Consider the following 60,948-nt stretch of genomic DNA (forward strand, 5'->3'; position numbering starts at 1 on the left):
GAATGAATTTATTGGTAGACACATAATTATGGAAATATTTCAGTGTGCTGCAAGTTTTCACAACACCTCAATACTTTACTTATAGCATCATCTTCTTGTGACTGCACCATGTACAATTACAGTAAAGATATCTTCTGCACATTGTCTACTAAGTCAATACCTACATTCTGATTAATAGGTTACAAATGTCATGAAAAAAAAAAAAATGTGACTACATACAGGACTGAACCCCTGTGAAATGCTGTGCATATAATTTGTTGTTTCATGTCATTATCAGGGAGGACAGTGACATCTAGTGGTTAAATATACATTTGCAGCATGTACCAAATTTGTCTGGATTGTCAATGTAGGCTGCCACAGCTGTTATATTTGCTATGTCCGCATGCTAAATCTCTATGGGGCCACATGCGGCCTGTGGGTTAGACACCCCTGATGTGGAGTAAGGGCCTGCATGAATTGATAGATAGGTGGGTACTCCTATTCCATAGTTTTGGCAAATCTAAAGGAGATTATACAGAGATTGTACAATTAGATTATATAGTGTATGGACACCTTTATCTGACGAAAATGAACGAGCTGCACTTTCAGTGCCATTAATTGTTAAAGGCACAGCAAACAGACATGAAAAACGAGTGACAAATGCAGGAAAACACAGAAAATGCATGCTTTATTCGCATTTCAGAAGCAAGCTGCAAACGCAACACGATCCACTGTAAAAAAACGCTCTTGAGCAAAAAAATAAGAATGTGAGTTGCAACTATGTAAAGATGTGAACAGGTCCTGACAGCTGAGTGTCTCCATCCACTCCCTCCTATGTACCTGTATAAAGATGGTCATACACTATGCAATCTGTTTGTACAATCTCTGTACAATTTCCATTAGATTTAATAGAACTATGGAACAGGAGGACCCACCTGAACAATCTATCAATTTTTATCAACTCAGGAGGAGATAAAGGATATTGTACATTCAGATTGTAATGTGTATGGCTACCAAACTTTTGAGGAGCCAGGTCCACTTTAGTGACTTGGTTACTGGTCATGGGCCACAATGAGTGTAGCAGGCATACAACAGGTCCGTGTCCACATATGCAGAGCAGACACAGACACAGCCCACTTTACTCTATGGACCCTCGGATCCAATCCGCCCAGACATAAGGGGGTTTGATTGGGTCCACCTGAAAAACAGACAGGCGGACCTGATCAAAACGATCACATGACGGGGCCTTATGCTGCGTACACACGTAGCGGACTATCCGGCGGACTTAGTCCAGCGGACTTCCTGCCGGACTTAGTCCGGCGGACTTCCCGCCGGACTGTCCGCCGGACTTTCCGAACGGGCTACTTGCCCACACACAGCACTTTTTCAGCGGACTAATACGGCGTACTAAGTCAGCCGGACTATCCGCCGTACTTTTGAACTTTTGAACGGACTCACCCACACACGCGGAGGAAAGTCCGCTCATTTTGAGCGCGTCTCCAGGTAGGCGGGGCCCGCGAAGGATGCGTCGCTGGCCCTGCCACCTGGTATGGACTTAAAGGGGAACCCCAACGCCGAAAAAATCGGCGTGGGGTTCCCCCCCAGGTCCACATCAGACCCTTGTCCGAGCACGCTACCCGGCTGGCCAGGAAAGGGGGGACGAGCAAGCGCCCCCCCTCCTGAGCCGTACCAGGCCGCGTGCCCCCAACATGGGGGGTGCCTTGGGGAAGGGGGAGCCGCACGGCCCCCCCACCCCAAAGCACCTTGTCCCCATGTTGATGAGGACAAGGGCCTCTTCCCAACAACCCTGGCCGTTGGTTGTCGGGTTCTGTGGGCGTGGGGCTTATCGGAATCCGGGAGCCCCCTTTAATAAGGGGGCCCCCGAAAACCGGCCCCCCACCCTATGGGAATGAGTATGGGGTACAATGTACCCCTACTCATTCACCTGTAAAATAAAGTAAAAAAAAACACAACACACAAGGGTTAAAATAGTTTATTGCACAGCTCCGGGGGTCTTCCGTCTTCGGGGGTCTTCTCGCCGGACTCCTCCGCTATCTTGTTCTAGCTCTTTTGCTAGCGGAGGAGCCCAGATTTCTTCTTCGCCACCGCCCTCTTCTTCCGACTTCGGGTGTCTTGTCCCCCTCTTCGGTTCTTCTGTCGTCGCCGCCGCCGTCTTCTGTTCTTCTCTTCAGATGTTGCCTCGTCGCTCTCTCTGCTCACAATGACGGGGACAAGGCGCGCAGTGACTTATATAGGGACATCACGGATGATGTCCCCGCCTATTATGATGTCACAGTCCCAACATCCTCTGGGACTGTGACACCATAATGGGCGGGGACATCATCGGGTGATGTCCCTATATAAGTCGCCGCGCGTCGCGTCGGTGCCATTGTGAGCAGAGAGAGCGATGAGGCAACATCTGAAGAGAAGAAGAGAAGAACAGAAGACGGTGAAAGCGGCGACAGCGGCAACAGAAGACAGAAGGACAGAAGAACTTAAGGCGGCGGCGGCGGCGGCAGAAGACCGGGCCACCGCCTGTAAAAGAGCTAGAAGAAGGCACGGTGGCCCGGCAGAAGAACCGAAGAGGGGAACAAGACCCCCGAAGTCGGAAGAAGAGGGCGGCGGCGAGGAAGAAAGCCGGGCTCCTCCGCTAGCAAAAGAGCTAGAAGAAGATAGCGGAGGAGTCCGGCGAGAAGACCCCCGAAGACGGAAGACCCCCGGAGCTATTTTAACCCTTGTGTGTTGTTTTTTTTTACTTTATTTTACAGGTGAATGAGTAGGGGTACATTGTACCCCATACTCATTCACATAGGGTGGGGGGGCCGGTATCCAGGGCCCCTTATTAAAGGGGGCTCCCGGATTCCAATAAGCCCCCCGCCCGCAGACCCAGATAACCAACGGCCAGGGTTGTCAGGAAGAGGCCCTTGTCCTCATCAACATGGGGACAAGGTGCTTTGGGGTGGCACCCCCCATGTTGAGGGCACGCGGCCTGGTGCAGCTCAGGAGGGGGGGCGCTCGCTCGTCCCCCCCTTTCCTGGCCAGCCGGGTAGTGTGCTCAGACAAGGGTCTGATTTGGACCTGGGGGGTTCCCCTTTAAGTCCATACCAGGTGGCGGGGCCAGCGACGCATCCTTCGCGGGCCCCGCCTACCTGGGGACGTGCTCAAAATGAGCGGACTTTTCTCCGGGCGGGAAAAGTCCGTTCATTTCAAAAGTACGGCGGACTGGCATACGCACGGCCAGATTGTCCGCCGAAATGCAAGTCCAGCGGGAAGATTGGATTGCAAAACTACTTTCTAAGTCCGCCGTACTTTCGGGTAAAAAAAGTCCGCTGGAGGCTACACACGGGGGGATTGTCTGGCGGACTTGAGTTTGCCGGACTTTTCCACCCGATTGTTTGATCGCGTGTACGCGGCATAAGGCTGCTTTCACATTGATGCACTGCCGTACCTGCACCCCAACTGACCTCAATCTTCACTTCTGCCTCAGGATTCCTGCAGGTATCACTGGCTGCTGCTGTCCCCCAGGCGGATATGACTGGTGGCTGCTGCTAGTTGTCCTCCAGGGCTGGTACTGCTGGTGGATATTGCTGGCAGGTACTGCTGCTGGGTACTGCTAGCGGGTACTGCTGGCTGGTACTGTTGTCTGGTACTGCTGGTGAATACTGGTGCTGGGTACTGCTGACTGCTATTGCTGGTGGGTGCTGTTGCTGGGTACTGCTGGCTGGTACTGCTGGTGGGTACTGTTGCTGGGTACTGCTGGCTGGTGGGTACCGCTGGTGGGTATTGCTGGCTGGTACTGATGGTGGGCACTGTTGCTGGGTACTGCTGGTGGGTACTGTTGACTGGTACTGCTGGTGGGTACTGTTGCTGGGTACCGCTGGCTGGTACTGCTGGTGGGTACTGTTGGCTGGTGGGTACCACTGGTGGGTACTGCTGTCTGGTACTGCTGGCTGGTACTGCTGGTGGGGACTGTTGCTGGGTACTGCTGGTGGGTACTGTTAACTGGTACTGCTGGTGGGTACTGTTGCTGGGTACCGCTGGCTGGTAGTGCTGGTGGGTACTGTTGGCTGGTGGGTACCACTGGTGGGTACTGCTGTCTGGTACTACTGGTGGGTACTGCTGCTGGGTAATGCTGGTGGGTATTGCTGGGTGGTACTGCTGGTGGGTACTGCTGCTGGGTACTGTTGCTGGGTACTGCTGGCTGGTACTGCTGGTGGGTACTGCTGGCTGGTACTGTTGGTGGGTACTGCTGGCCATCTCCAATTATCAGTGTGACCAGAGCCGCACTAGAGGAAGCATGTGGTTGCAGTAGAGAGCAGAGCCAATGCTTCCTGTATCGCTCCTGTCACAGGTGGAGTACATTTTGTATTACTCCGCCTATGATAGGAGCCAGCACTTTACAGGAAGCATTGGCTCTGCTTCCTCTAGGGCTGGCTCCATTCTTCACATTCTTTTGATGCTCGATCTGGGCTTGCCGACCCGCCATACCAGAGCAGGAGGTGGCGGGCCACATCCGTTGAGCACACCTGCGTTAAGGGAAGAAGGTAAGGTAATAATATATGCTGTATCACACCGTTTTCTGTGATGCAAAAACACAGGGAATGATGGGAGCTGACCTACAGGAAGTGATGAAAGCACAAAGGATTTTTTTTTAAACTCAGACAGAAACATGAAATTTCAAACCTTTTGTGGATGAGGTGAGAGATACAGTATGAACATTGGGATGGCTGGGACAGAAATTATATTACAAAAGGATTCTATTTATTATGAAAAATTAAATTCTGCGTGGAAAGGCAAACTTAGCCTTTAAATCAGGTTATTTGTCAATGGCATGGAAAAGGCATGATGATCAAGAGTTCCTACTTCACAGCTTCAGATTTGTTCTGGATCTGTCAATTACAAAGTACTGAAGTCAATGGATCGTCATGACAGCCAGGAGACTAACGTTTTCAAGAAGACTTCATCTGTGGTAATTCCTATTTCTTTAAACATACAGTAAAGCCCAGTACACATGGTCAGATTTTCCAACTGAAAATGTTAGATGGAAGATTTTTGTCAGAAATTCTGACCGTGTGCATCAGACATTTTCCATCTGAATTTCCGACACACAAAATTTTAGATCTGGATCTCAAATTTTACAACAACAAAATCCATTGTCAGAAATTCTGATTGTGTGTACACAATTCCGAAGCACAAAGTTCTACGCATGCTCGGAATTAAACAGAAGAGCTACACTGGCTATTGAACTTCAATTTTCTTGGCTCGTCGTACGTCACCGCGTTCTTGATGTTCGGAATTTCTGACAACATAGTGTGACCATGTGTGTATGCAAGACAGGTTTGAGCTAACATTCGTCTGAAAAAATCCCATGGATTTTGTTGTCAGAATGCCCGATCGTGTGTACGCGGCATAAGTGTCCTTTCAGTTTCCTCGTGAAGCCCAAGTAACATACTGACAGGTAACTTAGCTCCTCCTCAAAAGAGCCTTACAGCATAATTGCATTCTAATCTGTTCACTATAATTTCAGATGAACCTGTGATGATACAAATATTAGAGCTGCCATTGCTGACTTGTTTTTGAAAGTGCAAGCACCTTTCTCCAGTATCTAGTGAGTCACTGACCTGAAACAAACATTAATATTATTATTATACAGTATTTATATAGCGCTAACATGTGGCCACTTGGAACACCAAATATTTATATATAGGGATATCCATTTCAAAGTTTTGGGTCAGTGACTTACTGGTTAGGAGTTCAGGATCAAGATGACAGCCTTGGAGCTACAAAACAAGTCTGCAATTGAAAGTTCTAGATTTCTTTTTTCAAAGTAGACCTATACTGGGGAAGTCCTCCACAAAAAAAAACAGCAGAGAACTATAATAGTAAACACTATTATCTGTACATTTCTTGCAGCTGTTCTTTTCCCAAGGACTGATGTATTATGCATGTTCCACACTGTGCCTCCATGTGGAAGTTGCTACCTTTTTTTAAATACTTTTTATTGAAGTTTTGCACTTTAAAAACACACAAAATATACCACATAAAAATAAGAATAAAAAAAGAAAGCATTCACAACCTCTACTAGTATCCAGTAATCCAGACTATTTTTCTGGGGACCTGAATGTATTCAAACAAAAGTTAGGACGAACATATAATAAGAAACTATCCGATTTCCATCCACCTATTCTCTTGATCAAACCTTCACTGAGACCTAGTCTAGCTGCTTCCGCGGCTGCCCCAAATCTAAAGGAATGTGACGTCAGACATGCATCATCCAAACATAAAATATACTTGCACTTTTTGAAATTTGCTCAAAGGAGAGCCATCACCATGTAGGAAAACCTGCCCTTTAACAGATGGCCTATGCCTAACGTAATCTTTATAACAATGACACTGGGCAAAGCAGTGAATGGCTAGAAACATTTAATACTAACCAAGATTCTTTACCAGTTTTTGACTGTCTAAGCCCTTGTACACACGGTCGGACATTCCGACGGAAAATGTCCGATCGGACCGTGTTGTCGGATAATCCGACTGTGTGTGGGCTCCATCGGACTGTTTCCGTTGGAATATCCGACCGACAAAGTTTCAGAGTTGGGCTATAAAATTTTCCGACAACATGATCGACGAAGTCCGATCGTGTGTAGAGAATTCCGATCGAACAAAGTGCCACGCATGCTCAGATAAAATTCCTAGACCAAAGCTATTGGCTACTAGCCTGAACATAGTCCCGTCTTAACGAAATAACGTCATCGCGTTCCGTATGATCGGATTTTCCGCCAAAACTTTGTCCGGCCGTGTGTATGCAACATCAGTTTCGGACAAAATCCGTTGGACAAAATCCCACAGATTTTGTTGTTCGAATGTCCGACCGTGTGTACAAGGGCTAATACAGATTTTAACTGAAGCCTCACCTACCAACACGTCTTCCCCTTGTAGTTCCCTTTTTTATTCTTAGCTGGGGGGACCAGCTCTGAGATTCTTAGAGCGGCTGTAAGGGGTAATTCTGCTTAGACCTGGGACAATCAGTAGAATTCTTTCGGAGCTCCGGAAGCACTCAATGCAGACAAGAGAGAGTCATTCCCTGAAAACTTGGCTTTAATGGTAAGACTTGCATCTTTATACAAATTATGAACAAAGAATATTGCACAACTTACAGAGAAGGAGGGAGGGAGGACAGAGTTCATCACATGACACATAATCCTTATACAAACATCTAGCCTCTCAGACATAGTCTTAAACTAGTATTTTAGCTGATGGTTGATATTACCTGAAAACATAATTTAATTAAGTAATGCTGATGTTTGGACTTTGTCTGAAGACATCATTTCAAAACCAGTTTTTACCAGACCTTATCTATACTGTGGTCATCGTGAAAAACAAGACCCTAAAATAAGAGATTATTCCTCTGTCAGCTATATTCAATTTTCAGTCATGTTAACACTTTCTCCTCCTTCAGCGGCAAAGAATGCAATAGAAAATATTGTTTTAAATAATGATACTTCAAACTCTGACCAACAGACTGTCTCTGCAGCCTTTCAAAGCCTACCCAGAACCTCCGTGGATATTGGCTTCCTAGAATCCACAACCTTATTTGATGTTTTATAGCCTTTCAAGGCTTGCCTTACCATGAAAAAACTGAAAAAAGAGGGAAGATTGTTCAATTTAAAGTGGTTGTAAACCCAATAAAAAAAACCTGCAAGACAAAGGCATTATGAGCTAGTATGCATAGCATACTAGCTCATTATATATTACTTACCTTAGATCGAAGCAGTCCTCGTTCACGGCTCCGGCTGACGACATCGCTCCTGGAGTTACTTCCGGGTATCACGGGCACCGGCGCTGTGATTGGCCGGAGCCACGATGACGTCATTCCCCTGCATGTGCCTCGGAGCCGCCGATAACGGCACAGTCTAACTGAAGTAATGGCGCGTATGTGCCGTTACTTCAGTTTGCTTCAGTGCGCATGAGTCTGTGACATTGGCACATGCAAATACAGAGGATATCTCCTAAACCATTCAGGTTTAGGAGATATCCAGGGTAGCTACAGGTGAGCGTTATTATAGGCTTACCTGTAGCAAAAAGTGTGTTGTAAGGGTTTACAACCACTTTAAGAAAGAAAGAGACTCCTGAAAAAAACTTTATTTACATGTGACCAGAAGTTTTTACTGTTTACTGATTGTTATCCTGCCATGGGGGATGGGGCAATAGAGAGCTGTACATTGATTAAAACTTTCTTCAAATTAGTTTCCACACTTCGGGCAAGTCAAACCCATCGGGTCCACATTTGGCAACAGGGAAGTGAAACATTCCATCTAAAAATGAGATAAAGCATCCGCCAAGTCATTTGTTCTGCCGGGTATAAATTTTGCTTTAATCCAACTGTTCAGACTCAAACATTTAAAAATGAAATGCCTCAGCAGAACAATGACTGGCGGAGACTTTGAGGATGAGCAATTTAATGCATACATAACACCTTTATTGTCTGTACTAAAGAGAATTCGCCTGTTTTTAAAATAAGTGCCCCAAAGCTCAATTTCCACCAAAATAGGAAGTAGTTCTATCAAAATGCTGTTTTTTTAAGTAGCCCTTGAGATTCCAGGCAGGATCCCAGGGCTCAGCACTCCAATGTGTTTTCCATATGGCCGCAAATCCTAGGGACCCGGCAGAATTAGTCTGAAGACAGAATTCCCCATCCGTGATAAAATCTCTTTGCCAAACCGTCCTGCCGTTGAAGTATTTCAGAAACCTTAACCAAGCTATTAAATCCTCCCGCATGTCGTGTAATAATCTTACAAGAGCTGATGGGAGACTTGAGTCCAGCTATTGTCATATAAAGCCTCCGGGAAAAAATCCTCCCAACAGGCAATATACAAGTTGCAAATGCCAACTGACCCAGCAGTGGCTGAACCTCCTTAAGAGTAACCTTCTTTTTCCTAATTAACAAAATAATACAAGCTGTAAACCTGATGATTTTTTCCCTGGGCAACCGGAATTCCATATTTACAGTATCTATGGTGATTCCCAAAAATCCAAAGAAACCAACAGAAAAACTATATTTTCCTTTGTTAAAGGGACCCCAAATGCAGCGGCGGTGTCTGTGGTGGCTGTTGGGGTGGAGGCAGCTCTAGGAACTTCGGCTGTGCCTTGACCCTCATATCAAGGTAGGTTGAGGCATCTTCAGATCCAGTTTTCTCCCGTTTCTTTTCTGGCTTTTTCGATGAGTTGCCTCCGAAGGGACATCTCCTTCAGTCTTAGTAGCACTGTTTGCTCTGAGGAGAGACTCCCTGAACACCACGGCTGTTGCTACTGAGGTGCCTAAACCTCTGGGGCTCGGAACCCCTCTTTTTATTTGAAAATCCACACAGAAAACCCCCTAAACCGCCCAGATGCAGTGGTCACCTGACCTACCCAGAATAAAAAGGGCCGATGGGAAGTCTTCCCACAATCTGTAAAACTTGAGATCTTTTCCAATTCTACACTACAATCCTCTTAAACTGCCCAGATACAGTGTCACCTGACCTTTCCAGAGGCCAAGGGCCAATGGGAAGTCTTCCCGCAATTTTTTAACCTGAGGGAATACTAGAAACCCCGCTGCGCCAATCCCAGGAGGCAAGGGGGGCATAAAACTGTCCACCCCCCCCCCCCGCCTTTTCCTTACATTTCAAAGCTATACATTTGCAAGCAGTAAAAAGTAGCCTACAAACTGAAACCCATATGTTAGAAGTATAAAGTTCCTCATCCAAATGTCCCAGTAAACAAGTTAATGGGTCCAAAGCAAATTTTATCTGTTTGTTCTTATTATTAATTTCCACCACAGCCTGCCAGTGCTGAATCAAATGAAAGAAAAAAGGCGTTGTCATTGGCTTGAAGAAGGAACCAATCAGTAGTTCCGAAACGCGTCCCATTTTGATGACATATTTCCTGTTTGGGGTCGATGCTTGTTGTCGTCCCCTCCCGCTGATGCCATTTCCGGGATTCATGCTCCACGCTGACTCAGACGGTGCGATTGCTTCACCAGTGTTCCCAGAGCCTGGGGTGTTCACCTGCTGGTTATCCTGGGACCTTCTGCTGCTGCATATCGTTATCCCTGGAAAGCTGTGATGATACACTGGGACCTCCTGATGCCGGATCACCCGCTTCATACATCCATGTTATGACTCTTCTTATCCTTGATTCTGTAAGTGTTTTTAATCTTGTTTGGGAATATTAAAAGTTTTAATTCTGCACTTAGAAGTGCCTTTTTTCTTTAATTTGTTTTCTATTAGAGATTGCTCCCCTCTTTGAGTGCAGCCTTACGTGTTTGAAGACTACTTCATCTGTCCAATAAAGACACTATCTGCCTGGTCCTGACATCCTGAGCGCCCTTGACATACGTTTTGCCAGTACTAAAACAGCTTTGGACAGAGCCATAACATGTGGAGAAGAGTTGCTGGAGCTCCCCGACAAGTACTTAGAACCCCCAAACATTATATACATATATATATTTTTTTCGAACACCTTAGAGAATAAAATGGTGGTCGTTGCAATACTTTCTGTCACACCGTATTTGCACAGCAGTCTTACAAGAGCAATTTTTTTTGGAAAAACTAAACTCTTTAGAATTAAAAAATAACACATCAGTAAAATTAGCCTAACTTTTTTATATTGTGAAAGATGATGTTATGCCAAGTAAATTTATACCCAACATGTCATGCTTCAAAAGTGCACCGAATGGAATGCCGAGAAACTTTTACCCTTAAAAATCTCCATAGGGGACGTTTAAAAAATTCTACAGGTTGCATGTTTTGAGTTACAGAGGAGGTCTAGGGCTAGAATTATTGCTCTCCCAGTGATACTTCACATGTGTGATTTGAACACCGTTTTCATATTCAGGTGCTACTCACATATGCGTTTGCTTCTGCACGCGAGCTAGTCAGGACAGGGCGTGTTAACATTTTTATTTTTTTACACTGTTCTTTTAAAAATAAAAAATAAATTGTGTCACTTTTATTCCTATTATGAGGAAAGTAAACATCCCTTGTAATAGAAAAAAAGCATGACAGGACCTCTTAAATATGAGATCTGGGGTCAAAAAGACCTCAGATGTCATATTTACACTAAAATGCAATAAAAAAAAAAATGTAATTTAAAAAAATAAAAATGTACCTTTACGATCTATGGACGGAAGTAACGTTTTGACGTCGCTTCTGCCCTGCAATGGTATGGAGCCGAGTGGGGGCCATCTTCCCCTGACTCAGCTCCATGCCAAGCAGGAGAAAGGACCCGATCACCTCCACCGCTGCGATGAGGTTATGGCAGCTAGCTGCTGCCATAACAAGGATATTCCACTTCAAAGAGCTGCTGTGTAATGACGGTGGGTGGTCCGTAAGTGGTTACAGTGTGACATTGTATCTTTTTACTTAGTATAACATCATCTTTCACATTATACAAAAAAAAAAATCGGGCTAACATTAGTGTTGTTTTTTTTATTCATGAAACAGTTTTTTTCTCCCCCCCAAAAAAATGCATTTAAAAAAATATGACATAAAAAGCTGCAACAATCACCATTTTATTCCATAGGATGTCTGCTAAAACAATATATATAATGTTTGGGGGTACTGAGTAATTTTCTAGCAAAAAAAAAATATGATTTTTACATGTAGAAGTGTCGGAATTGGCCTGGGTGGCAAAGGGTTAATTACCATAAGTAATATACAAATAATTATTATACATTGTTTTTAAGGTAATTTAATATATTTTCTAAATTTGTACTTAAGCAGGTGGCTTAACTGACAAATTACTGAAGTCTGAAGTTTACTCAAGCAGGTGGCTTAACGGACAAATTACTGAAGTTTGAAATTATATCGTCCAACCAGTAATTTCATAGTAAATAGATAAATAATGAATTATTATGTTATAACATATAGCATATAAATATATGATTTATCTTGAATATAACAGTTCTCTTTACTGTATGAGAAAAACATGGGATTGTGGGTAAATCTTGTACATGTAAACACATATTTATTCCTTGTAGTTAGGAGGTCTGGGCTGGAAGGGAGCATCTGTCTTTTAGACACATGCCCCTTCTATGACACTGCAGTGAGAGGCGTGCCTCCACTGCAGCATTTTTATTGGACAGCTGGGACCAATGGTACTTTACCATTGGTCCAAGACTCCAAGCTGTTTATTGAGCTCAGTGCCTCTAACAAGAAGTGAGAGGCACTGTGAGCTCAACCTCCAAATCTGCTGCCAACAGAGTGTGTCAGCTTGTATTTAACCACTTCAGCCCCAGAAGGGCTGCGTCACTTTAACTGACAACTGCACGGACGTGCAACATGGCTCCCAAACAAAATTGACTTATTTTTTCCCCCACAAATAGAGCTTTCTTTTGGTGGTATTTGATCACCTCTGCAGTTTTTATTTTTTTGCGCTATAAACAAAAACAATTTAGAAAAAAACTTATTTTTTACTTTTTACTATAATAAATATCCCCTAAAAATATATTTAAAAAAAATATTTTTTTCCTCAATTTAGGCCGATACATATTCTTCTACATATTCTTGGTAAAAAGAAAAAAAAATCGCAATAAGCGTTTATTGACTGGTTTGCGCAAAAGTTATAGTGTCTACAAAATAGGGGATCGTTTTATGGCATTTTTATTAATAATTTTTTTTTTTTACTAGTAATGGCGGCGATCATCGATTTTTATCATGACTGCGACATTATTGTGGATACATCGGACAATGTTGACACATTTTTGGGACCATTGGCATTAATACAGAGATCAATACTATAAAATTGCATTGATTACTGTAAAATTGTCACTGGCAGTGAAGGGGTTAACCACTAGGGGGCGGGGAGGGGTTAAGTGTGTCCTGGGGGAGTGTTTCTAACTGTCTGGGGGATGGGCTAGCAGTGACATGACACAGATCGCTGCTCCCGATGACAGGGAGCAGACGATCAGTGTCCTGTCACTAGGAAGAATGGGGAGATGCTGTTTACATCGGCATCTCCCCATTCTTCAGCTCCGTGACACGATCGCGGGTATCCCAGCGGCGATCGAGTCCGCGGGTATGGAGCTTGCGCCAGGCGCACACACGTGCACAGTGGGAAATTAAAAGTAACGTACAGGTATGTTACTTTGGCCAGCCGTACCATTCTGCTGATGTATATATGCTGAAAGAGGTCAGCAAGTGGTTAAAGTGCCCTCGCTGTATTTAGTTTCTGACAGGCTGCATAAGGAGCCCGTTATCTCTGGAACCATAGGTCGTAGGAGCCCCAAATTTTAGGCCACATACTTAGGCTACAAAACCTCTAAACGACCTATGACCCCCAATGCTCGATTTATTTATTTATTTATTTTAATGTTCATGTGTTCATGGCAGATGAAACCCTGCTAACAAGAAGGACAGGGGGGTTTTAATTTGGCCGTAGAGAGACAGACTTTGTCACCAACCTTGAAGGCCGGGTTCTCCCTTTTCTTCTTGTCATAGCTCTTCTAGTCATCTTGGGCCTTTTGTATTGCCACCTCCTACAGGATCTGGTAGTTCATAGACATAGAGGTTAGTTTGTCTTGTGCCATGGGTACAGTGGTTTCTGGCAAGGGATCCGGGAATAATCATGGGTGCAAGCCAGTTAGCCCAGAATGTGGTTTGGTTAGTGGCTGCATGCATTGGTTAGTGGCTGCATTAGTTGTTGTAGGCAATTTTAAGACAGGGGAGCAGAGATACCCAATTGTCTTGTGAGAAGGTGGAGAAACAACGAAGATACTGCTACAAGGTCTGGTTGGTCCTCTATGTCTCAACGTTGCTTTGTGGGTGGTAGGCTGATGACAAGCAGACATCAAAATGTAATGTTTTGCAAGGGGTTCTCCAAAATTTGGAAGTAAACTGCACACCTCTGTATGACACAATGCTTTTGGGCAGGCCATGAAGTCTCACTATTTCTTTAATAAAAGTGTGAGCCGTGCCTGTGGCAGAAGGTGTACCCATAAAATATAATGGGTGTAGTTAAATTGTAATGCATTATTTAAGCATTTCACTACAATTTCCAAACTCATTATATACTTCTGGACTGAAAAATCAAATGCATTATTATTTATGTTATTAAGGTTTGAACATGCACTACAGACCAGTGTTAATTTTGACGTCAAATTTCAATTTCGTTTTAGTCATATGCTTTTGACTAAAATGCCATTTTATTTTAGTCTTTTGACTAAAATGCGATTTTAGTTTTAGTCGTATTTTAGTCATCTCAATTGTTTTAGTCGTATTTTAGTCAACTAAAATAGTATTAATTTGGTAGACTAAAATGTTTTTGTCGACTAAATTAACACTGATGCTGAGAAAATGAGAATATTATCGAGCTAGGCAATAAGAAAATGATCCAGAAATTCTCGAAAGATGTCATTCACAAGGTGTTGGAAAGTGGACAGGGAAATTGCAAAGTCCGAAAGGCATGACAAGGTATTGGAAATGTCGGAAATGGGTTTGGAAAGCCGCTTTTAACTCATCTCCCTCTCTAATTTAGACTAAGTTGTAGGCACCGTGGAGATCTAGTTTAGTGAAGACTTGAGCCATTTGAAATCTTTGAAAAAGTTTTGGTATGAGTTTTTTATTAATGATCATTTTGTTTAAAGGGGTTGTAAAGGTAAATGTTTTTTCACCTTAATGCATTCTATGCATTAAGGTGAAAAAACATCTAACAGTGCCTGCGCCCCCAGCCCCCCCTTTTTACTTACCTCACCCCTCGAAAGTCCCGCGCTCGTCCCCCGACGTCCTTTCCTCCGTTCAGCCTGGCCGCTGATTGGCTGGAGTGGATGGATGGAAGGCAGCGCAGCCATTGGCTCGCGCTGCTGTCAATCACATCCACTGACGCGGAGCGCCGGGGGGTGGGGCCGTTTGATACAGCAAGCGGCTATAGTATAGTATCACGGGAGCGCGCCCGCAGATGCTTCTCACCATGCGAGGGAGCTCGCATGAACGTGAGAAGCACCTGGGGGAGGAAGCCAAGACAGCCGCCGAGGGACGCTAGAAGAGCAGGTTCGGGGCCACTCTGTGCAAAACGAGCTGCACAGTGGAGGTAAGTATAACATGTTTGTTATTTAAAAAATTAACTTTACAATCCCTTTAACTTCATGTAATCTACACAGGGTCTGAGAGTATGGTCCTTCTTCTCAACAAAGAAGATTCTTGCTCCTGCAGGGGAAGAGGATGGATGGATGGACAAATCATTTTTGTAAAATCATAGGGCCTACAGTTCTTTTTCAGATAATGGAAAAATACGACCAAATAGGATTTCTGCCACTGAAAGCAGTTCTATAAGGCAATCATAGGTTCGATGAGATGGCAACACATCAGCTTTCTTTCTATCAAAGATAGCCAGGAAGTCATGATAGCTAGTATGTACATACTGACTGCTATCTGAAACTGGCAGGCAACTAGGAGAGTCCATGGGTTCAGGAAAGAAACAGTGTTGCCGGCAGTAGACCGAAGAGAACATGATTTCCCCTTTAGATCAGTCAATCTTGGGATTATGGGCCTGCAATCAGGGAATAACCAGTATTACTGGAAAAATGGGGGGGAGTAGAAGACATCAAAACACAGGAACTCTTGATGTCTAGAGTCAGTGATCGCTAGAATTGATTCGGTCTCTTGGGTAATGGGCCCCTACTTGGGAATGGTGCCATCTTCCAGGTGCCATCTGAATGGTAAGACTCGGTCTCTTGGGTCTCAGTGGAATTCGTAATTTCTTGGCTAATGTAAGATCCAGAAAACAACTGCAGGTACCTGAATTAACTATGACTCAGAACTTGACTTTCCCTTCCCCCACCTGCAACAAGATAGGCAGAATGATATGAGCAGAAGAGGATCCAGCGACAGAGGCATATGTGGGATGAGAGGACAGGAACTTACTGGGTCTCACAGGGAAGTTTTTTTTTCATTTCTTTATTAGAATTATTTTTATAAAACAAACTTCATACAAAACAAATTCGATCAGAGCCGGATTTCCATCGCCGGCCCTGCTTATACATATTCAATTAATCTCAAATTACTAAAACTTTTTGCTGCATTTAAAAAATGAGGCAGCAGTGATCTCCTATATTGTTTGATGGACATACTAACCCCATGGAAAAGACATACCCATGGCTCCTCAGGTATTTTAGTGCCAGTAATTTCTTCTATTATTTGTATTATTTCTTTCCAATATACTTTTATTTTAGGAAATGTCCACCATATCTCTCATAAGTACTGCCAAACTTATACAGGGCTTTTTATTCTGCCAAATGAACCTACGCAGTAGCGTGTTCAATTTTTTTAAATATATATCTGGAATTGAGATTGGTAACGTTTGCATTTTATATAATATTTTAGGTAGGATTATCATTTTAAAACTATTTATCCTTCCAATCCAAGACCTTTGTCTAGAAGCTATTTTAAGTCTGTTTTGATTTCATTCAGCAGGGGGATAACGTTTTTTTTTTTTTTGCTACAGTGCCGTAAGTTTTGAACGTTTTCAGTAAATTGGGGAGGGTTATTCTGGGGCTGGTGATGTAAAACAGAATATCATCAGCATAAGCCGTTATTTTTTGTTCCTCTTTATGTATCTGTATCCCCCTAATATTGGGATTCTGTCTTACCCCGGTTAGCAGTGGTTCTATTTATAGGACAAACAATAATGGGGACAGGGGACAACCCTAACGAGTCCCATTGTACATTTCGAAAGGGCTCAGATACTGTACCATTCATTTTGACCCTCGCTGTAGGGTGATTATACAGGGCATTTATCCAACAAATCATCTTAGGGCCCATTCCAACTGCCTCCAGTGTGTTCTGCATAAATCCCCAGTCCACCCTGTCAAATGCTTTTTCGGCATCTATAGACAGTAGTAGCCCTCACAGGGCAGTTTTGAAGAAAATGTCCAGTACCACCACAGTACAGGCAAAGGTTGGCTTGCCGGCAGCAAATCCTTTCTTCGGGGGTCAGAGTAGGCTACTTCATCTTTGAGCACCTCGGATAGGCCAATTCGGAACTGACTTGAGTGTAGCTTCATTCCAGCCTGTATCTGCTGACCATTTGTGGAATTTGACCATACTGTATAGTCCTCTATGGGCCGGCGCCCCTTGGAGTGTGTGCAGGGCTGCCCCTGAAGGTGATAATAGGTGACACAAAGCCCAAAGAAGCAGGGGTTGCCAACTGTGCCACAGATGAGAGATGGTGGTGTGGAGATCTCTAAGCAGGTGTATCCCAGATGAGGTGGGCAGTACCCAGGAGAGCTGTAGGAGGTGCAGACTGGACACAGCAGGAAGCAGGTTGCAATGGTAAGTGCAGCAGGCTGGATACAGTAGGTAAGAGCAGGAGCAATAAGTGTGTATTGTAGATGTTGGATTCAATATGAACTCGTGTAGTGTTTTCTGGGATCCATGCATCGGCTCTCATTCTCAATGGTGCAGTGTCCTGGAGAACAGGATGCCCTCACCCGGTTGGAATGTAGCCAGTTAAACCTCTATTGTGACTTTATATTGGAGGCTCCCATCTATCTATGAGAGCTACTCAGCGTGACAATGCTGACTCTGATCTGTCTGTGAGAATCAAAGACGAGCCTAACGGACAGAGGCGGGGCACCGGAGATCAAAACCCAACATTTGACCCCAGCCGGAGTAGTTGCAATTCATGGACAGACACTGCCCCCCAGAGGCCAATTATGGCAGGACGGTCAGAAATATTATGGAAAGATGATCAGGAAGTAGCCTGGGGGAGGAGACGCCCCAGAGAAACTGATTCGTCCACGAGAAAAAGGGGGGGCAGGCAATGGGATGCGGTGTGGGTGAGGTGTGTTTGTCAAAAGGGAATGTTTGAAACAGAGCTTTCTCTCATTTCATCATGAGGACAGCAAGAGGACGTGCTAAGTATATTACTTGTATTGTGTTCTGATTGTATGCTATGTAATTTTGTAACTCCTTTTAATACATGTTAGCTTTCTTATTTCCTTGGGAAATAAATGAGATTTGTTTAATCTTAAACCGTGTGTTTGGTTTCATAGCTAACTTTGCATTATTGTGATATTAACAGTAGCATGCTCTCAGGAGTTTTAATAGACTAACTAATCTATAGGGACTAGACAAATTAATACATAGATTATATTAATAATAATAATAATAATAATAATTATTATTATTATTATTAATCAGTTTCTTCAGTAGATACAGAGGATATAAAAAGTCTACACACCCCATTTAAAATGTCAGGTTTCTGTGATGTAAAAAAATTAGACAAAGATAAATAATTTCAATACTTTTTACACCAAAAACCAAACTGAATTTTTTTGGGGGGGAGAATTAAAATAAATAAATAAATAAATAAAATAATGTGGTTGTATATTCATGTTTAGCCTAGGTTCACAATGACAGAGGGAATGGAATTCATTCCCGCATGTCTGTCCCGACTTCGGGGGTGATTTCAGAGAAATCTGTGTGGGTTTCTGCACAAATGTCTATTGAAATCACACCCCAAAGTCACCAAAAATAGTACAGAAACTACGTTTGGGAATCGGTGCAGCGCTGCAAATGCGGCACTGCACTGATTCGGACGGTGCCATTGCCGGTTTGGCATGTGATTTGACATGTAAAAATCGCATGCCAAGTCGCTGCAATGTAAACCGGGGCTAAGTAGAAGTCAGTACACAGCTTCCATCATTTAAGTGCTTCTGATTAACCCTAAATAAATTTGAGTAGGTCTTTCCTGTTATTTTCTTAGTCCCATCTTACAGCAAAAGCTATTGTCCGCAGACAGCTTCCAAACATCAGAAGGATCTCATTGTTAAAAGGTATCAGTCAAGAGAAGGGTACAAAAGAATTTCCAAGGCATTAGATATACCATGGAACACAGTGAAGACAGTCATCAACAACTGGAGAAAATATGGCACAACAGTGACATTACCAAGAACTGGACGTCCCTCCAAAATTGATGAAAAGACGAGAATAAAACTGGACAGGGAGGATGTCAAGAGGCCTACAGCAACATTAAAGGAATATCTGGCAAGTACTGGCTGTGTGGTACATGTGACAAAAATCTCCCGTATTCTTCATATGTCTGGGCCATGGGGTAGAGTGGAAAGATGGAAGTCTTTTCTTGCAAAGAAAAACATCCAAGCCCGGATAAATTTTACAAAAACGCATCTGAAGTCTCCCAAAAGCATGTGGAAAAATGTGTTATGGTCTGATGAAACCAAGGTTGAACTTTTTGCCCATAATTCCAAAAGATATGTTTGGTGCAAAAACAACACTTCAGCTGGAACAGGGGCCTTAGTCAAGGTAGAGGGAATTATGAACAGTTCTAAATACCAGTCAATATTGGCACAAAACCTTCAGGCTTCTGCTAGAAAGCAGAACATGAAGAGGAGCTTCGTCTTTCAGCATGACAATGATCCAAAGCATACATCCAAATCAACAAAGGAATGGCTTCACCAGAAGATTAAAGTTTTCGAATGGCCCAGCCAGAGCCCAGACTTGAATTTGATTGAAAAACTGTGGGGTGATCTGAAGAGGGCTGTGCACAGAATATGCTTATGCAAAGAAGAGTGGGCAAATATTGCCAAGTCAAGATGTGCCATGGTGATAGACTCATACCAAAAAAGAATAGTATTGTAATAAAATCAAAAAGTGCTTCAACAAAGTATTATTTTTAGGGTGTGCACACCTATGCAATCATAATTTTTTATTTTTACTTCCTTCCATCTAAAATATTTCAGTTTGTTGTTCAACTGAGTTGTACAGTTTATAGGTCACATTAAAGGTGGAAAATGATTTATCTTTGTCTTTTTTTTTACATCACAGAAACCTGACATTTTAACAGGGGTGTGTAGACTATTTATATCCACTGTAGGTACTGTGGGCTTGGTATAGCAGGCAGGCACCAAGGCAGATCACAGCAGACAGGGCACAGCAGAAGGCGTAGTGGGGGGCGATAGCAGAGATCAGGAAGCCAGTGGTCAGCAAAACAGGTATCAGAATCTTTGTTATGCAATCCGGGGTCATACACAGGACAGAAGGCAAGAGAAGATCCCTGGGCAATCCGAGGTCAGAGCTGGGAGAGAGACAAGAGCTATCCAAGGGCATGCCGGATCGGTAACAGGTGATCAGAAACAGCAGCAAACACAGGAACAGGAAGCTGAAGACCAGTCAGCAACGTCCCTGTGCCACAGTCATCCTTTTAAAGGCCCAAAGGTGCCAGAATCTGGTGTGCATTGCTTGCGCTGACAAGCACACGTGTTTGCCTTGGCAAACGTGCATTCGCAATACGTGTGCGGCCATATTGGGAATTGGCTACTGTGCCAGGTATGCAGATAACTATCCTCCGGCTTGTTCCCTGACACCTCACTTGCCAAGAAGCAGCCATGTATACTTATAATTGACCCGATCAAAAACTTTAGCCGGATCGAATGCCAGTAGATACTTTCTCCAGCCTACAGCCCTGCAGCGCTCCAGAGCCTCCCAGATAGCTAACACCACTGAACAAAAGCTTCTACCCTGAACCAATTAGAAGTAAACAGCCCACTACAGACAAACGCCAGAAAATTATTTTTGCCAGTATGTTCCTATCAACACTGAAAAGACTAATGGGCCAATTCTCAAAGAATCTTTACCCTTTGACAGAAAAATCGCTGCAGACTGTCGAATTAAGGGAAAGAGCAAACCTCCACCAAATATGGGGCCAGAGTAACCTTAAAGTGCTTATAAAGCTCGGCTTTCATTCCATCTAGCCTAGGTGACTTCTTAATGGCAAGCTTATCAATAGCCTTAACCACTGTGATGTCCCCTTTTAAACTTGCAAGGGAACTGGCATTTCCCAATCCTGGAGTAAAGTCGAGAAAACTTAACATTCTTGCCCAATTAAGTTAGTTTTGCACAGCATGGCCAGGGTCCTACTCTTCTGGGGTACACCAGCGGTGCTGGTGGCTCCTCCTTGCATTGAGTGCCCACGCTGGAGAAGGCTGTCCTAAGGTGGACACCCTTATGGGCGCTCTCCAGAGTCCTGCGTCTGTATCCATTCACACAGAATGCAGGCCTTGGCCCAACGTCATTGTATTTGATTGACAGCAGCGGGAGCCAATGGCTGTGCTGCTATCAATCTAGTCAATCAGGACACAAGACACCAGCTAGAGCTGGTGTACTCGTTCCTGGCCAGAGAGAAATCAGGTTCAGGTAAGTAAAACAAGGGCATGGTGGGGGGGGGGGGGGGGCAAAACAGAAGATTTTTCACCACCTTAATGCATTAAGATGAAAAACCATGAGCGTTTACAAGCACTTTAACCTTCCTGGAGACAAAACTGGTTGAGGACATAGGCCTGCATTCACACCTGAGCAGAAGTAGCATTGGTAACTCCACCACCTGCCGATAAAGCAATTTATTCTAGACTATTACCTTGCTGAATCCAGTGTTATCTGGGTAGCAATGGATATGCACATTAACCAGACCTGCCTCCCTAGCTATTTTGTTAAATAAAAAGCCATCACAGATCAGCCTGCCTCCAGTACCTTTCCTGTCCTTGGTCCTAGTGACAGTGCTGAAATCACCACCAAAGACAACTTGCTGGGCCATAAAAAGAAAAGGCTTGATCTTCATGAAGAGGTATTTCCTGATCCACTTTATCTGGGACCCATAGATATTGAACAAGCAGAGGTCTAACCCCTCTATGGGTACATCTTAGGCCATGCCTCTCCCCATTTCTACCTCTAAAATCCACTGGCAGGTTACCGTGCTGGAAAAAAGTACTGCAACTCTAGTGTAAGGCTCAACCAAAAGGAGGGGTCACGCCTCCACTTCTTTTTCGCTAGCTAAATATCAGCCAAACTAGACAACCTTGTCTTTTGCAAAACAAAACATCAGAATCAAAACGGCTGAGCAAGAATAAGGCCATATAATGAACACTTACTGATTTTATGCTGGCAACATTAATGGTCATCACCCTAAACGCTCTTTGGTTAAATACCCCTACCCAGCTTCAATTCCTCCCCTTTCAGTTCTGAGGGGGACCTATGCAGCTAGGATCCACCTATTTATCTGCTCAGGAATGCACATGCTGTCGTGACTTAGGACTTATGCTTAGTTTTTGCCCACATGTCCAGGGAACTGCAGGACGCAAGTTGACTGTGAAAGAGTCACACTAGGCCTACTTTCAGATCCACAAAAGGACAGTCATTTTAGGATCCTTGCTGTTATTGACTATGGCTCTGGCCTTTGTGGATTTCGGAACTGCCTGAATTGATCAAGCTCTGGTCACCTGCTTGTCTTTTGAAAACTCATGCTCTGGACTGTTCTGTTCGCCTGAATTCTTTGGAAAATCAGCCTCACTCACAAAGCCAAGTGCTACAGGCCACTAACTCCAGCTACAAGTAGGTCCTTCACACTGGGAGAGCTCTTGTCTTGTCATTAACTCTCCATCCACACCTTTGATTCTAGGCCTTGCTTAGTATCAGAGTCACTATCCAGTAATTGACTGTAGCACAGGGAATATCCCGGCACGGTACAACCAGTGTGTACAAACCTGTATACCATGTTTGATCCAGATTGGTGCCTGCCCTGTGGATTCTGCCTTGTTATAAGACTCCCTGGGTAGATCTTCCAGAAGGGCAGATAACACTTTACCGCCTCACTGTAGTTACAACTGCTCCATTGATCTTTTACCTGGTTCTATAGCTCCTCAAAATAAAGCTGTCACTGTCTGCCAAGCCAGTCTCAGCTCAGCCTGTGCTTTCTGCCTCAGTCCAGGCTACCCCTGTATCAAATGAAGATGAATTAAAAAACTCTGGACAGCCACACTCCGAAGAAAGTTTCTTGTGCCTTTTATAGAAAACTTGGTATCACACTGTACAAGCCACAGCAAAGCGATACAGGAAAAACTGACGCATTTTACACTATAATAAGTGCTTACTCACAGCTATGTCTTTTCAAAAATGTATTCAACCAGCCCCAGAAGTTGGTTATGCCCCTTTTAGCAGAAATGACTTCTTGTAGGTAATTTGTATAACTGTCCAACAGCCTCTGACATTGTCTCCATGTGTTGTACTTACTTTTTTACATAACTGTATTTAGAGGTTAGCAGTCAAACTGAAAAAAAATGTAACCCTCATTCAACAAAGCAGTGCAAAGAGCAAGGATAACATGCATAGCGTAGTAACTCAGAGCTATCAAATTTCTATGTATATTTCTGTAGGGTCACTGCCCTTCAGCGATGCTTGTTGCCATACTGCACATGGCAAAACCAGTGTTGCATGGCAATGTACCAACATAGACGCTGAACAGGATCTTCAGACAACCAGGTTTTACAACATTCCATGAAGGCTGTGTTCATTGTGAAATTGTGTGTTGTTTTGCTACAATGATATTCTTAAGGGCACCCCAGTTTAGTGGACAGCAATGCACAGTAACATACTACCACAGGTTGTAGTGTGCTTCCTTTAACCACTTCACCTCCAGGTGGTTTTACCCCCATTCTCGACCAGAGCATTTTTTTTGCTATTCAGCACTGCGCTACTTTGTACCCAAATGAAATTTCTTTTTTTTACATTAATAGAGATTTCTTCTGGTGATATTTGATCACCACTGGGTTTTTTATTTTTATAAAAGAAAAAAAAAAGACACAACATTTTGAAAAAAACAACATTTTTTACTTTATGCTTTAAAACATATCTAATACAGAATGGCAAAAAATGTCTTCGTAAAATTAGGCTAAAATGTATTCTGCCACATATTTTTTGTTAAAAAAAAAAAAAATCCCAATAAGTGTATATTAATTTTTTTTTTTGTATCCTATCTTAAATATTATTTATTTCGTTTTCCACATTTACAAAAAACAGTAAGAAATATTTCTTATATATACTTTTACAAATCACTTTGTTTAGCATTCATGGTATTTCAGTATTTTCAACATTCATATAAAAACAGACAGTAAGAAAATACACATTGGGTACCCGACCGGATCGATCCTTAATATACCTAAAAAAATAAAAAATAAAATAAAAAAAAAAAGGGGGGGGGGGAACAAACCCTCCACACCTTAGTGTTCAAAATTATCTTCTTATGGTCTTATCTTACCCTTATTATTGCCTCTCCCACGTGATTCCTTTTCTTAATTTCAAGTTCCCTCCTTCCCGCATTCTCTCCAGCATAGGGGTGATAAGTCTTGATTAATTTTATGCATTTTAGATGGAACATAATACCACCTAACCAATAATTTATAATTAATTTCTTGTATCCTTGTATATATTGAAGTGGAATGGGTGTAATCTATAACTTTCCCTTTCAGTTTTTCTGAAATTGATTGGTTCAGTTCACCTTCCCATCTCCCCAAAGAGGGCATCGCCTCATCCTCCATCAAAGTTATTAGGGTCCTATATATTTTAGAGATCCCCTGTCTGCCCACTCCTCCTCGGTCAATCAATTTCTCCCAGGGATTTAAACTGTCACCTGAACGGAGGGGTTTTGGGAGGGACTCTACAAAGTGTTGGAGTTGTCTATATCTCCATCCATCCCATGGTGTTCTGCCATATTTTTCTCGTATATTAACTGGTTTGTGCTAAAGTTATATTGTCTACAAACTATGGTATATATAATGCATAAAGTATTCAGACCCCCTTCACTTTCTTCAATTTTGTTATGTTGCAGCCTGATACTACAGTTGTTTGAATTCATTTTTTTGTCATTTATCTACACTCAGTACCTCCATAATGACAAAGTGAAAACAGAATTTTAGAAATGTCTGTGAATTTATTAAATAGAAAAAAAATGAAATATCTGTAAAATATATTTAAGTATTCTAACCCTTTACTCAGTACTTTGTTGAAGCAACTTTGACAGCAATTATAGCCTCAAGTCTTTTTGGGTATAACGTGACAAGCTTTGCACACCTGGATTGGGGGATTTTCTGCCATTCTTCTTTGCAAATCCTCTCAAGTTCAGTCAGTGGACAGCCATTTTCAGATCTCTCCAGAGTTGTTCAATAGGGTTCAAGTTAGTGGTGCTCCGAAATGTAAATTCAGAATGCACTTGACAGAAAACTGAAATGGACAGGGGTGGAGATGACAGCTCTGGACCCTGGTCTGGGTATGAGGATGGGGATGACTCCTCTGGCCTGGGTGTGAGGATGGCGATGACTCCTATGGCCTAGGTGTGAGGATGGTGATGACTCCTCTCGCCTGGGTGTGAGGATAGCGATGACTCCTCTTGCCTGGGTGTGAGGATGACAATGACTCCTCTGGCCTGGGTGTGAGGATGATGATGACTCCTCTGGCCTGGGTGTGAGGATGACGATGACTCCTCTGGCCTGGGTGTCAGGATGGCGATGAATCCTCTGGCCTGGGTGTCAGGATGGCGATGATGACTTCTCTGGTCTGGGTGTCAGGATGGCAATGACTCCTCTGGTCTGGGTGTCAGGATGGCGATGACTCCTCTGGTCTGGGTGTCAGGATGGCGATGACTGTCTCAGTGTAGATGAAGCCCAGGGATAGCACAGCACACATACCCCAAAAAGGGGTTTGGCTCCACTCTCTCATTCACCAGTCAGTGTCCCAGCTGAGGGAGAAACTCATCCCCAGCACAGCACGGCCTTCTCCTCCGCCTTCTTCTCCCCTCCTCATACCACAGTAATACCTGGGCCCAGCCAGAGCATGCAGGCCACCTCCAGTGAGCACTATGGAGGCTGCCCAGCATCCCCAGCCTGACCGCAATGGAAAATAACAAAGAGGACTAGAATGCCCTGACTTATGGCGGCCAGTGACTAATCACCAGCCGGCTTGAACAGCCTCAGCCAATCAAATGGCGGGAGAGCCAAGACAGTGTGGCTCAGGCTGCCTAGAAAGTCTAATCAGCTGGATGTTGGCTGCCAACCATGCGCAATGAGGGCAGGCCCAAACGCTAAGTTTGGCAGAGAGGCAGGGCCAACCTGCTGGCATTAGCTTTTTTATTTCCGGACAACAATTTTCAGTGGCCATTATTGCCACCTTTTTTTCTAACGGCAAAACGATAATAACCCTATTTTCTGCTGATAATTTTCAGGGGCAAATATATTGGTGCATCCCTAGTTCAAATCAGGGCTCTGGCTGGGCCACTCTAGGGCATTATTAGGAACTGTGCCTAAGCCAGTCCTGTGTTGTCTTGGCTGTGTGCTTAGAATTGTTGTCATGTTGGAAGGTCGAACCTTCGGCCCAGTCTGAAGTCCTGTTTGCACATGGTCACTATGGGAAGAACAAACACCTTGTGCATTACCCAAAAGTTTATTTGAAAAAACAAACAATAGAATGGAATTTGTTTCGAATAAACTTCTGAGTAATGCATGAGGCGTTTTCGCCTTTCCCATTTGTCCTTCTTGTAGTTTCACATTGAATTCCCCCATCTGACAAGGGCTGCATTCACCAAGCATTGGGCTGTGTATGGATGTGTCACATGTTTAGCCATATCTCTGTGGAGGACCTCTGAATGTTGGGAGTGACTGTCTTTTTTTTTTTTTTCATTTGTCATTATGGGGTACTGAGTGTAGTTAATGAGGAAAAAAATGAATTCAAACAACTGTATTAGGCTGCAACATATAAAAGTTTAAAAAGTGAAAGGGGTCTGAATACTTTATGAATACACTGTATATTGGAATGTACTCAGCTATAGATGCTATACTGTAACAGTGGTGATCAGCGACTTATAGTGTGATTGTGATAGGGTGGCAAGCAATCTGGTGCTAACAGACCCTTGCTGGGAGATAAACTAACTGACAACAAAAGTGACACTAATATAATGATAACACTATAAGGACATTGGGTGGGAATGGGGTTAACCCTTGCTAGGGGCAATCAGGGGGTTACCTGTGTCTAACAATGTGTAACGTGTGCTGCTTTTACTTTACTATCTGTCCGTTTTTTTCTCCTTGAAACAGCCAAATTGCTGTTCACAGTACACAGAGTTCTGTGTTTTTGTGTGTGTGATTTGACATGATGTTTTGTGAACGCACTTTTTTTTTTTGCAACAGCATAGGGCTACCCGTTAATTTGAATGAGATGCCCCTATGTGTATGAAAAATGGGCCAAAGAAGCTCCTGCACCTTTTTCAGAAGCATTTTTTTAATGAAAAAAATGCTTCTGAAAAAGGCGCAGGAGCTTCTTTGGCCCATTTTTCGTACACAGAGGGGCATCTCATTCAAATTAACGGTCTGGGTTTGGTGTGCCATTGGCACCACAAGCGAGATTCACATTTGCCACGTGTTTCTGCGTGTGTTCAGATGGGCTGCTTAGTCTGCCTTAGCACAATTCAACTTGGTGTATCCCCCCACAAAGGAGTTTACATCTAATGAGAAATATGTACTATATATATATATATATATATATATATATATATATATATATATATATATATATATATATATATATATATATATATATATATATATATATATAATGTATCCCTCTCATAGAATGCATTTTTCCTGCTCGGACTACTTTGCCAGTATTCAACATGGCTACGATCGCCAAGTGCATGCCGGGTCACATGACTCGTTTAGCCCCGCCTCTGATTTCTTCAGAAACGCCGCCGGTGTATCGGTGCTTTCCATAGCCGAGCCTAGGACGGGTGAAGGTGTTCGGTGAACAATGGCGCGTCTCGTCTTCCCTGTGTTGGCTCGGCACTACCAGACTCTGAGAAACATAACGAAGGCCGCTCCCCGGGTTTCTGGTCCACCTTTCCATGTGACATGCCGTAATACCCATGGCGGGTGAGTGAGTGCGTGATTACGTCACGTGTGATGTCATTGTGCGTGATTCCCCGGCTTTGATTCTGCAGTGACCTGTGTGTGTCACCTTCATTCATAGGAGGAGTGTGTAGATAAGTGGGCACACTGACCTGTGATGGGGTCCTGGCTGGTCAGTTGTAGTATAATCTCAGGAGACAATCTCTATCTTCAGAATAACATTGTGTCTCCATAGAGGGTGGCTGGCGGTCACATGTAACCGTTGGACAAATGATATATAAAAACCAGACTGAAGCACAGCCTCAATGTGTAATGTATATAGGGTTATCATCTCATCCCTTTAAACCTGAACACTAGGGATGAGCTCAGACGTGTTTGCACAGCCCACGTGCAGAGCCCACCAGGAAGTCGGCACGGCGCTGCGCTAATCATAGGCAATGAGACATTTCCTGATCTCTGCAGCCACGCATCAGGAAAATATCTCACCGCCTGTGATTAGCGCAGTGCTGTGCCGACTTACTGGTGGGCTCTGCACATGGGCTGTGCGACCATGCTTGAGCTCATCCTTACTGAACACATATGAATTACACAGGTTCTGAGGCTAATTTAATTACCATCTTAAAGTGATTGTAAAGTCTCTTTATTTTTTCCTATAAAAATAACAAACATGTTATATTCAGGGCCAGTGTTCTGGCAGATAGTGTCCGCCCCGTACTGTGCATGCGCAGTACGGAGCAGACGAAGCTTCGGAAAATCTCCAGAAGATGAACGGCGCCTGCGCCGTGAGTGGAGGTGGTAGCCCCACCATCCAAGCGGACATAGGGTTGGGAAAATTGGAGGGCCCCTCGTGGGCTCGCTTCACTTGCCACGCTTCTGGCTTGGCTCTTTTATATTCCAACTCTATGTCCACTTGTATGGTGGGGATAGAACCTGGACTCATGGCGCAGGCGCCATTCATCCTCGGCTATTTTCGGAATCTGTGTGTGCTGTGTACTGCGCATGCGCAGTACACAGCGGACACTATCCAATGGGGGACAGTATATGATAGGACACCAGCATAACCATTAGGCAGGACAGACAGCCATCTAGGGTGCCAGGATGGGAGGGGCGGTAAAATCCATGCTGACACAGTGACCCCCGCTAAGTATGAGCTCAGGCGTGTTCACAAACAGCACGTGCAGAGCCCGACAGGAAGTTAGCATTGCGGAGCACTAATCACAAGCAGTGAGTCATTGTCCTGATGTGTGGCTGCAGAGATCAGGAAATGTCTCACTGCCTGTGCTTAGCACTGTGCAGTGCCGACTTTCTGGCGTGCTCTACACGTGCTGTTTGCGAACACACCTGAGCTCATCCTTACTCGCTGCTATCACATATTCTGCCACACCAAGCAGATTGGAGCTCTATTGGGGGGTGATGGGCTGGGGATGAGGATAAACAAGAGCTGGTGGAGCAGTAGGCGGAGTCTGTGTGGGCAGCTGCGGGAGGAGCGTCTTCTCCCCCAGGCACCATGACACCTTCTACAGTGTGGAGATTGAGAGCAGCTATACCTCCCTAGTCCCGGCGCTCCACAGCCTTTGACCTGCCGGGCTGTGTGCTTGGATAAGGGTCTGGTATGGATTTTGGGGGGACCCTAACGCCTTTTTTTTTTTTTTTTTTCCCAGCTTGCAGGTTCCCCTGAAAATCCATACCAGACCGAACGGCCTGGTGTGCTCTTGGTGGGGGAACCCATGTCTTTGAAATACAATTTCAAACACCATCACTTTAACCACTTCAGCCCTGGAAGGATTTACACCCCCCCCCCCCCCAACCAGGCCATTTTTTGTGATACAGCACAGCGTTGCTTTAACTGATAATTGCGCGGTTGTGCAACACTGTAACCAAACAAAATTGATGTCCTTTTTTCCCCATAATTAGAGCTTTATTTGGGTGGTATTTAATCACCTCTGCGTTTTTTATTGTTTGCGCTATAAACAAAAAAGTGCGACAATTTTGAAGAAAAAGCCAACTTTTTTTACTTTCTGCTATAAAACATTTCCAAAAAAAATGTAAAAAAACAAATGTAGTCATCAGTTAAGGACAATATGTGTTCTGCTACATATATTTTTGGTAAAAAAAAAAAAAAATCACAATAAGCATATATTGACTGGTTTGCGCAAAACATATCACGTCTACAAAACAGGGGATAGATTTTTTTTTTATTTTTCAAATTTTTTGTGTTATTTATTTTTTTACTAGTAATGGTGGCGATCAGTGATTTTTAGCGGGACTGTGACATTGCAGCAGAAAAACACTGACACCTAACTGACATTTTTAACACTTTTTTTTGGGAACCAGTGACATTATTACAGTAATTAGTGCTAAAAATATGCACTGTTATTGTGCTGACACCGGCAGGGAAGGGGTTAACATCAGGGGCGATCAAGGGGTTAAATGTGTTCCCTGTAGATGTTTTCTAACTGTATGAGGGACTCTGTGACTGGGGAAACACACAGATCCAGCTTCCTGCTTAGCAGAAAGACAGGATCTGTGTGATCTCCGCTGTCAGAATGGAGATCTGACTTGTTTACACAGGCAGATCCCCATTCTGTCACTGCATGGAACGATTGCGGGTGTCCGGCAGACTTTGAGCCCACCAGACCCGCTGATTGGCTCCCCCGCTGGCCAATGGGAGCACACGCATGCCCACAATAACGAGTTTGCGAGCCGACTTACAGCTACTGCGATTCGTGGAATTGTGCCACCTTGCCGCAGGATAATGATGGGGGGGCTGGTCAGCAATCAGTTAAACTAAAAACATCTGGGTGGGAAAATGTGTGCTGTCCTGGAAGATTATCAGAAATTCAGTTACTGGTAAGTGTAATTATGGTTTTCCCAGTACATCTTCCTGGACAGCTATAGCTGCTGCCTGTGTCTTCTGTGGGACCAGGAAGACAGGAAAGCGGTGCTACAGCCAGGACAGCGCTTACCCTTATATATTGGGCCCATAGTGTTTAGCTGCCCGCTAGTTTATTATGTTTATGTTAGTGCTATAAAATCAGTTGTGTTTCCACTGTCTGAACAGTAAAATTCTTGCAAGTTGTATCCTTTGGTGCTTTAGCACAATTCTTTACATCACAAATTTCTTGTATGTTACAGAGTTAAGACACTATCTTATGACCTGTATGAAGGCAGAACACCTGCACCCCCTCTGGTTTTACTTCATGGATTATTTGGTAGCAAGTCAAACTTTCAGTCTATTTCCAAAGCCTTGGTGCGCAAGACTGGCAGAAAAGTAAGTGCATGTCATGTTATAGTTACATAATTAGTAAGGTTAAAAAAAAAAAAAGAACATTCAGTTCAACTAATAGGGGGAAAAAAAAGTTTAATAAAATGAATGCGTATAAATCTGTATACAGAGTCCTATATATATATATATATCAAGAGGAAGGCTAAAAAAAAAAAAACCTATAAAGCACGATCCAATTGGCTCCATGATTTTGTGATTTCCCCAGAAGGCAATCCGATATTCCCTGGATCAGTAATCTCTGGTGTTATTACCTAAAAATATTAAAATCCAGATATTTTTGAGCATTTAGGAATATATCCAGCTTTTTAACCACTTCAGCCCTGGAAGGATTTACCCCTTTAATGGCCAGGCCATTTTTTGCGATTATCTGACAATTGCGTGGTTTTACCCAAACAAAATGTATGCCTTTTTTTTTCCCCCACAAATAGAGCTTTCTTTTGGTGGTATTTGATCTCTTTTTTTTTTTTTTTTTTTCTTTTTTTTTTTTTTTTATTTGTAGCACGAAAAGACAATTTTGAAAAAAACATTTTACTTTATGCTATAATGCATATCCAATAAAAAAAAAATCCCAATAAGCGTAAGTTATAGGGGATGGATTTAGGGACTTTTTCATACTGGTAATGGTGGTGATCTGCGATTTATTTATTTATTTATTTTTTATTTTATTTTTTTGGGACTGTGATATTGCGTTGGACAAATCTGACCCTAAGCGACACTTTGGGGACCAGTGACACCAATACAATGATAAAAAAATGTGCTGATCAATGTATAAATTACACTGGCAGGGAAGGGGTTAACACTAAGGGAGATCAAAGAGTAAACTTTGTTCCCTCAGTGTGGGGGATGGGCTCACTGGGTCAACACAGGTTGCTGTTCCTGTTCACTAGGAACAGCCAATCTCAGTGTTTGTTGTCTTCTGTCAGAATGGAGATCTGCCTTGTTTATATAGGCAGATCCCCGTTCTGCCTCTGTGTAGAGATCGCAGTTGGCCAGCGTGCAGCGCACACACCCACAGTATCTCATGCACAAAACGACGTACAAGTGCGTAGTTTTGCACAGCCCTGGCGCAGTATATGGGCGGTCCTGAAGTGGTTAAAGAGAAAAATTTACTGAGCTGGCCAGAACTAGTTCAAGAGGTAGTCTAGTTCACATTTTCACAGCTCTCACTGTGAAGAAGTCTTTCCATATATGGAAGTTCAATCTCTTCTAGATATATAGTACCCCCCCCCCCCCCCCACCAACTTCACTATATGGACCACTTGTGTATTTATATATGGTGATCCTATCCCCTTAATCTCCTTCTCCCCAGAGAGAATAAATTCAGTTCAGCTAATCTTTCCTCATAGCTGATAACCCCCATGCCTCTTGTAGTTTTGTTGCCCTGCTCTGCACTTTTTCTCTAGTTTTCCAGTATCTTTGATGTGAACTGGTCCTCACAACTGAACTGCAAATTCCAGATTAAAGGTATTGTAAAGGATTTTTTTTATTAAAAGAACATATGTCATACTTGCCGGCTCTGTGTGATGGTTTTGTACCGATCCTCCTCTTCTCGGGGCCCCTCACCTGCTGAGTGCCCCCATAGCAAGCTGCTTGCTATAGGGGCACTTGTGCATGCTCACTCCTGAGCCAGCTCTCTGTGTCCATAAGACAGGGAGTGGCTCATCCCTGCCACAGTGGCTGTAATTGATAGCAGAGGGAGCCAATGGCTCCTGCTGCTGCATCTCAGTCTGTCAGGAGGGAGAGACCCAGGAGAGCCTCAGCTCTTGTGGACATCTCGGGAACGGGCTTAGGTAAGTATTGTGATCAGTGGGGGCAGCTGGACAGGAAGGTAAAAAAAACTTTAAGGCTTACTAATTTGTTCAGGGGCAAAATGATCTCTCGCGCTCCCTCTCTCTCGCGCTCTTATACCTCCATTAACAACTTGCTGACCATTACACGCCAATATACGCCGGCACAATGGCAGCGATGGGCATACCTGTACATCCCCTTTTAGTTGCTGGAGCTAATGGGCGCGTGCCCGCCGCATACAGCATGACCAGGACCAGCAGACTCGATGTCCGCTGGTCTCCCAGCGATCTTGTCACAAAGCCGCAGAATGAGGAGATGCCAATGTAAGCAAGAGCTCACTGCTCCCTGTGATCCGGGACAGTGATCGCTGTCATGTGAGTGGAAGCCCTTCCTCCCCACAGTTAGAATCACTCGCTAGGACACACTTAACACCTTCATCGCCCCCTAGTGTTTAACCACTTCCCTGCCAGTATTATTTACGCAGTAATCAGTGCATTTTTATAGCGATGATCACTGTATAAATGACTGGTCCCAAAATTGTGTCGCAGTCAAATAAAATCGCAGATCCCCACCATTACTAATAAAAATAAAAAATAAAAATCATAATACAAATGCAATAAAACTATCCCCTATTTTGTAGACGCTATAACTTTTGTGCCCAAAAAAAATGTAGAAGAATACATATCGGCCTAAACTGAGGAAAGAATTCGTTTTTTTTTTTTATATATTTTTGGGGGATATTTATTATAGCAAAAGTAAAAAATATATAGCTTTTTTTATTGTCACTCTCTATTTTTTTTTTTATATTGCAAAATATAAAAACTGTAGAGCTGATCAAATGCCACCAAAATAAAGCTCTATTTGTGGGAAAAAAAGATGTACATTTTGTTTGGATGCAATGTCGCACGACCGCGCAACTGTCATTTAAAGCGATGCAGTGCCAAATCACAAAAAGTGCTCTGGTCAGGAAGGGGGTAAAATCTTCGGGAGCTGAAGCAGTTAATACAGAAAGGAAACCGCAGCTTGGCTTTGCATGCTATTATTAAGTCTATGACCTACCAAAACACCCAGGTCCTTCTCTACCATTGACTTTCCCAGTTTTTCTCCTCCTAATGGTATTGGAGGGTTGTTAGTTGTAGCTTTTTTACCTACAGGATGTTTTGAAGTTTTGCAAAATCATTGGAAAATGTAAAGAAAGAAATGCAAGAAAAAAAAAAATGTCACTCTGAAGTAGTATTAGGGCCCATGTTGAAGGGGGATCTTGTGAAGTGTTGTTTCCTATTCAAACGTATGCTGTTGGAGGAACAGTGTTCTCCACCTAGGAGATATCTACAGAACAGAATCTCTCCACTCCTCATCTCCATAACATAGGGAGAGGTTTTCTGTAGGTAACCTGTGCAGGCCTGATGAGACTGCTTGAGACAACATTGTACAGATGTGGTGGCTGCATTACTTTTCTTGTCTAGGTTTTTTTCTCCTCTGTTTTCACCTTTATAAAACAAACAAATTGAAGCCAAACTCCAGCTTACCCTTTATAATGAATTACAACAAACTGTTTTTTTTTTTTTTTTTCCTTTTTGGGATAATGGTTTTACATAAAAACTGATCATTATAAGCACCCCTATCAGTGTTAAATGGGTTGTCTCATTCCTGTAAACTGACTGACATATGCTCTAGAGAGCTTGTTCATTTCAAAAATAACAAACTTACTTGCTGATTAACCTTATGAAAATAGAAGAAAGAGAGCCTAAAAAAATGCAGAAATCATGTGTGTTTGCTTTTGGGTTTAATACTGCTTTAAGGTTAACATAAGAGCAGTCGTTAGAGGGCAGGGACTGATGTGAATGTATATTGTGTAAAGTGCTGCGTAAATTATCAGTGCTATTTAAATGCCTGTAATATGCAAGTATTTTCACCATACTCACCGATCAAATTCAGAGTTTTGATTCCATTTGGTTATTTTACAGCATGTGAATAAATCTGATTGATGGGAATTGGGAAATAATAACAGAACTAACCGTAAGAGATGCCTCATGTTGATATGTACATGTAGTGTATATCGTGTATGCAAATGCTTTATAGTACTTATGTTAGTGTGATGTCTATTATGTCTTTCAGGTATTGGCATTGGATGCCCGTAATCATGGTACTAGTTTTCACAGTGACATCATCACATACCATACAATGAGTGCTGATGTACGGCAGGTCCTGCAGCAACTTGAAATACCCAGCTGTGTCTTAATCGGTCATAGCATGGGAGGCAAGACTGCTATGTCTTTGGCACTGCAAGAAGTAAGCTGTGATTTTTTTTCCATTGTTTTCATGACTGTAGATTCTAGAGTATCGCTAGTAATAATAAAATACAATTGCATACTTTGTGATAAGTGCTACTCTGCTTTATTTCAACAATGACTTTGATCCATACTTTGCATTGAAGCTACTTCAAACCGCTATGCCTAATGTTGGCATCTAGTTCCATGGTTTAAGTTGCCTTTAGGTGTTTATTCATAATGACTTCATTCAAAATATGTTCCACAAACCTTTTCATAAAGGAAACAATACTAACAAGAACAAAATAGTCCTTTCCTTTAGGGTCGGTTCACACTGAGGCAGCACGACTTGCAGCGCGACTTACAGCATGACTGCCTCAGGCGACCTGCATCCGATTTCAGCAGCGGCTTGCAAAATGACTTCTGTATAGACTTGTGTCGCTCCTATTAGAACGGTTCCATTGTACAGAACGGAACGGGACTTGTCAGGTGGCTAAGTCGTCCCAGTGTGAACTGAGTCTTGCTCACTCTAGTATTTATTTATTTTTTTCTTACATGTTAGGCTGGATTCACACCTATGCATTTTTAGTGCTTTTTGCATTTTGTAGATTTGCGCTACAGTACGTGTTCCATAGGAAACCATGTTGAATGGATTGTAGTGCAAATCTGCAAAAAGCACTAAAACTGCATAGGTTCGAATCCAGCCTTAGTGGCCACACACACAGATCAGACACCATGACCAGTAGTAACCATTTAAACAAGGCATTCCAAATTCTTCAAAAGACATGAGATTTCCCTGTTTATAGCAAGTCTTTTGCAGTATCGTATATGATGGGGTGAGCAATATTTGGCATCAGTGGGCCGTATTTTTAAATACATACTAACCTTTATTTATTTGCACACATTTCTTTACAGTAAATTAATACATTACACTTAGGGCTTGTTCACATGTGTGTCAATACCCCGTGTTTATACAGCATAACTGCCCTTTAATGCCTGCCATGAAAATTACAATGGCACCACCCAGTGCTGTTAACACAGGAGCAAAAGTGTGTTAAGAATTAAGCACATGTTGCTTTCATGAAGCACTGAGGCCGCGTACACACGCGGGGACTGTTCGCCCAACTTTGTCCGCTGAACAGTGTTTCGGCAAACAGTCCGCTCGTGTGTGGGCTTTCAGCGGACAGTTTCAGCGAACAGTCCGCTGAACAAGGTTTTTCGGAAATTCCGAAAAACTGTCCGCTGAAACTTTGTTTCAGCGAACAGTCCCCTCGTGTGTAGGCTTGTTCGTCAAACTAAGTTCCGCGCATGCTCAGAAAGGATTTACACGCCGAAAGTTATAATGCAGTGTATAGGACGTCGTATTTTTCGTCCCGTCGTACGTGCCATTCACGTCATCGCGCACGGTTTCAGCAAACTGTTCGTTCGTCGTGTGTGGCCATGTCCGTCCATGCTAATTTTGAGCGGACTGTTTGCCGAAACTGTTTGACGGACAAAGTTGGGCGAACAGTCCCCGCGTGTGTACGCGGCCTGAGGCTTGTTAACCACACCTTAACACCTAGAGCATTTATGATGTGTTAAGCTGGACATAGGCGGTTAAAATCTCGGCCAGTTCAACAGCTGAGATTTGAACTGTGTGGGCAGGCTGAATGTACCCAAGTTGATTGATCAACTTGGGTACAACCAGCCTGCCAGCTTTTGCATGCGATTACTGCTTGCACCTATAAACAGCTGCTAGCAGTAATCGCTGTGTTCTCCTGGCAGGGACCGTTTCCGCCGGCCGCCTGTCGTCAGAAGAACACAATGGCTCCGTGTATGTGCTGCTTTTACTAGGGGAAGTGATTTGCAGGGAAAGACATTCCATTACTCCCCCCCCCCCCCAATCAGACCTGATCTCTGCCTTGTTTACATAGGCAGAGCTCTGTTGTGTGTCTCTGCCTGATGATCGTGGGTGCAGGTAGACATCCATTACCCGGCACACTCAGATCGGCTTCTGCTGTGAGTAGAAGCAGCCCTGTGTGTGTGTGTGATTCTGCACAGGAGGGCTACCCTGTAGCAGTATATCCTGCTACAGAGCGGTCCTAAAGTGGTTAAAGCATGATATATAGCATAGTGCTTTTGCCGTGTCATTTGTCTCAATACATGTTATACAATACAACTACGTTAACTGGGGACTGAGGGAGAGGCAGTATCCCAGAATGCACTGGGAAATAGAGAACTAGGACCAAGCAGCTCCAGTCACTTCCTGGTTGTACAGAGCAGCCCTGTGGTAACGCCATTTGTTTCTGCAAAAGCATCAACCAGCTAGCAATACTGACTGTGCCAGGCAGGAGCAGAGGCATTAAGCATTATTGTCAGTGGCAAAGTATTTAATGTCAGCAAAGTTGAGCTGGACCAAGCCAAGTGTCAGAGGTCAAAGTATACAAATCCATCTAGCAGAGAATTCCCAGAAATGCCTGCTATCACACCACAACCTAAACACTCCTCAAAGTAGATCATTTCCTCTACATTACTTCCCCTTTAAGCAATTTCCACTCAAAAAGCAACACTTACATGGGCATTTATCAAGCATTCTTAAAGCTTTTTCAACACTTTATAAAAACACAACAAAAGAGCATCATAAATGCTGCAGGCGTGTTATGTGAGCATTGCTCCTTTCTGCATAATAAACACGCATATGAAGGAGCTCTTAATGTTTGAGGTCAAAGGATAACTTTACCTTTAGTACAAATATTCTATAAATGCATTTTCCACCTCCCATAGCAAGGACTACCTAGGGAGAAAGGGGTCTGCATGAAAGGGAAACTGTACAAAAGTACATTATGTAACCCTTAATTGCCATATAATTTAGGACTGTATATGAGAAATGTACTGTATAGTGGTTTTGTAAATATTTTTTTTATGTATTATGATTGGGACTAAAAAAAGCTTCACAGCAGGGGTGCCCAACCAGTGCCTCGGGGGCCACATGTGGCCCGTGGAGCCCTCTGATAAGGCCCACGACCTCCTGTTCTGGGATGGTGAGTTCACAAGCCCAGATCGTGCCAACCCACCATCCCAGAGCATCAGTATAATCAATTAAGCCGGGCAGTAGAGGAAGCACAGCTGTGGAGAGAGCAGTGTCGCATAAGCCGATGGTTCCTGTGTAGCACCGGCTCCTGTCGCAGGCGAAGTGATACCAAATGCACTCTGCCTGGGACAGCAACAGCCGGTGATACCTAAATGGAACACTGTTATTGAATGTACATTACTAAAATCACACTGTATATATGGGAATATCTGTTCTGCAATGGTTACTGGGCTGCTTTCAAACTGATCCACAGGTGCAGTGCACCTGTGGGTTACCAGCACAGTCACACCCCCCCCCCCCCCTAAAAAAAAAAAAAAAAAAAAAAAAAAAAAAAAAAAACAGAAGGGCAGTGCCCTTCATCTGGGCAGATCGGATAAGAGGACCCATATAGTAGAGCGTGCTGTGTCCGTGTCCACTCTGCATATGCAGAGAGGACACGAACCTGTCATCCGCCCGGTCCACTCTGTGTGGCCCACGACCAATTGCCAAGTCACTTAAGTGGCCCTCACTCTTCAAAAGGTTGGACACCCCTGCTTTACAGAGTTTAAGAACTCCAGCTAGAATGAGTCAGTGACTCTTCCACCTCTCTCCGTATTGCTGTACGTGTGTAAAATGTTATCTCTTTACTACAAAAAACAGAAGTAAAAATGTGTCATTGACCCAAAACTATTCCAGTTTCTCTTTTGTTATCGTTATTGCTGACCAGTTGAGCTTGCAGAACAGGAGCCTTCTTTCTCAAATTTTGCTGATGTGATGCGTAAGAGTGCTGATGTGGTTTAGTTTATGATGACTTGTCTTTTGTGGTGCAGATGACTTTTTTGAAGCATAAGTCTGTTTAGAACTGTTTAACCACTTGCCACCCAGGCCAGTTCAGATATTTCTGGCCTACATGTAAAAATCATCATTTATTTGCTAGAAAATTGCATAGAACCCCCAAACACATGTGTTTTTTTTTTTTTTTGCAGACCCTAGAGAATACAATGGCGGTCGTTGCAACTTTTTATCTCGCACTGTATTTGCGCAGCAATTTTTCAAACGCGTTATTTTTGAATTCTTTTTTTTTTTTGGGGGAAAAACTTTTTATGCTTTCAAAAAAAAAAAAAACGAACAGTAAAGTTAGCCCAATTTTTGTTGCATAATGTTAAAGATGAAGTTGCGCTGAGTAAATGGATTCCTATAATGTCACGCTTCAAAATTGCACAAGCTCATAGAATGGCGCCAAACTTTGGTACTTAAAAATCTCCATAGGTGTCATTTTAAAATGTTTTACTGGTTACATGTTTTTAGTTACAGAGGAGGTCTGTGGCTAGAATTATTGCTCTCGCTCTAACGTTCGCGTTGATACTTCACATGTGTGGTTTGAATATGTGGGCGGGACTTGCATATGCGTTCGCTTCTGTGCACAAGCTCACGGGGACCGGGGCGCTTTAATAAATTTGAGCTTTAACAAGTTTATCTTTTCACCATTTGTTTTCAGCTACTTTAATTATACAGCTTTTATTAAAATTATATCTGGTGATCTTACTTTGAATGTGCTTTTGTTCCCGTTTTATAGGGCAACATTGTTTTTCCTGTAGTATTTCTACGTTGCTACCATTGTCACATTTGCCTTGGGTGGAAAGTACAAACGGCCATGCCAACGCAGCTTGTTCATTTTAACCTCTTCATGCCAATGTAACACAAATATGCAGCCCCACTAGACTGGGCTTTTTTCCGTATATTTGTGTATCTCCCTTTTTTTGCCGTACTAACAATCGGATCTGGAGATTCCGGGTCACCTGATCGCTCCGATATAGACTCTGGCTATCCAAGTGATCAGTCACTGTAAAGCCCGTCCCTGTGTTTTTCGTTCTCTGTGAATGAAGGAGAGATTCTTCTTCTTCTCTCTTCTTCTTCTCTTCTTCTTCTCTTCTTCTTCTCTTCTTCTTCTCTTCTTCTTCTCTTCTTCTTCTCTTCTTCTCTTCTTCTTCTCTTCTTTTTCTCTTCTTTTTCTCTTTCTCTTTCTCTCTTGATGTGAGGTTTTACTAACACATGTCAAAGTTGCAAATCTGTGCTTAGGAATTTAGATTTGTTTTACCCTTAAGTGCAAAGGGGTTAAGCTTTGACAATAAAACCTAGAAGGTGGTTGGTTCCTATGCACAGCTGCACCAGTTTGTGGGCTGGTCCAGAACAATGATGTGCAACAGATACTGGAATGAGTACGTGTAGACAGGATATAGCTGGAAAAGAGTACATTTCACTTGTTCAATAAACTGTGCTTTTGCAAACTAAATATTATCCAGGTAGGGTTTAGATTTACTTTACTTTTAACTTGGAGTTAAAGAAAAGAAGGGCTTAAGTACATTTTGGAGGGGAAATGCTGCACCAAACCAGAATATAACACTACACACGCATCTAGGTTTAACCACTTCAGCCCCAGAATATTTGGCTGCTGTATGGCCAGGCCATTTTTTTGCGATTCGGCACTGCGTCGCTTTAACTGGCAATTGTGCGACGCTGCACCCAAACAAAATTGATGCATTTTTTTCCCACAAATAGAGCTTTCTTTTGGTGGTATTTTGATAGTTTCTGGGTTTTTTATATATTTTTTTTTTTCCCATGACTGCGACATTATGGCGGACACATTGGACAATTTTGACACATTCTTGGGACCATTGGCATTTATACAGCGATCAGTGCTATAAAAATGCATCGATTACTGTAAAATTGTCACTGGCGGTGAAGGGGTTAACACTGAAGGGGGAGGGGACTGACTAGAGGAAGTGACGGATTGTGTTTCCTAGCTAATAGGAACAGGGATTTGTGTGTTCTGTCCCTCGTGCTCACGATCGATTGTGACCGCCCGTCATCGTGACCGTCGGCCACAAGCATTGCTACCTCTGCTGTGCATTGGGCGCGCACCTGCTATCCCGATCCCGCTAGCCAACGTATAGCTACGGTGGTTTTCGGGATCGTGCCCACCTGCCGCAGTATGACAGCTGCTGGTTGGTAAGCAGTTAAACTACTATGATGCCTAGAAGGATTTTAGTCTAGGACAAAGATGCTAAAGTGGTTGTAAAGGCAGAAGCTGTTTTACCTTTACTCGTGAAGGTGAAAAAACCTTCTAAGAGCAGCTCTTGGGGGGTCATAGGCAGAATTCCTCCTCCAAACAGGTTGAGTTGATGCTAAAGAGCTAAATTTTGGTCTCCTTTGGGCTTTTAATCCAGTTCTACTGCTGCTTCTTTCCTCTGCTATCAGCATGAATCACTTCTGACAAGTTTTCCTGACACCAAGAGGAAAAAAAAGGTGACAGCGGAGGGAGCTCTGTTTGTGTGTGTGTGTGTGTGTGGAGGGGGGGGGGGGGGGGGGCGCTGGGCCTTCCCTTCCAGAGCTCTCCTCTTTTGACAATAAAATCTAGACTCTGGTTACTATGCACAGCTGCACCAGTTTTAGTAAATCTCCCTCATAGGCTTACGAAGAGGTGCTTTTACAAGCTGAAAAAAAAAAACGTGTGTATGTGTGTGTGTGTGTGTGTGTGTGTGTGTGTGTGTTTTGGATTTCTTTTTTTTTTTTTTTTTTTTTTTATTTATTATTATTATTTTTTTTTAGCCCTGTGTGGGCATGAGGCCTTACACTAAAGCCTCTTTCAAATGGACGATCCATTCAGGTCCACCTGTCAGTTTTTTTTAGGCGGACCTGAACAGGCGCTCTGTAGAGCTCTATGGAGCATCGGATGTCAGCGGTAACATGTCCGCTGACATTCGACCCGCTCCGATCCGAAAAAGTGTGACGGAGGAAAAACCTACTTTTCCATCTGTCTGAGGATTGGATCGGGTGACAACGCACTCTACGGTCCGTCCTCATCCGAATCCCCATTGGGGAGAGCCGCGCTTTGACAGGTCCATCCCTGCACAGTGTGCAGAGACAGACCTGTCATCTTCCTGCTCAGCGGGGATCGACGGAGCAATCCCCTGCTGAGCAGAGCGGGCTCCGTACATGGACACGTCCGTGTGAAGGAGCCCTTAGACATTACTTGCCATTTTATGCTTAAAGGGATTGTAAAGTGAATTAATTTTTTTTTTTTTTTTTTTTTTTTTTTTTTTAAATAACAAACATGTCATACTTGCCTCCACTGTGCAGCTTGTTTTGCACAGAGTGGCCCTGAACCTGCTCTTCTGGGGTCCCTCGGCTGCTGTCTCGGCTTCCTCCCGCAGGTGCTTCTCACGTTCATGCGAGCTCCCTCGCATGGTGAGAAGCACCTGCGGGCGCGCTCCCCTGATACAGCCGGCGGCTATAGCCGCTCGCTGTATCACACGGCCCCGCCCCCGGCGCTCCGCGTCAGTGGATGTGATTGACAGCAGCGCGAGCCAATGGCTGCGCTGCTTTCCATCCATCCACTCCAGCCAATCAGCGGCCAGGCTGAATGGTGGAAAAGACGGGGGCGAGCGCGAGATTTTCGAGGGGTGAGGTAAGTAAAACGGGGAGGCTGGGGGCGCCGGCACTGTCAGATGTTTTTTCACCTTAATGCATTAAGGTGAAAAAAGATTTACCTTTACAACCCCTTTAAGATCTGCTTTGAGTTAACATTTGATCATAGGTGTACTTTGAACAGTCAATGATGACCTTTAAAATGTGACGATTTCTTGACAAGTTGCATAAAACAAATACATTTGTTGATAGTTCGGGAGTGATATGCTTATCTAACCATTGTCTCTCTTCTTTTCTGTGCCTCCAGACACAACTGGTAGAGCGTTTGGTATCCGTTGACATAAGTCCTTCTCCCACAATCCCCCAGTCTGGTTTCCCACAATTCATTAAAGCCATGCAGAATATACATTTGGAAGGGAAGATGCCAAGGTCAGCAGCACGGAGTCTGGCAGACAAGCAACTTAGTGCCTTTGTACTGGTAGGGGTCGTTCTCTCCTTATTTTCTCCATAATTCTGCTTGTGGATAAATGACTCTGGCATTACATACTGTATATATGCTAAACCTTAAAGCGGAGTTCCAGCCACAAATTATTTTTTATTTTCTAGGCATCCCCCTTACAGTGCAGTAATAAAACTATAATTATATTCGCTAGTGGATAGTAATCATATTGTGCTTTTTTTTTTTTTTTTGGCTCTCAGTAGCTGAGAGGCAGAACTGGGTGCCAGTCCAAGGATCTGGGCTGATCCCAAACATATGGCCGCAATCTTTCCCTAGCCTGGACTGGCTCTGTGATGTCAGCTGACAGTGGGCGTCTGAAAATGGAACGAACAGCACTCCTGTGATCCACAGGAGAAGTACAAACACTTGTTTTACCATACCTTAATATAATGCATGGCGTTCTGTGCTGTGCATTGCAGTGGCATTTTAGAACGGCACTCAAATCCACAATGAAAGTAGCAGGCAACACACCCACACTGCAGCACTACCAAAACGCATGGTATATGCTAATTTATTACTAAAGGGGCTGGCTTACCACAGTACACAGTAATGTACCGCAACAGAGATCAAAGGTCTGAAGCCAACCTAAGATCATAGCTATACATTATCTTTGAGAATGTCTAAAGTTGGGTAGAGATTTTATTTATTTTTTCAATGCAGGTTGAACAAAAAACTCAGATCACTGCATCCCCATAATGATGTGGATGCAGGGATCTTATCCACTGAGCTATTGTATTCTGACAGTGGGGACTCCACCCTGATGCTCAAGTTTTTTACCTAAAATGAAAAAAGGGTTTATACTTGCAAGCATATTGCACAGGGTGGCCCCTTACCTTCTCTTCTGGGGTCCCATACAAGCACTTTCGGCTCCTCTTTCCCTGGGTGTGCCCCCATGGCAAGCTGTGTGACATGCACAGCTCAGCCCCAACCAATGGCTCTGTCAGAGGGAGAAACACCAGCACTACTCCAATGTGTTTTTCTCACCAAAAGTGGAGTTAATCTTTAATCATAGTACATCACTGCTAAAAGAAGCACAGCAGCTAGTCATACACATGGCTATATTTCTCCTGTTCAGCCAGTGGGCTGAATTACAGAAAATCAATAGATTCCTCTATCCATTCTAAGCATTGTGCACAGAGGATTCTGCACTACCTGCTATTTTATTTAAATATCCGTAGCACCTACAGTTGTCTGAATACCCAACCGTTTACTGCATCCATTAAGACCACCCAGCTACTCTGAATTTTCAGTTGAGTTTTGTCATTTCAGGTGGTGCCAACAGGCTCACCCACAGCTGGAGTCTCACCCAGCAGGAATCGGGCAAATTTTGAGCCCTGTATAGCCATCTTAAATATGACTGTTCCCATGTACATGTACACTATATTTTCAAAAGTATTGGGACACCTGCCTTTACACGCACATGAACTTTATTGGCATTCTAGTCTTAGTCCGTAGGGTTCAATATTGAGTTTGCCCACCCATCTCATCTATGACAGCTTCAGCTCTTCTGGGAAGGATGTCCACAAGGTTTAGGAGTGTGTCTATGGGAATGTTTGACCATTCTTCCAGAAAGGCATTTGTGAGGTCAGGCACTTATGCGGACAAGAAGGCCTGACTTGCAGTCTCTGCTCAAATTCATCCCAAAAGGTGTTCTATCTGGTTGAGGTCTATCTCTGTGCAGGCCAGCCAAGTTCCTCCACTCCAAACTCGTTCATCCATGTCGTTATGATCCTTGCTTTGTGCACTGGTGCATAGTCCTGTTGGAAGAGGAATGGGAAAGCCCCAAACTGTTTCCACAAATTTATGAGCATGAAATTGTCCAAAATGTTATGGTATGCCGACACTCTAATGCCCCGTACACACGATCAGATTTTGCAACAATAAATGTTGGATGTGAGCTTGTTGGTGGAAATTATGACCGTGTGTATGCTCCATCGAACATTTTGTTGGACTTTGCACCAACAAATGTTGGCTAGCAGTTTCTCAAATTTTCCGCCAACAAATGTTTGTTGTCGGACTTTCCGATTGTGTGTACACATGTCTGTCGGACAAAAGTCCACGCATGCCTGGAATCGAGTAGGAGCCGGAAGCGTCTTGTAAAACTAGTGTTCGTAATGGAGACATCACGTACATCTTGTACGTCACTACGTTCGCAATTGTTGGCCAACATTTGGATGACCGTGCATATGCAAGACAAGTTGGAGCCAACATACTTTCAAATAAAAATCCATGGTTTTGTTGTCGGAAAGTCCGATCGTGTGTGTACGGGGCATAAGAATTCCCTTCACTGGAACTAGGGCCAATCCCTGAAAAGTAACCCCCACACCATAATCACCCCTCCACCAAATAATTTGGACCAGTGCACAAAGCAAGGTCCATAAAGGCATGGATGAGCGAGTTTGTGCAGGCCAGTTAAGTCCCTCTACCCCAGAGTCCTGACCTCAACCAGATAGAACACTTTTGGTATGGAATAGAGTGGAGACTGCGAGGCCAGGCCTTCTGTCCACATCAGTGCCTGACCTTGCATATGCGCTTCTGGAAGAATGGTCAAACGTTCCCATAGATACACCTCGTGGACAGTCTTCACAGAATAGTTGAGACTGTTACAGCTGCAAAGGGTGGGCCAACTCATTATTGAACCCTACGGACTAAGACTGGGATGCCATTAAAGTTCATCCCAATACTTTTGGTAATATAGTGTATACTGTCATTACAAATTGTTCACTGAAGTTAGGATCTAAAAAATGTATACTTCCATTCATTTTTTTTTTTTTTATTTAAACTTAAAACTTAACCTTAATTTAAGTTTTACTTTAATCAAATCATATTGACAAGTGTATCTCATACAATTTAGTGTATTATAGAGCTCATCTGTCATATAAGGCTGCCATCTTCAAAGTGACCCCCTAAATGCTTCCTAGACATGCTAGTGTCTTCAGCTTTATTCTGATGGGTAGCAAAGTTTTTTTTTTTTTTTTTTTTTTTTTGTGTGTGTGTATACAAACATATGTTTTCGTTTTAACCAAAAGAAAAATCTGGATTGTATAGAATGGTTGTAGAGTTTATACATTTTGAAGATTTCATTTGTACCGCAATAAATGCAGGAACCAGCAGTCCGTCAGTTTCTCCTAACAAACTTGGTACAAGAGAATGAGAGCTTCAAGTGGAGAGTGAATCTGGAGGCTATTGCAAACCATCTGCAAGATCTGTTAGACTTCCCAGAGTTCCATGACCCTTATCCTGGGCCCACACTGTTCCTGGGAGGGGCTAACTCTCCTTACATAAGGTAAGAGACTTATGGGGTTTTACGGTACACATTCATGCGCCTCCCTTTTTACAAAATCAAATGACACGATAACTCCTTTTGTGCCTGCGGTAAAAATGGATCAAGGATACAAATTTAGACCTTTAATCAACATTGCAGTGAACACATTTCTACAATAGTGGTGCAGCTTGTTCTTTATTGAACTAAAAAATAAAGAGCTGATTGATTAAAAATAGCATCTTCCTAAAACAATTGATCTTTCCCAATACGGGATACAGAGCTCTTCCTTTGCTCTCTCATTTTAATATCTACATGCTGTAGAGGACTTTGTATTTTTTTTTTTTTTTTTGGGTGGACAGAGTCATCTAAATTGTTCTCAACCACCTGGCTGTGGCCCGCAGCCTCCGTCCTCACAGGCAATCAGCCAGCTGCTGATCCCCATACTCCCCACAGTGCCTCCCAGCTCCCATAGTGGCCCTCATTGCCCCGCAACCTCCTACAACGAATCCTCCTCAACCTCCCAAAGTGTCCCCCAATCCTCTGCAGTCGTCCCTAGCTAACGGCAGAGTCTCCAACAGTGCCCCGCGGTCCCTGCAGAGAACTTTAGTCTTCCACAGTGCCCTGGGAAAGCCCCCAATTTTAGAATGGGAGTCATTGAAAATATTTTATCAGCCCTCCGTTATTTCAACAAATATTTTATCATTTATTAATTGTTGGGGAAAGTTTTTGAAAAATTTACTGGGTAAACATCTAAATGATCATATGAACATACCCAAGGAGGCTGATGTCACAATGGATCTGGACCTTTTTTATTTTTTATTTTATTTTATTTTTTTTACTCCACTGAGAGATGGGTAGAAATAGCTTACCACATAAAAAAAAAAAAAAAAAAAAATGCTAACTACAAATGTGATACCCAGAGCAACAAATCGGAATCCATTTTGTGAAGTTTGACTTCAGTAACAAGAATGTTGACTGATTTTCTCTTCACAATACTTGCTTCTTACGCCCTTTGTTTAAATAATGCTGATATTCTGTAATAAGAATAGTCAAACAAAACAATCTATTTCCGGTCCCCGGGGAGATTATTGCCTTAACCACTTTCAGACCAGACCAATTTGCAGGCCAATGACCAGACCACTTTTTGCGAATCAGCACTGCGTCGTTTTAACTGACAATTGCTTGGGCGTGTGACGTGGCTCCCAAACAAAATTGACATCCTTTTTATTTTTTTTGTCCCCCACAAATAGAGCTTTCTATTGGTGGTATTTGATCACCCCTGCGGTTTTTATTTTTTGCGCTATAAACAAAAAGAGCGACAATTTTGAAAAGTATTATTTTTTACTTTTTGCTATAATAAATATCCCCCCCAAAAAAAAAAAAAAAAAAAAATATATATATATATATATATATATATATATATATATATATATATATATATATATATATATATATATATATATATATATATATATATATATATATATATATATATATATATATAAATGTATAAATAAAAATTCCTCAGTTTAGGCCGATACGTATTCTTCCACATGTTTTTGGTAAAAAAAAAAAATCGCAATAAGCGATTGATTGGTTTGGGCAAAATTTATAGCATTTACAAAATGGGGGATAGTTTTATGGCATTTTTATTAATCATTTTTTAATTTTTTTTACTAGTAATGGCGGCGTCATGCAATTTTTATTGTGACTGCGACATTATGGCAGACACATCGGACATTTTTGACACATTTTTGGGACCATTGTCATTTTATACAGCAATCAGTGCTATAGAAATGCACTGATTCCTGTGTAAATGACACTGGTAGTGAAGGGGTTAACCAGGGGGTGGCGGTGTAAGGGTTAAGTGTGTCCTAGGGGCGTGTTACTAACTGTGGGGGGCTGGGCTGTGTGCTAGTGAACACTGATCTCTACTCCAATCACAGGAAGCAGAGATCAGTGTCACTTGTTGCTAGGCAGAATGGGGAGATGCTGTTTACAACGGGATCTCCCCATTCAGCCGCCTTGTGAGACGATCGCGGGTATCCCCGTGGCGATCAAGTCCATGGGACCACCTAACGGACTCGTGGGGGTCCCGACCGACACGCATGCGATGGCAGGGTGGCAAATTCAACTGGACATACCTGTACGCCAGTTTGCCTGCCCGTGCCATTCTGCCGACGTACATCGTCATGCGCTGGTCAGGAACTGGTTAAAGTGATTTGTAAAGCCTTATTTGTTTTGTTTTTTTTGTATTCAAAATAACATGTTGTACTTCCCTACTGTGTAAAATGGTTTTGCACAGCAGCCCACATCTTCCTCTTCGTGGGTCCCTTATCAGTGCTCCTGGCCCCTCCCTTTTGTTGAATCCCCTCACAGAAAATAGCTTGCTATGGAGGCACCTGAGCCAAGTCACAGCTCTGTGTCCATTCAGACATGGAGGTGCGGCCCACCCCGCCCCCTTTTTCTTCTCATTGGCTGACTGACTTTGATTGCAGCAGGAGCCAATGCATCCCTGGATCTGGAGGGGGCTCCGGTAAGTATTGGGGGGGGGGGGGCTGAGGGGGCGCTGCTGTACACAGAATGCTTTTTCTCTTAATGCATAGAATGCATTAAGATGAAAAACCTTCTGACTTTAGAACCTCTTTAATGTGAAGGTTTGCACAGCATATTCCCACATTATGGCAGACTTGCTAAGCAAAGCACTCCTTTCCTGCATTGTCTGTGCTTCCCTCCATCTTCACATGGTCTTCAGGGTTTCAGAGTCATGGGCTGGGATGACATCATTTCTGTAAAAATGCATAGAAGTTTCTCTGTCCTGGCACAAAAGCGTGCCAAGAACAAGGAGCTGTGCATCCATGGTTAAAGGCTAAGTTCACCTTTTCCAAAACAAAATTATAAATGCACATTTTGCAGGTACAAATGCACATTTTATTTTTTTTCTCTGCCTCATGTAAGGCATTGCACCCTCAATCAGTAGATCGCTGGTGCAGTGTCTGGATCCTGCAGACTCTCGGTACACTGTCTGCCTGTATCTGTACTAAGAGAGCTCTCACCAGTGCCCTTCCAGTTTATTGATAACTGCAAGTCGGCTCCAGAGGCTGATGGTACTTGTAGTTCATTCATAGAGCTCTTTTAATGAATGAATGATGCAGCCATGTGGGTGGAGCACTGCACAGCTGCTCGGTTTTTATCAATTTTGACGGCGGGTGCTGGGAGAAGATCCCCCGCCTGCTGTCACAGGAAGGGAGATGGGGGTGAGGCTACAGTAGCTGGAACATGTTTAATTTTCCACCCTAAATATGGGTAGAACATTTTAAGATGTTCCAAAGGTGAACTCAAACATAAAAGTTCTGACAGGCAGGTGAATGCATCTATGACAGCAGAGACCTGCACCACCATCATAAAAAAAAAAAAAAAAAGCCTGCCAGTCAGCACTTTTTGTAAAACCGCTTTACTTCTCCTTTTAACAAGTGCAATTTCCAAGCTGAGTGAAGAAATGTTCATCCAGGGCCTGTTCATTGCTTTGGTTTCATTCTCTCTCATTTATTTTTTTTATATCCTAATCGAAAAAGTCTGAATGAAACTAAGTTTATTTATTTTTTTGTTTTTTTATGTTAACAGCTCTGAAAATTATCCAGACATAGAAAGACTTTTTCCTTGTGCAAATATTGAGTACATTGAAGGAGCTGGACACTGGGTGCATGCAGAACGGACACAGGACTTCCTCAATGCTATCTGCGTGTTTTTAGAAGTGTCACCAAGCCAAACGTGACCTTTACACACCACTCTATAGACTATTACTCATGCTTAGTACAGCCCAAGTGGGACATTTGTTGTTCAATGAATATTGTAAGCATCATTTCAAAGATGTGCATTTGACATTGACACTTTGCAATGGAAAGCAACTGAATAGGTCTTTTTATTCTGTAGTTGACGAAATGTTCATGCATACACTGGGAGTGATGTCTGTAAGGTTTAGTGGCACGTAAGCTGCAGGTAAGAGAGTTGGTTTGGCTCCAATACTGGTCTCCTGCCACCCATATACACTTACTGTAGAGAGTAATAGATCATCGGCTGGCAAGATGAAAAGACTTTATAGCAGTATTTAAATGTTTACAAGCTCTGAAATTTCTGTGTATTGGATGGTTTGGCTTATAGTCTGTTGGGTGTTTGTTTTTTGTTTTTTTTGGTTTTGTTTTAAGATTCAGATTTATACAGACTAATAATCTCACTTCCGCTCCAATTTTTGATTACTTTTTTTTTGGTTCCTTCCCCCTTCTCCATTCTTTTCCAGTAGGAAATTAGAGTAATAGATCATTTTAATATATTTCCATGTTATCTAAACATATCGGACACTACAGCTGCCTCATTTGGAATATTCTTCCACTTTATTTATATCATGTTTTGTCAATAATTAAATAAACATTTTTTAAGAAACATTGTGTTAGAGCTGCGTATGATATATAAGGCCCCTTTCACACATGCGGACAGTATGTCTGTATTTCATCCATCCGTTTGCGGATGAAATACGGACATACATGCATCCCTATGGGATAGCGGGTGTCTGCGGATGAACATCCGCAGACACCCGCTATTGTCCGCCTCCGCTACTGTGCAATTCTGCAGATGGAGGAAAATCCTATTTTTCTATCCGTCTGCAGAGTGGATCGGAAGAACACGGACAGACGGTCTGTGCTCATCCGATCCCCATAGAGGAGAGCGGAGAGCTGACAGGGCGGTCCCCGCACAGTGTGCTGGGACCGCCCTGTTATCTGCTGGCTCAGCGGGGACAACGGAGCGATCCCCGCTGAGCGAGCGGATCATCACCGGGCGGATCATTACTGATCCACCCCGTGTGAAAGGGGCCTAAGGCTTGTCGTACACTGTGTAACTTCTTCTTTTTATTTTATTTTTTCATACAATTAAATGAAGATATGGTCAGGACATTCTTGGGTCGAAATGATCTCTATTCGTGTTGAGAACCCCCTGACTGCCAGTGCTGCTGGTTACTGTCCCCATAAAATGTCACATAAAAGCCCAAATATGGCAAGAGATAGTTGAAGTTCGCATGACTTGCTAGCGTCAGGCTACAGTATGTATGGCCATCTCGCAGGTTGGTTTACTAAGAACTCCCCAGAACAGTACACAGAAACATATACCTGCTGGTTTATTACTGATAACACGTGTTTCTGTAGAGCTGTGACGGGAACTTTTATAGAGCTCCTATAGAGGTGGTTACTGATGTGAATGATCCGTATATTTTGTAAGGCACTGCAAAACATTTTTGTTCTATATAAATAGATGAATTCAATTTAGATCTGGTGCATTTGTAGTCATCTCTGGTGGTCAATTGTATGACTGCTTTTATTATTATACAGTATGTTCTTTGGGTATTACTGACCAGTCATGATTACTGGTATATTTCGTAGTGCACATGAAAACTTGTTTAAATATAGCTCAAAGCAAAGTTACCAGGGGGCTTGGCACACATGAGGAATTCTAGCATGTTAAATGAGCTCCCGAGCCAATTTTTCAGCACGAACAATGAAAATTTACGGAAAACATAAGGAAAATTTGCCAGGTATCTACCACAAACATCACATTCCAAGCCTCTTCTGTTCGCAAGCATAGAAGACCTTGGTTTTGTCCAAGGACCAGACCTCTCCACCAGCCATCTCTCCAGACTGACAACCAGGTGAAGAAATAGGACTGTTTTGCTGTTCCCAGAATATATATATATATATATATATATATATATAATATATATATGTATGTGTATATGTACATGTTTTCTTGGAGACCTAAAACATCATTACTACTGGCTGGAACAAACATTTTTCTTGCTTTGGTGATTGCTGTATAGTTATCATTAGAAGTATCATGTTACAAAATGATGTATGTTTTCAGAAGCCTTAAGCCACCTCTCCCATATTTTATCATACTTGGAGGGACATCCTCTATGGGAATAGACACGTTCCTTGTATGGTAATGTGTCATTCACTTCCACTATCCAGTGTGAGGGCTTCATGGAGAAATATTTTGGGTAAACTTATTCAGTTCCGGCTCTGGAAAAATTCCTAATAGGCAAGATTTGGGCTGCACTGTTATAGGGGAGCCCATATTGTCATGTAGTAATCTTACCACCTGCGTCCAACATGTCTGTATTTTAGAGCACTGCCAGAGGAGATGACTATACTTTGGGCAGCTAGTTTTCTGGTTAGGCCTGTACCTAGCTATTTTGAGTGGTGTAAGTTATATGATCTGTGCAATAGGAAGATCTGGGTAAGGTGGTCAGAATCTTGGGAGAGACCAATTTACACATCAAGAGCTTCACTCCACTCTTCATCCTCTAGAGGTCCCAATTCTCCCTCCCATCTAGTCTTTAACCTGTATGCTGTCACGGTTGCCTGTGGAAGCAATAACATGCTATAGAACTGTGAGATCAGTTTCTTGGGGTCTGGGCATTTTATGGCCACCATTTTGGGGATTGTTAGCTAGGGGGTTGTTGTTTGCTGGATATTAAGCTCAGTAGGCATGGGTAGTTGTTAGTACCTAAAATGCATTTGACTTGGAAGCGCAAACTCTGACTTCAGCCTGCCAAAGATATGTGTTCCATTATCATCAACAATGTGGGACAAATAGAATATACCCGTGGAGCTCCACATATCACAGTCTGGGATTGAATTAAATTCTGGTAGGGCTTTATTATGCCATAGGGGGGTGAATTCATGAGCTGCAGGCATGTTGAGTTTGGTTGAGGCCACATCCCATATCTTTTTATAGTGATATAGCAGAGACCCGCGGTCCCTCACTTCACTTGCCCCCCCCCCCCCCCCTCATTTTACCTAGTATTGCCTTGATGGGGTCCTTGGTGTGTCATGCCCACCCCGGGCAGAGGAGACATAGGAACCTGTCTTTATCTACTTTATCAATGTGGAAGAGTTGGGAGAGATGAGCTGCCAGGTAATATTGGTTAAAATTGGACAGGGCTGTTCCGGCAAGATGAGTGGGATTTTTGAGTTTGTGCCAAGGTAATTTATGTCTATTATTGTCCCATACAAATGGTTTCAATATGGCCTTCATCAATCTGAAATGCCTGAGTATTAGGTAGACTGGTGAGTGTCACAGTATATATAGGATTTTTGGCAACAGGACCATCTTTGAGATTTATTCGGCCCATCACACCTAAAGGGAGATGGGCCCAAGTCTGAGTTTTTTTCCTTAAGCATTTCAGAGAGTGGCGTTTTTATTTAGTGCTATGTATTCAGCTGGATCTCTAGTGGTCCGTTTACTAGGGCTGAAACAACTAATTGATCAATCGTCGACTAATCAATTATGAAATGAATCGATTACTATTTTCATAATCGATTAATCGGCCAGTTACATAATGGGGTTAAAAAAAAAAAGTGGTCAGGGACTTTGTTTTGCGTTTTAAAAAATAAATAAATAAATAAAATGCTTTTTTGGTTCAATATACTTCAATGGAGAAGCTGCAGAAAAGCATGTAATGGGTTTTGCAACAATTTGTGTTTTTTTAATCTGCCCAACAACAAATTGCCCAAAAAAAATTGCAAAATCAAAAAATCAAAACGCACAGCAAAAAGCACTGCAGAGACAGATCAAAAGCAAACTGCATACCGAGCCTTATGCTGGCCACACTGATCAATTTTCAGACGAAAAATCTTTGTACATTCGCTGAATGAAATTTTCACTTGTTTTTAACATTCTGTTTTTAAAATGAATGTAATTTCTGAACGAAAACCACATACACTGTCTGAAAATTCCTTTCCCGTCGCTGTGGTTGAAAATGAACATCGATTTGACCCCCACAAACGAAACTAAAAGAACAAAAGAAAATCGAACAAACGTTCTTAAAATTAAATTTTTTTTGAGGAAAGATCTCCTCTGATAGTATATACAGTATATCTCTCTTCTGTCGTTCTCAGAGTGGATTAGAGATTTTACTCTCTAACCATATAGTTGGTTATTTATATTTACCACTGCATAGAGATATTTAAGAATAAAATGTTTTTTTTTAATGTTGCATATTAACTAAATTATACACCACACTTTTTTGTTTTTTAAGGTTATTAATCGAAACAATCGGCCAACTAATCGATTATGAAAATAATCGTTTGTTGCAGCCCTACTGTATACCAAGATATTTGATGTTGTCGACTCTTTGTAAGGGACGTTCAGCTCTATCTCTAGGGGGTGGGTAACTGTCAAGTGGGAGTATTTGGGACTTGTCCTAATTAATGCAGAGCCCAGAGAAGGTTCCAAAATGCTCTATCAAAGTTAGGACCGTAGGGAGGGAGACTTTTGAGTCCTCCAGATATAGTAAGGTATTGTCTGCATAAGTGCTGATAGTTTGTGTCCCCTCCCATTTACTAAGTCCTACTATCTTTGGGTGTGTGCGTATAGCCACCGCCAGTGGTTCTGCCACTAGGGCATAAAGTAATGGCGACAAGGGGCACTCTTGTCTTGTACCCCTGGACAGGGGGGAAGTGTCCATAGGGCCACCCATTAGGGACTACCCTTGCCACTGGGGCCTGGTTTAGCAGCTGTACCCACTTTATAAACTTTGGGACTAACCCAAATTTGTGCAGACAGGTCTTTACATCTACCTGAAGAAGGGAGATCGGCCGATATGATTCAGGGAGATGGGGGTCTTTACCTAGCTTTGGAATTAGTACTATGGTGGCTTCACACATAGAAGCTGGAAGTTCAGATGTTTCAAAAATAGTTATAAAGTGATAATAATTTGGGGACAAGTAGTTCCGAATAGGTGGAATAAAATTCCACTGGTAGGCCATCCGAACCCGGGGCCTTAGACCTAGGAAACTGAGCTATAGCCTCAGCAATCTCATCCGCTGTGAGTTATACCTCCAGCCCTTCCACCCACTCCTCCGTTAACAGTGTGAGAGGCAGGTCGGTGAGACAGTATCGACGTATCGCCTGGGGCTTGCGTGGTATAAAAGTCCCTAAACTGTGATGTTACACCCCTGGGTTCCATCACTAGTGCACCTTCAGGAAAGCGAAGTGAAACCACTACTGGTGGTCTCTCTTCACAGTGTACCAGCTAGGCTAAAAGTTTCCGCGCCCTCTCCCCGTGCTCAAATGATTTGTCTGTGAAAAAACATTTTGCGTTTTAGATTTCTCATAATGTAATAGGTCGGCTATCCTGGACTTTAATTTTAATAGCGTTAGCCTTTTCAATGGTGGGGTGCGTTGTGCGCGCTCGACGACAAATGTGGGGGAGAAAGCCTCCCTCCCATAAGTATCACACAGCAGCTTTTCCAGGTGGGGGTCCCCTCCACCCCCTCTGGCATACCAAGGAACCAGAGATTACATCTGTGGAGTCTATTCTCGGTCATCCTGTTTTTTTCAGGAGCTGGTTTACCTGCAGCTGCATGGCATCTGTGGAATTCTGGAGGGGGGGGGGGGGGGGAGAATCCTCCAAGCTGCCGAGGCGGACTTCTGCTTCCGTAACGCTCTCCCTTAGTTTATGAAAGTCCTGCCTCACCAGGGATATTTCGACCTTCACCTCCTCTATCTTTGTGAGGTTTGTCTGGCATGTAGTAACTGCTGCCTGGCAGGCTGTGATTGCTTCAAGCACTTCAGCTGTATCTGGCCGCATGGATGTGCCCTCCTCGGATCGCCGCCATCTTGGTCTGGCGGGTCTTGATCTTAACAGTGATATTTTCCCAGTTTAGCCATTGCATCGGAGCCTTTTTTTTGGGGAGTGACAGGTTCCCCTTGTGAAGGGGATGATCGGCGGACTCATGGTGATCTATGGGGTCACAGAATATGCAATATAGGATTTTCTGCTGGCGGAGCTCAGGTCCCTAGCGTCCTATCCCATGCCGCTCCAGGCCATGCCCCCCCCCCCCAGCCTATTTTATATTTAAACAAATGCTTGTATGTCTGACTTACAATATGACTCTGGACATCAGATACACCCTGACTTCCGTGGTATCTGACCTTTTACCCTAGGTTCACACTGCTGCAGGATTGAAATCATGTGAGTAAAGCTGCACTCGTACAATTTCATACCCTCATGTCAGTTTGACGTTGGGGGCGATTTCAGAGACATATGTGTGGGTTTCTGCACAGATGTCTATGAAAATCGCACCCGAAGTGGGAATCGGTATGGCATCACACTGATTCAGATGGTGCCATTGCTGGCAATAGCCGCCAAAACGCTGTCAGGAGAAAAAAAAAAAAAAGCTGATCGCCGGCTTATGTTAAAGAGACATTGGTCCCAGAGAGGAAAGAGATAAAGATGCCTCCTCTGTGCCACCAGTACCCCCTGCTAGTGCCACCTATTATTGTCACCTGCCAGTGCCCATGAGTGCCACCTATCAGTGCCCACCAGTGGTGCCAATCAGTGCCACCTAGCAGTGCTGCCTGTCAGTGTAAGCAATCAGTGCCCATCACTGCCACCTATCGGTGCCCGTCACTGCCGCCTCATCAGCGTACGTCAATGAAGGAGAAAAATTACCAGTTTACACAATTTTATAACAAAAATATAATTTTTTTTATTTGGTATTTTTCAATTTTTTTTAAACAAAAAACTAAAACCGCAGAAGGTGATCAAATACCACCAAAAGAAAGCTCTATTTGTGGGAAAAAAATTTATAAAAATTTAATTTGAGTACAGTGTTGTATGACTGCGCAATTGTCATTCAAAATGTGACAGCACTGAAAGCTGAAAATAGGTCTGGACAGGAGGGGGGGGTTTAAGTGCTCAGTAAGCAAGTGGTTAAAGTAATATGGAGGTCTCAGTCTTTTTCTTTTACATTTAACCCAAGATTTAAAGTGGTTGTAAACCCTTACATATCCCCAGTGAAGTTGCTATCCTCAGGTGATACACAGAGATGAAACAAATCCTCTTAGCCCTTGTACACACGGTCAGACATTCCGATGGAAAATGTCCGATCGGACCGTGTTGTCGGATAATCTGACCCTGTGTGGGCTTCATCGGACTTTTTGCGTCAGAATGTCCGACCAACAAAGTCCGATAGTTTGTAGAGAATACCGATCGGACAAAGTGCCACGCATGCTCAGATCAAATTCCTATACCAAAGCTATTGGCTACTAGCCTGAACGTAGTCCTGTCGTAATTAAATAACGTCATCACGTTACGAATGATCGGATTTTTCGACAACTTTGTCCAACCGTGTGTATGCAACACCAGTTTCGGACAAAATCCGACGGATTTTGTTGTCCGAATGTCCGACCGTGTGTACAAGGGCTTACACAGGCTTTACCTGTTTATCTGCTGTATTCCCTTCTCTAAATCTGTTCAAAGTCCAGAATTTATAATTGAGTAGAGCTTTGACAGCTGATTGGAGGGAAGGGATACACCCACCTTCAACACAGGAACAGAGTTGGGGCTGTCATTCACAGTCTGTGTGCTGGAGCTCCCTCCCCTGTTACCTTTATTCTCTTGGTGTCAGAAAAACTTGTCAGAAGTGACCCATGCTGATAGCAGAGGAATGACACAGCAGATGGAAAGGACACTTAGTACTCTTAACTGAGACAAGTACACACTATAGAGGGATATGCTTTATTAATATTTCATGTATGAGGTTTGCAACTACTTTAACCAAGATGTTTCACTGCCACTGCTTCCAGATTACTCTGCAGTGCCGCCAACCTTCTGGTTTTGAAGCACACACCGAGCAGGTTACATGATCAGCCTCCTTGGTACTAAATGTCCCATAATCCCATTCTCCACGTCCTGTCCTCCTAGACTTTGCCTCAGGAGCCATAGTAACAAATTTGATGAAGAGCAGGGTTGTGACCTGCATTGCTAGAGTTTAGATTCAGGGCTGCTTGTTGGTGCACGCAGGTAGTGTATGCACATACAGTTGCAATCACAGCTGTGTGTGCATGCAAAAGTGGCTCCATGGGACTCCATGTTTCCTGTTTTAGCCCTTGTACACACGGTCGGACATTCCGATAGACAATGTCTGATAGAACCGTGTTGTCGGATAATCCGACAGTGTGTGGGCTGCATCGGCGTATCCAACGGACCAAGTTTTCCAGCTGGGCTATAAAATTTTCCGACAACATGATCCGATCGGACTTTGTCCGATCATGTGTAGAGAATTCCGATCGGACAAAGTGCCACGCATGCTCAGATCAAATTCCTAGACCAAAGCTATTGGCTACTAGCATGAACGTAGTCCCGTCCTAACAAAATAACATCAACACGTTAAGTACGATCGGATTTTCTGACAACTTTGTCCGACTGTGTGTATGCAACAGTTTCAGACAAAATCCGACGGATTTGGTTGTCGGAATGTTCGACCGTGTGTACAAGGGCTTAGGGTGACTCAATTGCCTTGCAAAAGGGATAGAGTTTTAAAAAACAGAACAAAAGGCAATTGCAAACTTTAGATGTAAAGCACACCTTAAACATATATATGGTTTTTACACAGTTTAATAACACCAGCAACTGCACCATATCTCTGAGTCTTACAGCAGCCACTTATTGGGGCACAACGAAACCTTTAAGATCTCTACAATCGTGGCCAATGTAAAAATCTGAGGATCTGAAAAGTCCCTGAAACAGTAGATCCTCACCAGATTGATTTGGCCCTACAATTGAATTTTACCAAATTATTGGAACTCCTGCAGGAATCTGCCATAGAGTTAAAGAAGGCCCACAAAGCACTGCAACTTCACTAAAGAGATTCAGACACTCCTAAAAATATATAATCTAGTGATTTACAAGCTTTCAAGTAAAAGGAAAACTTCCAAGATTTCTCCGCTATTACACCAACTGTACAACCATCAAGTTCTTCATCTGCTTTTCGATAATCCTATGAGAATAACACATCCAGTAATGATGGCGATTCCTGTTTTGTCTTTTGGTGCCTCACCTGGGCTAAACAGATTCCCCCAGAATACTGGAGGACCTGCCTTGGTTCTGCAAAAAGTGCCTTGATCCCACATGTCACACTGGTCGATTGGTACTATGACTTTCAATCACCTATGCTATGCATTTCGGCTGAGACCAACTCTCCCAATGCTCCCAATTCAGAGGTGCATTAACAAAGAGAGTAGAAACGGGAGGCAACTAGGACCCCTCTCCAGAAGATGACTTGGGAGCACACTGAAACCCTTCTTTTGAGAGTGGCCAGTGGCCATCTGTGTACTCTGACACTGGTTATCCAGACATTAGATAAGTTATTGAGCAATTGTTTTTCTTGTTAGCCTGATTGAGCCTCCCCCTCTTTTGCTACTGCATGTGGATCACATAGGTCCTTGAGTTTCATAGTAACCCACTGCCATGAACCTTGGGATTCCTCTGTAAATATTCCAGGGATGTCCACTTCTACTTCTTCTCAGGGCATGCTACAGGAGCTAAGCTAGACCCCCCAAACATCACAATGCCTCTTGACACCACACAGTCCAATCTACGTTTGCTTTTTTGATGCCCCCTCCAAACCTTATACTTTTTTCTCAAGGGTCAGGACATCTGGTGCATTCACTGCCTAAGAACATTAAGCTCTTCTCGTCCAGTAAGAAACAGCAATGTCTTAACCTACAGATGCATGCTACTCTTTCTTGAAAAGTAAGATTGACAGTAAACCAGTCACCTTGGGGAACATCTATGGCCTGGACCTCAGACAGGTACCATTAATGTTCTTGATGTGTGAAAAACTACAAACCTTTTATTTTTGTGTCTTCATAAAGGGTGGAGATCTCAACCTTCCCCTCAACCTACTTATAGATCCAAGCAATTCCATTATCATACATAGACCCCTTAAGAATATTTTGTAAAAAATCACTTGACTCCCCTTCTCTTGATGTCTCACAGAGTACACTCAATTCCAGGGAAAGAGACTTTCTACGTGGCTCACCACAAAAAAATATTCTATAGTTTTTCTACCTTTTTTGATTCTGAACTGATACTAGAAAGAACTTACATTGAACCAATGATTTTGACAGATTACCATCTTCTTACCATGACCCAACTGTTCCCTCAACAGGAGCATAAAACTAAACTTTGGAGGCTTAATTGGCCTTTGCTCAGTGACCAAACATTGGTCCAGACTTTAATATCAAAGAATACTTCTAACTTAACAATATCTCTGTATCCTACCTATACAATGTGGTAAGCCCACAAAAGTGTGATTAGAAGTGAGCAGCAACAGCAGTAAGCCACTTTTGAGATACTTTGAAACTAATCTGCACTGTCTCACTGGAGTAGATTTACAAAAACTGGAGCAATAAGAATCTGGTGCAGCTGTGGATGGATGCATCTCCTTCAATTAAGTTTTGACAATACAATTTGGAAGCTGATTGGTTTCTATGCACAGCTGCACCAGATTTTGCACTCTCCAATCTTAGTAAATAAGCCCCACTTTGCTGTGTATTCCCAATTTTGCAGTACCTCATTTCAGGGTCCACCTTCCTCAGACATTAGATAGATAATAATCACTGATTATGTTACTATCTATCTATCTATATATCTATCTGCATGTTTCTGGTTTTACTTCCGCAAAACATCAATGCAAAGGTTCAAAGTATATGCAAATAACCTCCAAAAAAAAAAATTACGCTACTGTGTGTAATGGGATCCACTGTATTCTTGGTGTGTATAGAGATTCATTCTGTCTCCTCTGTGATTAACAGAGCCAGTCACTTTC

The 60,948-nt window shown here is 43.1% G+C and overlaps 1 protein-coding gene across 1 annotated transcript; it reads left to right on the forward strand.

The window, feature by feature from the left end:
• Positions 1 to 27,500: 27,500 nt before the first annotated feature.
• ABHD11 (abhydrolase domain containing 11) lies at positions 27,501 to 50,719 on the forward strand. The gene is made up of 6 exons (XM_077480661.1): positions 27,501 to 27,718; positions 30,830 to 30,965; positions 34,887 to 35,060; positions 42,823 to 42,993; positions 46,119 to 46,300; positions 49,904 to 50,719. Exons 1-6 carry the CDS (start codon positions 27,597 to 27,599, stop codon positions 50,052 to 50,054), a joined length of 936 nt encoding a protein of 311 aa, XP_077336787.1. The 5' UTR covers positions 27,501 to 27,596; the 3' UTR covers positions 50,055 to 50,719.
• The last annotated feature ends 10,229 nt before the right edge of the window (positions 50,720 to 60,948 follow it).

Source organism: Lithobates pipiens, unplaced genomic scaffold (assembly GCF_037356315.1).
Source record: "Lithobates pipiens isolate NorthernLeopardFrog02 unplaced genomic scaffold, aLitPip1_a1.2 Scaffold_16, whole genome shotgun sequence".
Lineage (NCBI taxonomy): Eukaryota > Metazoa > Chordata > Amphibia > Anura > Ranidae > Lithobates > Lithobates pipiens.

Excerpts from the sequence above, each read along its gene's own strand:
- ABHD11 (XM_077480661.1), top strand. The coding sequence starts at position 27,597 with ATGGCGCGTCTCGTCTTCCCTGTGTTGGCTCGGCACTACCAGACTCTG. Across the intron at positions 27,719-30,829 it reads TGCCGTAATACCCATGGCGG|AGTTAAGACACTATCTTATG; the intron begins GTGAGTGAGTGC and ends TGTATGTTACAG. Across the intron at positions 30,966-34,886 it reads TGCGCAAGACTGGCAGAAAA|GTATTGGCATTGGATGCCCG; the intron begins GTAAGTGCATGT and ends TATGTCTTTCAG.